At 40.0% G+C, this 72,089-nt stretch overlaps 4 pseudogenes; 3 read left to right on the forward strand and 1 right to left on the reverse strand.

The window, feature by feature from the left end:
- The first annotated feature begins 25,604 nt into the window (after positions 1 to 25,604).
- On the forward strand, positions 25,605 to 45,889 carry LOC147886798 (uncharacterized; annotated as a pseudogene).
- LOC147886799 (uncharacterized) lies at positions 36,779 to 38,326 on the reverse strand (annotated as a pseudogene).
- A 211-nt stretch (positions 45,890 to 46,100) lies between the features above and the next one.
- LOC147886800 (uncharacterized) lies at positions 46,101 to 48,392 on the forward strand (annotated as a pseudogene).
- Positions 48,393 to 52,690: 4,298 nt separating this feature from the next.
- Positions 52,691 to 55,696, forward strand: LOC147886801 (uncharacterized; annotated as a pseudogene).
- The last annotated feature ends 16,393 nt before the right edge of the window (positions 55,697 to 72,089 follow it).

Consider the following 72,089-nt stretch of genomic DNA (forward strand, 5'->3'; position numbering starts at 1 on the left):
GTCACATATGAATGTCCTTGCTCAACGCATACTTTTCCTTCACGTGCGTACCATGCACATGGAAATTTGGGCATTTGACCTTACCGACAAAACATACGGTGTCGGATGCACTTCATACTTGACCATATTATGGAAACCACTTGCCTTAAGATGCCCGTCAAGTTTGGCATCCATCGGGCAAGTTCACATATCAATGTTGTAGGCCGATCCGTATTTTTCCTTCACGTACATACTATGCACATGGAATTTGGGGCATTTGACATTCCCGACTAGACATGTACGATGTCGGATGAACTTCATACTTGGCAAGATCATGGAAACCACTTGCCTTAAGACCCCAGTCATGTTTGGTACCCATTCGACAAGTTCACATACCAATGTCCTTGGCCGATCCACATTTTTCCTTCACGTACATACGATGCACATGGAAATTTGGGCATTTGACCTTCTCAACCGGACATACGGCATTGGATGCACTTCATACTTGTCAAGATCATGGAAACCACTTAACTTAAGACCCTTGTCAAGTTTGGTACAAATTAGACAAGTTCACATATCAATACCCTAGGCCGATCCATATTTTTCCTTCAGGTATGTACCATGCACATGGAATTTGGGGCATTTGACCTTCCCGACTAGACATACGGAGTTCACATACCAATGTCTTAGGCCGATCCGTATTTTTCCTTCACGTACGTACCATGCACATGGAAATTTGGGCATTTGACCTTCCCGACCAGACATACGATTTTGGATGAACTTCATACTTGTCAAGATCATGGACACCACTTGCCTTAAGACCCTTGTCAAGTTTGGTACCAATCGGACAAGTTCACATATCAATGTTGTAGGCCAATTCGTATTTCTCCTTCATGTGCATACCATGCACATGGAATTTGGGGAATTTGACCTTCTCGACCAGACATACGATGTCGGATGCACTTCATACTTGGTAAGATCATGGAACCCACTTGCCTTAAGACCCCTGTCAATTTTGCTAACCATCGGATAAGGTCACATATCAATGTCCTTGCTTTGATTGGATTCAATTTGATTAAATTGAGTGGATGTAGAGATTTGAATAGAATGAGTGGCTCCTCTTATTTGAAGGCATTCTATTTTAGACTAATTTTTGTAGTTCCCTTGAATTTACATCAAATTATATACTATGGAATCCAATGTTAATATGATTTGGTTCAATAATGTTTGCATCACCTAATGTGGTTACATATTCTTATGTATAATTTCACTTTTGTTTTGCCATAACAATATACCATATATCGTATCCTAATGCTATTATTTCATTTTAATTATGGTGGCAACTCGTGGCTAATGTGACACTAAGCATGCTAATGATGTGGCATCAATGGGGATGATGATGTCTCATGCTCTAGCCTCATGTGACAGCATGAGGTGGCAGTGATAAGTGAGGTGGCAAGGTGATGTGGCAGCATGAGGTGGTGGTGATGAGTTGGCAATGATGAGGTGGTGGTATGAGGTGGCACTTGAGTGATGATGTGGCACCTAGGGTGTCTCTGATGTGGCTTCATGAGGTGGCAGACGTGGTTGATGTGGCACCATGAGTGGGGGTGAGTGGGAGGTGGCACAGGGTGAGGTGGCAAGTCAAACATGGTCAAGATGGCTCACATGGCATGGTGATGAGGCAAAATTAATGACTTGTTCAATCCACATGAGCAAGATGCCCACGCCCTAATGGCTACCACCACTAGGCTTGGTGATGCCACAAACCTACCCTTCCAAGCCTAATACCAAGCCTATCTAGCCTTGGTATTTGGCTAGGGTGCCACTTTTTTTCCAAAACATGGGTATTTCACCTAGGGAGGCCATAATTGATGCTTTCCTCACTCAAATTTGACCAAAATTTTGTCCTCTTATTCATCACGTGGAGGACTACAAAATATGTGATTTTTGGCATGTTTACTTATGTGCACAAATTACCAAGATTAATTCTTATTTTCTTTACTACTCCTCTAACAAGTAAAAGTAAAAGTAAACCTGACAGCTCACAAAATCTAACCGTTGGATTTGGGATTTGATGCTTGCGCCACATATCCTTATGTGTGTACTAACCCTCTACCAAATTGGATTTGACCAATTTTTTGACAATACTCAAAAAATACAGTGTGCACCAAAATGTGCCTTTTTTAGGTCTTTAAATTTTATAAATAATTAATAATAATTATATAATGCATTCAAATAATTACCAATAAATCAATTTAAGTTTACACTATGTGAGGAGAATACATATTAAGTTTCACTATCATCTGATGCATAATGAGTGAGATATTAAGAAATTAATATGATGGTGTTTGTTTGTGACAAAGTGTGACGGCCCCTATGAATTACCTGCACTGCGCCACAATAAAATTATCATTGTGAATCTCCAATTTTCAATCAGACCATACCATTGTGTGCAAAAAACCATGTGTGATGTATTGACTAAATCCCTAGGTTAGATTTCCAAATTTGTGTGCAAAAAGGCCTGTTCCCCCCCCCCCCCCAAGTTTGAACACTGAACCAAAAGTGGACACCCTTGGCTTGCAACCACCCTATTAAACACATTGCTTTACAAAAATGATAGTTTTGACAAATGAAGCAACCATTTTAAAATATTATAGGATGTTCCATTAGCATTGAGGTAATTTCCATGATGCCAATAGCATGTTAAAAACCTCCAAGAATAAACCCCAAATTCCTAGATAGAGAGCTCTTGAACGCTTTTTGAAATTTCTTACATTGAATCCAAAATTTTTAGATTGAGAACAAAGACCATATAGATAATGTGATTCACAATATATTACAAGATTGATATAAAGCAAAAACATGAATTTAGTAGATATGAGTGGAACATTGGCTAATATACATGCGATTTCCAAGATTAAAAATTTTGGACTACATAGCAAAAGGATGTATTTGCTAAAGTCATAAAATTACTATATAGAAAAAAAATAATCTCCTAGATGCAAAAGATTGCAAAAGGACTACTATATAGCAAAAAGAAATTTTCTTAGACCCTCTTCCAAAAGAAAAATTACTATATAGCAAAAAACATAATTTTCTAGGTGCAAAAGATTGAAACTTGACCACTATATAGCAAAAAGAAGAATTTCCTAGATCTAAAAACTTGGAAGGGGATTGTTATATAGGAAAACTTAGAATTTCCTAGATTTGCAACAATTACTATGTAGAAAAACCATGGATTTTGCTAGTTAGACAAACAAGTTTCTATATAGAAGCCTTATGGTACGTAGGAAAATGAATTAGCTAGTTAGAGAGCCAAATTTTGCTATTTCTAAGTAGCAAATCATGCAAACTTTACTAGTTATAGTGTGCTTTCCTATATAGTAATAGGTTTAGAGTTCCTTGTGCTAGGAGAACTAGGCATATATGTGACCTGAGCCCCCCCATATGATAACCCATCGGCTACAAAATAAATAATACTATGAAAACGATTCAAAGAAGATGAAGACATAATCTGAAATATCAATCTAATTTCTAAAACAAGAGCTTAACTAGTACTCCAATGTGCAGATTGAAATGCACATTGAAGATGGAGAGTGAGAGGAAGAGAAGAACAAGTAGATGATGCAATGTATAATGTACACTTTGGAGAGCACATTGGAATGCACTAAACATTCTAATGTGCACTCCAAGATGCACATTGGAGTGCACATTGAGAGGGCCTAGCTAGCATTTCAATGTGCACTTTGGAATGCACATTGAAGAGAGAAAAAAGAGGGGTTAAAGGAAAAAGCCTATTGGAATGCACTAAGTATTCCAATGTGCACTCCAAAGTGCACATTGAGAGGGATCAATGTGCACTTTGGAGTGCACATTGAAAAGAGGAAGAGAGAGGGGGGAGGAAAGAAGCACATTAGAATGCACTAAGCATTCCAAAGTGCACATTGGAGTGTACATTGAGAGGGATGAATGTGCACTTTGGAGTGCACATATAAGAGAGAAAGATAGAGGGGGGAAAGGAAAGAAGCACATTGAAATGCACTAAGCATTTCAATGAGCACTCCAAAGTGCACATTGGAAGGGATCATTGTGCATTTCAATGTGTACTTTGGAGTGCACATTGAAGAGAGGAAGAGAGAGGGAAAGAGGGAAGCACATTGGAGGAGCCTATTTCAATATGAAGAGTTTATTTTATTTTTTTAAATTTGAAAAGTCTATCTTAACTTTTCATTAGTGAACCTATTTTTTAAATATGGAGCCTAGTGTATATGTGTGTAAACCTTCGGTGTGTGAAATTCTATGTGAGGAGGGAATCCTATGTCAAAGAGAAATCCTATGTGAGAGAATCCTAAGAGGAGGAGAATCCTATGTCTAAAGGGGATCTTATGCACGGGTGTCTCTCTTCTATAAAAGAGAGGCATAATTTTACTTAAGCTCTCTATATCTCTCACCTAAGCTCTCTAATCTCTCACTAATTACTAATCTCTCTATTCTTCTCATCAAAGCTTTCTAATCTCCCACTAATTCTCAATTGGCATCATTGTTGCAATCATCTATTGGAGCCTAAGTGAAGTCTTTTAGAGGCGTCTTCAACTCCTTTCTACTTGGTCTCACATATGGAGGTAAGTGCTCTCACACTTCTTAGTATGAGAGAAAGAGAAAGAGAAAGAGAAAGAGGGGTCAATAGCTCAATGTGCACATTGAGTGTGTATGTACACGTTAATGTGCACATATACACTCAGTGTGTCCATTGGAGTGCACATTGAGAGAGGGTTGAGAGGAGTAGAGGAAGGGGGAGAGGATTAATGTGCCCAATATGCACATTAATTGACAGAGAGAGACTGTTAAACACACTCAATGGGTACATTTGGTGTGTATGTGCACATACACACTCAATGCACACATTGGAGTGCACACTAAGAGAGGAAGGAAAGAAGAGAGAGTGGAAAAGGGGTCAAAGGCACAATGTGCACACCGGCCAATGGGCACATTGAATGTGTATGTGCACATACACACTCAATGTGCACATTGGAGTGCACATTGAGGGGTGGAGAGGAAAGGGGACAAGGATCAATGTGCCCAATGAGCACATTGATTGGGAGGGAAAGAGTGTTAAACACACTCAATGGGCACATTGGGTGTGTATGTGCACTCCAATGTGCACATGCACACCCAATATGCACATTGGAGTGCACATTGAGGTAGAGAAAGAGAGGAAGTGAGAAATTATTGTAATGCATATTGCACATTGGAATGCTTCAAGCATTTCAATGTGTATGCATTCCAATGTGATGCATTCCAATGTGTATGCATTCCAATGTGCACATTAAGTGCACATTGGAATGCGTCATGCATTTCAATGTGTAATCTGCATCTTGGAGTGCACATTGGAATGCATTAAGCATTCCAATGTGCACTGTAAGATGCACATTAATGAGTGTGTATGTGTGTGTGCAATGCATATGTGTGCATGCAAGATGCACATTAGGTGTATGCATGTGCACATTGGAATGCTTCAATGCTTGAAGCATTCCAACGTGCACTATTAAGTGCACATTGGAATGCATGATGCATTTGAATGTGCAATCCATGTGTGCATATGTGTGTGTGTGTGTGCAATGCATGTGTGTGTGCATGCAATATGCACATCAAGTGTGTGTATGTGTGTGTGCATGCAAAATGCACATTAGGTGTGTGTATGTGTGTATATGATGCATGTGTGTGTGCATGTGTGTTTGTGTGTGCATGCATGTGTGTATGTGTATGTGTGTGTGTGTGTGTGCATAAAAGGCAGATCGAGCACTTACATTGCTTCTTGGAGCTTGGAGATGATGCTTTATGATGAGAGTGTGAAGGGAGGAGAAAGCGAGAGAGAGAGAAAGAGAGAGAGACAAGGAGAGAGAGAGAGAGACAGAGAGAGAGAGAGAGAGAGAGAGAAAGGAGAGGGGAGTGTGGCTATGGAGGATGATGAATCTCCTTCTTCGTAGGCTGCTGCTATGCCAAAACTTAAAAGAAGAGGGACAAAAGGTGGTCATCCACCTTTGCCCCTCTTCTTATATAAAAGAACTTAAAATTCATTTTATCGTGGGTATTATCGTGAGTATTACCGCACAAATTATCATGGATATTATTACACATATACCCATTCTGTGCACGTGCCCATATTTTGCTCTTGACAAATCTACTTTTGGTATGGCATACATGATTCTTGCTTACAAAGTGTACATAAGACAGAATTCTAATATTCTATGTACACTAGGAGATTCTTTGAAGATCTCTATATATTTTTAGAAATCAAATATTAATTATAAACTTAATATTGAGATGACCATTTTCTTTGTAAAATCAAGGTATCAATGTTTTTTTCATCACATTTATTTCAAAAATTATTTTGACCCTTGTTCATGCATGCAAAATGAATGGGACGATGAGGCACCGTGGGCGGGCCTAGAATGCAACGTCCAAAACGCAACTGATGGTTGGGCAATCGCTTGCCTTGCCCCTGCACGAGGTGCAAAAGAGGCATCGCACATTTTTGACGCGTGTATGTGGCACATGTTGAAGACCAAGGCTTATGGGAGGATCCACGAGACACTAGTATAGTAGAAGGCCTCATTTACCACGAATATAGATGCCCAGGTACACAGGAATTCGGGACTGGGCATGAGGCGCTTATGTAATAATAGGTGCGGTACTCGATTGAGAAGAATATGCACGGTAATAACTAGTCATGGACATAACGCGCCTGTATTATCACATATATACCCGCATCTATTACTACGATTATAGCCGCTACTATTACCATCTACATGGCTTTTTTTTAAAGAAATGGATGATCATCTGGATTGGGTCCTAGAAGGATCCATCCAGATGGTCATCCCTTTTTTAATTTATTGTTTCAATTTCATTATTCATGTCGAAGAGGTTTACAAAAGAATCCCAAAAATAAAGGTGGGCTTATATGCATAGGGAGAGTTACAAATAAGCACATGATGCTAATCATTATCCTCCTCATCATCGCTACCAACCGTCACCACCTTCACCTCTTTGGCTCTGCAAAAACAAATAGCATATTAGTAATTATTTGATCATTAAATAAAATTTATTAAACTTCTAATCAAATTTGTCATTTAATAGTTGAAGAGTTCTAATTGTCCAGTCGAACTCCTCTTGAGTTTATATGTTATGATTTTCGAGGAGCCACATTCATATTTTGTACTCCGTGTGGGACTCCCGATACTTCATTATCTCTCAGGTCAGCCACCAACCGGTAATGTGTGCCTAAATCAATAAATAAATATTTAGGATAGGATACTTAGAGTTTAGCATGTGATGAATATTCAAACAACTTATGAATTTGTCTTTCCAAGCAACCTTTTCTCTAGACCCATAGTACATCGGTGCCTATCAAGACCTGGTGTCCCTTTGTTGCTCATGTGTTGCATGACCACTAGCTACACTCTTCGCCTTCTTCGCTATGGTGTGATCTTACTCTACATCATTGACATTTCCCGGGTAGTAGTTTCTATCTGAGTCTCCGACCTGCTTGCCTGTCGTCGCCACTCACACTTGAGTTCTTATCTTTTAGGAAGAGCTTTACATGCTCTTCAAGACATTGCCATGAAAACTGATGATCTGATGGATTTGGATTTGGATACTGGATGTGCAAGCAAGTTTCGATGTAATTCATGAGGCTTATATCTTGATTGCAAAATTTTATAAAACAATTTTGATATGTCAAATGTATCAGATTGTTTAAGTGTGTGCGAAATCTCTTGCTTGTAGCAATAGTACCGAGATCCACCTCCCCACCTCAGAGTGTATAATAATATCGACCCTGCCCGTCCGACGGCGTTGGTCCTATCTATGTCCTCATCCTTTGCAACAGGAGTGGAAAGTGGTGAAACATGAGGAGAGTCAACATCCCCTCCACCAAAGTAGCAATATCAACTCGAGCTGCATGACCATATTCTACCACTGCCTGAAGATCGATGAAAGACGACCCTCTAAAGAGTCTCCACATGCATGAGAAGGTCGATGCGAGGAAAGTGGAGAGGGAGCCTGTGAGGGCAATAGAGAGGGCCGATGCATAGGAAACGGGGAGGGACCGGTGATAACAACGAAGAGAGTCATTATGAGGGGACTGTAAAAGGCGGTGCCATAGGTGACACACTCTGAACCAGTGGCGTATATGGAGATGTGAAATAAATTCCATAGACACTGGGCTATTCGGGCCTATATCGCTCAAACAGCGAGGCCGCCGTAAGCTGTTCAAACTTTGCCCGTGAATGTAGAGCAGCAACCTAGATATCAAATGGTCTAGCCATGCCTAAGTAGCTTGAGTCTCCGCATATGATAGCCCATCGGCTATAAAATCCCTAATACTACGAAAATGATTCGAAGAAGATGAAGGCATAATATAACATTTTTAAAAAAAGAATATTTTAATAATCTTCTTATGTTCTCTCTGTCTCTGTCTCTGTCTCTGTCTCTCTCTTTCTCTTTCAAGCTAATTTCTAAAACAAGAGCCTAACTACTACTCCAATATGCACATTGAAATGCACATTGAAGAGGGAGAGTGAGAAGAAGAGAAAGAACAAGCAGATGATGCAATGTACAATTTGCATTTTGGAGTGCACATTGGAATGCACTAAGCATTCCAATGTGCACTCCAAGATGCACATTGGAGTGCACATTGAGAGAGCCTAACTAGCATTTCAATGTGCACTTTGGAGTGCACATTGAAGAGGGGAAGATAGAGGGATAACAAAAAAAGCACATTGGAATTCACTAGGCATTCCAATGCGCATTCCAAAGTGTACAATGGAGTGCACATTGAGAGGAATCAATGTGCATGTGAATGTGCACTTTGGAGTGTCCATTGAAGAGAGGAAGAGAAGGGGGGAAGAAATAAGCATATTGGAATGTACTAAGCATTCCAATGTGCACTCCAAAGTGCACATTGGGGTGCACATTGAGAGGATCAATGTGCATTTCAATGTCCACTTTGGAGTGCAAATTGAAAAGATAAAGAGAGAGGAGGGGAGAAAAGAAGGACATTAGAATGCACTAAGCATTCCAATGTACACATTGAAAAGAGAAAGAGAGAGGGAGAGAGGAAAGAAGCACATTGGAATGCACTAAGCATTCCAATGTGCACTCCAAAGTGCACATTGAGAGGGATCAATGTGCACTTTGGACTGCACATTGAAGAGATGAGAGGGACAAATGAAAGAAGCACATCGGAATGCACTAAGCATTCCAATGTGCACTCCAAACTGCACATTGGAGTGCACATTGAGAGGGATCAGTGTGCATTTCAGTGTGCACTTTGGAGTACACATTAAAGAGGGAAAGAGAGAGTAGGGAGAAAATAAGTACATTGGAATACACTAAGCATTGCAATGTGCACTCCAAAGTGCACATCGAAGTGCACATTGGAAGGGATCATTGTTCATTTTTCAATGTGCAATTTGGAGTGCACATTAAAGAGAGGAAGAGAGAGGAGAGGAGGAAATAAGAACATTGGAATACACTAAGCATTCCAATGTGAACTCCAAAGTGCACATTGAGAGGGATCAATGTGCACTTTGCAGTGCACATTGAAGAGGGAAAGAGAGAGGGGAGAAAAAAGAAGCACAATGTGCACATTGAAGAGAGGAAGAGAGAGAGGGGGAGGAAAAAAGCACATTGGAATGCACTAAGCATTCTAATGTGCACGTTGAAAGGGTGTGCACTTTGGACTGCACATTGAAGAGATGAGAGGGACGAATGAAAGAAGCACATTGGAATGTACTAAGCATTCTAATGTGCACTCCAAATTGCACTTTGGAGTGCACATTGAGAGGGATCAATGTGCATTTTAGTGTGCACTTTGGAGTACACATTGAAGAGGAAAAGAGAGAGGGGAGAAGAAATAAGTACATTGGAATGCACTAAGCATTGCAATGTGCACTCCAAAGTGCACATTAAAGTGTATATTGGAAGGGATCATTGTTCATTTCAATGTGCACATTGAAGAGAGGAAGAGAGAGGAGAAGAGAAAATAAGAACATTGGAATGCACTAAGCATTCCAATGTGCACTCCAAAGTGCACATTGGAGTGCACATTGAGAGGGATCGATATGCATTTCAATGTGCACTTTGGAGTGCACATTGAAGAGGGGAAGAGAGAGGGGGAGAAAAGAAGCACATTGGAATACACTAAGCATTCCAATGTACACTTTCATGCATTCCAATGTACACTCCAAAGTGCACATTGAGAGGGATCAATGTGCATTTCAATGTGCACTTTGAAGTGCACATTGAAGAGGGGAAGTGAAAAGGAGGGAGGGAAGAAACACATTGGAGTGCACTAAGCAGTGCACATTGAGAGGGATCAATGTGCACTTTGGAGTGCACATTGAAGAGGGAAAGAGAGAGGGGGAGACGAAAGAAGCACATTGGAGCATTCCAATATACAATGTGCACTCTAAGATGCATATTGGAGAGGGATCAATCTACCTTTCAATGTGCACTTTGGAGTGCACATTGAAGAGAGAAAGAGAGAGGGGGAGAGAGAAGCACATTGGAGGAGCTTATTTTAATATGAAGAGTTTTTTTTTGTAAATATAAGAAGCCTATTTTATTTTTGTATTAGTGAACCTATTTTATAAATATGAAACCTAGTGTATATGTGTGTGAACCCTAGGTGTGCGAAATCCTATGTGAGGGGGGAATCCTATGTGAAAGAGGAATCCTAAGTGAGAGAATCCTAAGAGGGGAGAATCTTATGTCTAAAAGAGATCCTATGTGAGTGTCTCTCTTCTATAAAAGAGAGGCATAATTTCACTTAAGCTCTCTCTATCTCTCATCTAAGCTCTTTAACCTCACTAATCTCTCTACTTCTCTCATCAAAGCTCTCTAATATCTCACTAATTCTCAACCGGCATTGTTGCAATCATCTATTGGAGCCTAAGTGAAGTCTATTGGGGGTGTCTTAAACTTGTTTTTACTTAGTTTCACATATCGAAGTAAGTACTCTCACATTTCTTAGTATGAAAGAAAGAGGAAGAGAGAGAAAAAGAGGACTCAATGGCTCAATGTGCACATTGAGTGTGTATGTACATACACACAATGTGCACACCCAATGGACACAATTAGTGTGTATGTGCACATACACACTCAATGTGCACATTGGAGGGCACATCAAGAGGGGGAGAGGAAGGGAGAGAGGAATCAATGTGCCCAATGAATAATTGATTGAGAGAGAAAGAGTGTTAAACACACTCAATGGGCACATTGGGTGTGTATGTGCACTCGAATGTGCACATGCACACCCAATATGCACATTGGAGTGCACATTGAGGTAGAGAAAGAGAGGGGGACAGGGATTATTGAAATGCATATTGCACATTGGAATGCATGAAGCATTCCAATGTATACATTAAGTTCACATTGGAATGCTTCATGCATTCCAATGTGTAATGTGTTTCTTAGAGTGCACATTGGAATGCATTGAGAATTCCAATGTACACTCTAAAATGCACATTGATGAGTGTGTATGTGTGTGTGCAATGCATATGTCTGCATGCAAGATGCACATTGAGGTAAAGAAAAAGAGAGGGAGAGGGATTATTCAAGTGCACATTGAACATTGGAATGCATGAAGCATTCCAATGTGTACATTAAGTGCATATTGGAATGTTTCTTGCATTCCAATGTGTAATGTGCATTTTGGAGTGCACATTGGAATACATTAAGTATTCCAATGTGCACTCTAGAATGCACATTAATGAGTGTGTATGTGTGTGTGCATGCAAGATGCACATTAGGTGTATGCATGCAAAATGCAGATTAGGTGTGTGCATATGCACATTAGAATGTATCAAGCATTCCAATGTGCACTTAATAGTGCACATTGGAATGCTTGTTGAAGCATTCCAATATGCACTATGAAGTGCACATTGGAATGTTGGATGTATTCCAATGTGCAATGCATGTGTGCATGTGTGTGTGCATGCAAGATGCACATCAAATGTGTGTATGTGTGTGTGGATGCAAAATGCACATTAGGTGTGTGTATGTGTGTTTATGATGCATGTGTGTTTTTGTGTGCATGCATATGTGTGTGCACATGCATATGTCTGTGTATGTGCATGTGTGTGTGTGTGTGCATAGAAGGGGGAGAGGGCACTTACATTGCTTCTCGGAGCTTGGGGATGGTTCTTGATGATGAGCATGTGGAGGGAAGAGAGAGAGAAAAAGAAAGAGAGAGAGAGAGAGAGAGAGAGAGAGAGAGAGAGAGAGGGAGAGAGAGAGAGCGGGAGGGGAGTGTAGCTATGGAGGAGGATAAATCTTCTTTTTCATGGGCTACTATCTACTGCACCAAAACTTGGAAGAAGAGGGGCAAAAGGCGGTCGCCCGCGTCTCTGCCCCTCTTCTTTTATATATAAAAAATTTTAAAATTCATTTTACTGTGGGTATTACTGCACTCTTTATCGTGAAGATTACTGCATATATTACTGCGTATATACTCACTTTGTGTGCGTACCCGGATTTTGCTCTTGACATATCCACTTTTGGTTTGGCATGCATCACTACTACACACGCATCCTATTGCGATGTTTACGTACCGACGATTAGCGCCCGCTTAGCGTTAATCGTCGGTATAAAAATCGGGTGTCGTAAATCATCGCTATATAGCGACTTTTAATAAACGTCGCTATATAGCGACGTTAGTAAAAGTCGCTATATAGCGACGTTAGTAAAAGTCGCTATATACTTTTAAAGGTCGCTATATAGCGACACTGAGACACTAAATTATAGCGACGTTTTACAGAGAGGTTTTTTTTTTTTTTTAGCCTTAAAATTTATTTTCTTCCAATGACAAAATTTTTTAAATTTTCATACATGTTTGAGCTCATAGAGAATTAAAAAATGAGAGTATGTACATCAAGCCTTTGAAGCTCATATATTCATGTCCAAGTTTGAGATGAGAAAAATCAAATTAAATAAGAGCATTTACATCAACTGTTTCATCTTGAGCCAAGTCTAAGGCGCCAAGCAAGTCTATCTCCAACTCTATACCGAGTTGATCTCCTATATCATCATCGTACTCTAGCATCGTACGTTCACCTAAAAGTATTTGATCATCTTCTTCAATTAAGCTTAAGTGTGGTGATTGATCTTGACGATTGTTGTCTTCCTCGTCAATATCGTGATCTCCATCCTCCTCCCGTGCGATGTCATTATGCGCATCTTCCTCTTGCCTCATATGGTGATCTACATCTTCTTCGCTAGATTCATCAATTGGATCCGGATTTGGTAGTGGCATCTCCATATCCACATCTCGATCTTCAAAAATCTGCTTACTTCGTGGTGCAACTTGGATCACGTACCACCGTCTTGGATCAGAACGATCCGGATGAAAAACCACCTATATTGAAGATGAAAAATCACGTGCCAAATGTCGTCAATTATATATATATCAATGGACTTAAAAAATGAAAGCTTCGACTAATTAAATCATTAGTATGCACCTGCTCACAGTGCTCGGGAAGAACAAAAGTATCACTTTCATCGGTCCAATGTTTGGTGGAGTCTATTGCAAAGAGACCGCTACCATCTTTTCTCACAGTTGCATGGGGACCGTTGTAAGTAGTTCTAAACCATTTTACATCAAGAATGAAAATAGTAAATCGTCTGAAATCAATTTCATAGATGTCGCGTATGGTTCCACAATAATCCAACTGTGAGGAGAGAATATTGGTATCCGAAGCACTTGCTCGGCTACCTTGTGTGAAGTTAGCCATGACTCCACAATCATACGTGACTCTCTTTGAATCGATGCGTTCTATGCGAAAATGTCGTCCATATGACCATAATGCACTGTACTTTTTGTACTGTAAAAGAGCATCATTAAAACAATGAAGATGCACCTATTTTATAGCATATATTGCCACAAATAATTACTTAATTACATCAAGAGATAAGAAACTTACATGCACCATACATCCAGATGATAACTCCCGCTCGCGCTCGTTTATTGTCTCTCCATCACGTTCGGCTTTACGTATAGCTAGTTGTAGCCAATCAAGTGACATGTGAGTAGGGAGAAGAGCCAGATCTCGTGGATATGGTTGTGATCGCCTGTACATTACTCTGAATCTCGTCCTTGCATTTATTCTTTCTGCTTTGGCCACTTCATATCTCTCAATCCACTTCTGCATCTCAGGGCTATTGAGGATACAAAACTTATTGAATTTCTCCATTTGCTCTTCGCTCATCTTTCTTTCAATCCCTTTTCCTTGGGGGACCTCGCCAATGATGCGATCATCATCCTTGTTGTGCCAAGCTTGCGGCATATCAGGATCCGTGGATGCAAGAAACTCTGTGATATATACTAATGACTCTTGCACAAGCCATCCCTCTGCCATGCTTGCTTCTGGTCTTGCTCTTTGTCTTACAAACCCCTTTAAAGTTTTCATAAACCGCTCGAGAAAAAACATCCATCGATTATGAACGGTACCTGCTATAGCCACCTCATCAACTATGTGCACAAGCAAGTGGACTTGAGTTGTCATAATGCTTGAGGGAAAGTGCTTCTCAAGCAAGCATACGGCTTCGATGGATTCCACCCTAGCCTTCTCGATGCTCGATATAGAGATCTCTTTTTGAGATATCCACCTATTTCACATGTCCATGCATATGTAAGATATTTGAGATATCCACCTATTTCACATGTCCATGAAGAAAATACATAATGCGAATTGATAGTAAGCATACCTCATAATACCACAGATCTTGAATATAGCATTTCTAACATCTTCTTGTAAGCACCCTTTTATTGTAATTGGAAGGATGAACTATCAAAGCAACAATGAAATCATGTCAACAATATAACATAATAATAATTATGCTAATGCATCACTATTATCGGTACACTAATTCTACTTAGAATACCTGTAAGACCTTGTGCCAATCATGGGACTTGAGGCCACTAAGCTTATTGTCCTTTGAAAATGCTCCTTTCAAGCAACGCATGTACCCTGTCGGTGTTTGAAAAGAGGCAATGTCTGCCTTGATCGCTGCCTCCTCCCTCGTAGAGAGGATCCACGTTGCTTTCGGGAGGACAACTTTTCCTGAAGCATGCACTTGGGGCCACAAACGAGACATCCTATTCATAGCACGCAAGTCTTCTCGCACTCCTCTCGAGTCCTTGGAACCAACCAAGTGTGCCCAAATGGTAGCCCCCACATTCTTAAAGATATGCATGGGATCCAAGAGATGATTGATTTGTAACTGACCCCAATAAGGAAGCTCGTGAAAGATCGATAGCCTCTTCATACCAGGAGGAGGTTCCTCTCCATTCTCCCTCCAAGCTTGAATCCAATCACTTGCTTTCAAATATGATGGTGGTGGATCAAGCTGACCTCCACGTGCGAGATGGTCGAGCGGAAGGTATCGAGCATGACCTTCATAAACATTTTTCCTCATGTGTTTGGAGTAGCGTGCAAGTGATTTCAGAGCGGGTCCACAAACAGGACAAGCATGGTACCCACTTGTAACAAGCCCTGCACGCGTGCATGAATATGTTAGTACAAGACATGCATGCAAAAGAGAGTAAAAAAAGCATAATCCCTCATTGTACATGTAAAGACATAACCACGTACCTGCGCACTCTCCATATCCTGGGTAGTCATGCATGGTCCACATCAAGATACCCCTGACGGAAATATCATTGGTATGCCTAGGAGCTCTGGAAATATCAAAGACTTGCACTCCTCTCCATAATATCTGTAACTCCTCTATCAAAGGTGCCATGTACACGTCCATGTTTCTTGCCTTGTACTTTCCTGGCACAAGTAGTGCAAGCATGAGGTGTCCCTTTTTTATTGTTAGCCATGGTGGGATATTGTAGTTCACCATGACTATGGGCCATGTCGACCAAGATGTCGAGCGTAACCCGAAAGGATTCACGCCATCCATGGCTAGCCCAAGATGTAAGTTGCGTGGCTCTCTCGCAAAGTCCGGCCACTGATTATCTATGTGCTTCCAAGCCGCACAATCTGCGGGAATCCTCAATGTGTGATCAGTGGACCGATGAGATGCATGCCATGTCATCAACTCCGCTATGGATTTGCATCGAAACATGTGTTGTATTCTTGCAATGATGGGAAAGTGTCTTAAGACCTTTACCGGTATCCTCTCACCCTGCAAGTCATCTCTATATCGTTGTTCCCCACACTTTGGACAACTAGCCAAATCTCCATGCTCACGACGAAAGAGAATACAATCATTACGGCAAGCATGGATGGTATCATAATCCATACCCACCATTGTTAGCATCTTTTTCGCTTCATCTCTTGATGCGGGCATGGTATTTGGTGCAGGCAACATCTTTTGGAGCAACCTATGACAAAGACACTATCCAAATGATGATTCTCAAAACAAACAATATCCAAATAATGAGTCAATCAAATTAATGCAAGGGCTAACCTCATTAAGGCCGAGACACTTGTATCTGACCACCCATACTGTACTTGTAGATTCAAGATTGAGAGACAAGCACGTAGTTTAGACATCCTGGCACCCTCGTACAATTGTGTTGATTGCAACTCTCGCATTTTCACCTCAGACTCTGACATCACGTGTACGTGGGATGTAGTGCCCCTAAAAATGGAATCCATCATGTCGACCATACCCTCGTCGTCATCTGGGAGACTATAGTCTTGTTGAAAGTGAGAAGGTATATGTGTACCCTCGTCACCCTCGTCATCCTGTCATAAGCTCATTCGTGTAAATAGAAGATCTTCTAATTCCAGGTATACAATAAGATTGCGAACTTAAATAGCTTTGACTTACCGATGATCCATCAACATGTGCAACACCAACGGGGGGTACTGGTTCCGGCTCCTCCCCATACATCCGCAAGTGGCGCATGATAATACGACGTTGATGTCGTACTTCTCGCTTGCAATGAGTGCAATGACAATATAACCTCTCCGTAAGCCACTTCGTGCTCCCGGGCGTTGGCGCATCATCGGATGAGCTTCCACTCGTCCCTTCCATCTACACTTATAAAACCAAAACATAAGCATGAAGAGGAGATGTACACAATTATGAGCATAGCATGTTTAATTTGAGCTTCTCTTGAGGCTATATAAAAAGAATGACATCGCTATATAGTAAGGATTGAAACAAAAAATCTTATATAGTAAGGCTATGTAGTAAGAGGAGATATTGAAAATTATAGGCATAGCATGTTTAAGTCACAAGAGGCCTCATTAAAAAATAAACAGTAAGCGTCGCTATATAGCGACGCTCAGTTCCGTCGTTATATAGCGACGATTTTAATTGAAAGCATCGCTATATAGCGACGCTTTCAATTAAAAACGTCGCTATATAGCGACGAATAAGCGTCGCTATATAGCGACGCTGTGGGTTAAAACCCGAAACGCCGAAACCCGCGGTGTTTTGCTCAAAGCTTTCCTAATCTCTCAAGTAAGCTCTCCAAAATCTCCTCCCACCTATTTTCACTGACCTCCCATCTATTCCAAGCAACCTCCTACCCTATTTCCCACTCCTCACCCTCCTCCTACCTCTTGTGCACCCTCTCTCTCCTTTTTCCCTCTTTGGTTTCCAGAAAGAAAGTTCTTCAAAAGGTGAGTTTCTTTCAACAATGTAGGTTGTTTGTTTGTTAGCTTTGGTTTTGTGAGTGTGTCTACTTGTATTGCTAAAGTTTTAAACTAGTTTTCATGCTTGATTAGAAAGGATTCAAACAAAAAACGAAATTTCAAGAAAGAAAGAAAGAAACTCACCTCTTCTTCCTGTATTTCTCTTCCTTCTCTTCTCCTCAATCTCCTCCTTTCCTTGTCTCCTCAATCTTCTCTTTCCTTGTCTCCTTTCAAGAAGTTGCTTTTGTGATCTCCTCTTTCCACTAACATCTTATTTGAAAAAATGGGTTGTTTTCTCTCTTTTGTAGGGCCAGTCCACTACACCGAGCGGGACATAGTCTCTCTTTTGTGGGCCCAGTCCACTACACCGAGCGGGACATACTTTTACAGGTAAGTGCTTCCTCTTCTTTCCATTTAAGCTTTTTGTTATTTGCATTGGCCTGCAGCTAGCGCCTTAAGCGCTAGCTGCAGTGATGGGCGTAGGAACCCTCTCTTCCCCCTTCTCTTTTTCTCATTTTCCCCCTTCTCTTTTTTCCCTCTTCTCTTATTCTCTCTTTCCCCCTTCTCTCTTTCCCCCTCTCTCTTTTCCCTTCTCTCTTTCCTTTCCCCCTTATTCTCTATTTCCGCATCCCTCTTATTCTCTTATGCTTATGCTTCTCTCATTCCCCCTTCTCTATTTCCCCCTTCTCTCATTCGCATAAGCTTCTCTCATTCTCTTTTTCCGCATGACCATAAGCATGAGCTTATGCTTATGCTTATGCATAAGCATAAGCATAAGCATAAGCATAAGCTCATGCTTATGCTCATTCATGAGCATGAGCTTATGCGTAAGTTTCCGCATAAGCTCCTTCTCTCATTCCGCATAAGCTCCTTCTCTATTTTCACATGAGCATGAGCTTATGCGTAAGTTTCCGCATAAGCTCCTTCTCTCATTCCGCATAAGCTCCTTCTCTATTTCCGCATGAGCATAAGCATGAGCTTATGCTTATAAGCATAAGCATAAGCTCATGCTTATGCTCATTCATGAGCATGAGCTTATGCGTAAGTTTCCGCAAGAGCTTATGCGGAAATAGAGAATGAGAGAAGCATAAGCATAAGCATAAGCATAAGCTCATGCTTATGCTCATTCATGAGCATGAGCTTATGCGTAAGTTTCCGCATAAGCTCCTTCTCTCATTCCGCATAAGCTCCTTCTCTATTTCCGAATGAGCATAAGCATGAGCTTATGCTTATGCATAAGCATAAGCATAAGCTCATGCTTATGCTCATTCATGAGCATGAGCTTATGCGTAATTTTCCGCAAGAGCTTATGCGGAAATAGAGAATGAGAGAAGCATATGCTTCTCTCATTCTCTTTTTCCGCATAAGCTCCTTCTCTCATTCCGCATAAGCTCCTTCTCTATTTCCGCATGAGCATAAGCTCATGCTTATGCTCATTCATGAGCATGAGCTTATGCGTAAGTTTTCGCAAGAGCTTATGCGGAAATAGAGAATGAGAGAAGCATATGCTTCTCTCATTCTCTTTTTCCGCATAAGCTCCTTCTCTCATTCCGCATAAGCTCCTTCTCTATTTCCGCATGAGCATAAGCATGAGCATAAGCTCATGCTTATGCTCATTCATGAGCATGAGCTTATGCGTAAGTTTCCGCATAAGCTTATGCGGAAATAGAGAATGAGAGAAGCTTATGCTTCTCTCATTCTCTTTTTCCGCATAAGCTCCTTCTCTCATTCCGCATAAGCTCCTTCTCTATTTCCGCATGAGCATATGCTTATGCTTATGCTCATTCATGAGCATGAGCTTATGCGTAAGTTTCCGCATAAGCTTATGCGGAAATAGAGAATGAGAGAAGCTTATGCTTCTCTCATTCTCTTTTTCCGCATAAGCTCCTTCTCTCATTCCGCATAAGCTCCTTCTCTATTTCCGCATGAGCATAAGCATGAGCATATGCTTATGCTTATGCTTAAGCATGAGCATCCGCATAAGCTCATGCTTATGCTCATTCATGAGCATGAGCTTATGCGTAAGTTTCTGCAGAAGCTTATGCGGAAATAGAGAATGAGAGAAGCATATGCTTCTCTCATTCTCTTTTTCCGCATAAGCTCCTTCTCTCATTCCGCATAAGCTCCTTCTCTATTTCCGCATGAGCATAAGCATGAGCTTATGCTTATGCTTATGCTTATGCTGCATAAGCATAAGCATAAGCATAAGCATAAGCATAAGCTCATGCTTATGCTCATGCGGAAATAGAGAAGGAGCTTATGCGGAATGAGAGAAGGAGCTTATGCGGAAAAAGAGAATGAGAGAAGCATATGCTTCTCTCATTCTCTATTTCCGCATAAGCTCTTGCGGAAACTTCCACATAAGCTCATGCGCAAGTTTCCGCAAGAGCTTATGCGCAAGTTTCCGCAAGTTTCCGCAAGCATAAGCATAAGCATAAGCATAAGCTCATGCTTATGCTCATGCAAGTTTCCGCAAGTTTCCGCATGAGCTCCTTCTCTTATTCCGCATAAGCTCCTTCTCTTTTTCCGCATAAGCTCCTTCTCTATTTTCGCATGAGCATAAGCATAAGCATAAGCTCATGCTTATGCTCATGCATGAGCATGAGCTTATGCGCAAGTTTCCACAAGAGCTTATGCGCAAGTTTGCGCAAGTTTGCGCAAGTTTCCGCAAGCATAAGCATAAGCATAAGCATAAGCATAAGCTCATGCTTATGCTCATGCATGAGCATGAGCTTATGCGCAAGTTTCCGCAAGAGCTTATGCGCAAGTTTCCGCAAGTTTCCGCAAGTTTCCGCATAAGCATAAGCATAAGCTCATGCTTATGCTCATGCATGAGCATGAGCTTATGCGCAAGTTTCCGCAAGAGCTTATCCGCAAGTTTCCGCAAGTGATCCTTCTCTTTTTCTGCATAAGCTCCTTCTCTTTTTCCGCATGAGCATAAGCATGAGCTTATGCTTATGCTTATGCATAAGCATAAGCATAAGCTCATGCTTATGCTCATTCATGAGCATGAGCTTATGCGTAAGTTTCCGCAAGAGCTTATGCGGAAATAGAGAATGAGAGAAGCATATGCTTCTCTCATTCTCTTTTTTCGCATAAGCTCCTTCTCTCATTCCGCATAAGCTCCTTCTCTATTTCCGCATGAGCATAAGCATGAGCTTATGCTTATGCTTATGCTTAAGCAAGCATAAGCATAAGCATAAGCTCATGCTTATGCTCATGCGGAAATAGAGAAGGAGCTTATGCGGAATGAGAGAAGGAGCTTGTCATGAGCTTATGCGCAAGTTTCCGCAAGAGCTTATGCGCAAGTTTCCGCAAGAGCTTATGCGCAAGTTTCCGCAAGTTTCCGCAAGCATAAGCATAAGCTCATGCTTATGCTCATGCAAGTTTCCGCAAGTTTCCGCATGAGCTCCTTCTCTTATTCCGCATAAGCTCCTTCTCTTTTTCCGCATAAGCTCCTTCTCTATTTTCGCATGAGCATAAGCATAAGCATAAGCTCATGCTTATGCTCATTCATGAGCATGAGCTTATGCACAAGTTTCCACAAGAGCTTATGCGGAAATAGAGAATGAGAGAAGCATATGCTTCTCTCATTCTCTTTTTCCGCATAAGCTCCTTCTCTCATTCCGCATGAGCATAAGCATGAGCTTATGCTCATGCTTATGCTCATGCATGAGCATGAGCTTATGCGCAAGTTTCCGCAAGAGCTTATGCGCAAGTTTCCGCAAGTTTCCGCAAGAGCATGAGCTTATGCTTCTCTCCTTCTCTATTTCCGCATATGCGGAAACATGAGCATAAGCTCATGCTCACCCATGAGCATCCGCATAAGCTCATGCGGAAAAAGAGAAGGAGCTTATGCAGAAATAGAGAATGAGTTTCCGCATAAGCTCTATCTCTTTTTCCGCATAAGCTCTTTCTCTTTCTCTTTTGCGTGAGCATATGCGGAAATAGAGAATGAGAGAAGCTTATGCTTCTCTCCTCCTCTATTTTCGCATATGCGGAAACATGAGCATAAGCTCATGCTCACCCATGAGCATAAGCATAAGCTCATGCGGAAAAAGAGAAGGAGCTTATGCGGAAATAGAGAATGAGAGATGCTTCTCTCCTTCTCTTTTTCTGCATAAGCTCCTTCTCTTTTTCCGCATGAGCATAAGCATGCGGAAACTCATCCTTCTCATGCTTATGCTCATGCATGTGCATGAGCTTATGCTTAAGTTTCCGCATAAGCTCATGCTTATGCGTGAGCTTATGCGGAAATAGAGAATGAGAGAAGCATAAGCTCATTCTCTATTTCTGCATAAGCTCATTCTCTATTTCCCACTCTATTTCCCCCTTCTCTCATTTCCCCCTTCTCTCATTCTCTATTTTCCCTCATCTCTTTCCCTTTCTCTCATTCTCTATTTCCTCATTCTCATTCTTTTCTTTCCTTTACATCTTCTTTCCCTCTTATCTTTCCCTCTTCTTTCCCTCTTTCCTATCCCTCTTCTTTCCTTTCCCTCTTCTTTCTTCTTGCCTATGCCTATGCCTATGAGAATGCTCATGTTTGTTTATTTGTTTTCTGTTTTCGTGTTTGTGTCTATGTTAGACATGGGATCACGTCGCTCATCGGACGAGTACGGACAGCCTCGCAGGAGGAGAGCTCACGATCTATATGCTCCAGAGGACTTTGATTCCTCTCAGGCGACTACCCCGAGGACTACCCCTGGTCCGACTCCTCTCGGTCCTAGCACTGTGACTACCCCTAGTCCGACCCCTCTTCCACGTAGCACTGCGACTACCCCTCAGGGGACTCCTTTGCTAGCCGCGCATGGCTTTGTTGGGACTCCCGACGAGTTTGTAGCGCAGATGAGCGATGAGGAGGCAGCGAGATTCTTCTCTCTGCTCTCTCAGAGGACCTCCACAATTCCTTCCCCTACACCGACGGGTGGACGTACAGCCCAGCCATCCCCTCGCGCCCCTTCGACCGCGGGATCATCACCTGCGCATGCCTCCCGCAAGGGAAGGAACTCGGGGGGGTCACTATGTATAAACCCTCTATACCACGTGCGTTCAAGGCCTATTTCTAAAATCCCTTATCTGTAAATTTTTCATTAATAAAATGTACCCCTTTTCTATACAAATATATAAAAGTTTCCCAAAACTATTTTAAATAGTCCCTTATGTATATTTATTTCTGTAAATTTTAGAAATAAAAAATATCCTTCTGTTGAACTCACGTGATAGAGTTACATATGATGAGTGACCCCCCTGAGGGAAGGAAGAGTAGGATGGGCGGCTCATGTTGTGCTGACTCAGGAGATGTAGACGAGTCAGCACACTCACGCTCCTTTAGGTCTCCACTTGGTCCGGAGACACAGTATCAGTCAGGTCCCTTTCCCTCTCCTACTCCCACAGCTACTCCTCGATCCGGAAGCGGTCGCGTAGCTTCCACTCCTTCAGACTCTGCTACCGTCAGTCCCCCTTACTCATCAGGGGATCTCTCCTATCAAATCACATCTTCCGGAGAGATAATAGAAGACCCAAAAGGCAAAGCAGTGATGGCCGCCATGAGGCGGTTGATGAGTCATCACTTCAAGAGCGGCATAAATATCGATTGGCGGTATCAAGATGGCCAAAAGAAGCAGGCGGTGATCGATGAGTTAAAACAAAGATATCCTAATCCGCCAAATGTGGAGTTTAATAACAGTTATATGCTCGAGCGCATGGGTTTGGTCCTAAAGCATCGCAGATCAACCATGCGTACTTCCATTACAAAGGGGTTGGCTAAACCCAGCTGGGCAGACAAAGCTGATTGGAAGTACTTCAAGAAGCAACATAGGGACCATCCTGAAATGTTCGAGGGTCAGAGGAGGGCTGCGAAGAGATGGCTGGATGTCGTAGGTACTTCGCACTTTGGTGCAGGCGGACCGTATGCATTCGAGGCAACCGTGGTAAGTTTACTTCTTTCCATTTAATGTATTGTTCTATTTGTTTTACTTACATATTACATGCACTTTAGCTAACTCTAACTCTCGTAAATTGGATCCACAGCAAGCTGCGATGGGTCGTCTTCCTACGGATGCAGAGACGCGGCGCGCATTTCGGATAGGAACCAAGCCGTGGTTCATTGAGCAAGAGGCAATGGGAGCGACAGTCGATTGGGCTGAGGTGGCTGCTCGCACGGTATAAGTTTACTCCTACTTGTAATCTCACTTTTTAATTTAAGTTCCAATCTAATTTTCGATTTATATGGTTCACTCTCAGGGTAAAAGCTCAAGCGTCCCATCATCAGAGACGAGCGATCAACAGGGGCAAGGATCGGACGCAGGTGCCGATGACGAGGGAGAAGACGCAGGTGTCGGGGACGAGGGAGAAGATGCAGGTGCCGAGGACCAGGGAACAGACCAACAAGACGATTCGAATTTGGATTCGGATTAGTAGTGGTAGTAGCATTTTTCATATCCGCTCGTTAGAGCCATTTTGTATCGCCCTTTCACAGGGTAATTTTGTTTCAAACACAGTTGTATATGTATATGCATTTCTTCCTCATCGTTCACAAGAACAATTTTGTATCACCCTGCAAGCAAGGGAAATTTTGTTATAAAAAACTTTCTTTTGTAATTACAAAAAAAAAAAAAGGGTTAGTGGGGCTAAACAGGGCCAAAAGGAAGCCCTGTTTAGCCCCACTAACCATTTTTTTAAACTTCTGTTAATCGTCGCTATATAGCGACGTTTACCAGTGTCGCTATATAGCGACGATTGACAGAGTCGCTATATAGCGACGTTTTTATCGTCGCTATATAGCGACGTTTACATCGTCGCTATATAGCGACGATTAACAGCGTCGCTATATAGCGACGGTTTATAGCGACGCTCCTTTTCCGACAATTTTAACGACTTTTATAGCGACCTTTGCGCCCGTGAAAAAAAAAAATTTTAATGTAAAAAGCGTCGGTATTTCCGTCGGAAAATGGCCTATGCCTTGTAGTGCATGATTCTTACTTACAAAGTGTATATAGAGCATAAAATTGTAATATTGTATGTACACTAAGAGATTCTTTGAAGATTTTCACATATTTTTAGAAATCAAATATTATTTTTAAACTAAATATTGAGATGATCATTTTTTTTGTAAAATCAAGATATTGATGTTATTTTTTTTCACATTTATTTAAAAATTGTTTTGACCCTTGTTCATGTGTGCAGAATGAATGGGACAATGAGGGACCGCGGATGGGCCCAAAATGCAACCGATGGTTTATTGATCACTTGTCTTGCTCCTACATGAGGTGCAAAAGAGATATCGCATGTCTTCAACGCGTGTGTTTGGTACACGTTGAAGATTGGGACTTATGAGAGGATCCACGAAAGTATGCACGAGAAGAGATGATGGATCCACGGACGCTGGTGGACATCGACATTGCTCCACATTGGAGTGTCATTGGCGGCGAAGCACAGAGGAGAAGGAAGGAGTAGTTATGGCAAGAGGCCGTCATAGGCGTTTCAATCTCCCCCTCCCCCCCACCCCCTCGCGAGGTTGGCACATCAAGAGTGGTGTATGATGGAGGTGCATCCATCGATGTTCCATCCCATGTGAGAGTTGATGGCACCATTTTGCATGAAATAGTAGAGGATTTACTCATCAATGAAGCCAATAATGATTGAGAGGATGATTGCACGTGCGAGGCGGCTAGGCAATCTTCAAAGGAGTCCTTGCTTGAAGCAGCCCGCAAACCGATGTATGAGGAAAGCACTTACTCTATTCTGCGAGCCTCCCTCGAGATCTTGAATCTTTAGGCAATGTTTGGATGGAGTAGTGCAAGTGTCAATGCACTTCTTAGGTGAGTATGCAAATATGTTTTAATATCGTTAACATGCTTAGTTCCTAATATCACTTTTTTATGATTTTTTTGGTGTTTTAGATTGCTAAGAAAGTTGTTACCTGATAGCCGTCAGAGTGCTCAAGATATTGTGACAAGCTTGGGGATGGATTATGCACGCATACATGCCTGTGTCAATGATTATGTGCTCTTTCGTGGTGAGTATGCCTACACAGAGCCATGTCCTAGATGTGGTGAGAAGAGGTATAAAGATGGCATGCAAACCACCACAGTGCCTCGCAAGTTCTTGAGACATTTTTTACTTATCCCTCGTGTCCCCATCATATATTTTAGGAGCAAAGGGAGCAGCACGCTAATTGCATGGCATGCATCAAACCGTAGTACGGATTGAGTCATGAGAGTGACAGTGACGAATACACTAGCATGGGGTCACATTGAAGATACATGACCGAAATTTAGGATGGAGCCTTGACACTTGAGGCTTGGTTTGGCTACTGATGGAGTGAACCCCTTCAACAAACACTCTAGTACTTGGAGTACTTGGCTGGTTGTGCTTGTAAACTACAACATTCCACCATGGAAGACAGCTAAAAAAGGAAACATCTTTCTCTCTCTTCTCATCCCAAGCAAGCAAAAGGTTAAAAACATAGATGTTTATCTAGAGCCTCTTATCGAGGAGCTCCAGGAGTTGTGGAAAGGCATCGAGGTGATGGATGTTTCTAAGCCCTCTCGAGATCGAGGTGCTTTGGTAAAGGGCATCCTCTTGTGGACAATGCATGACTTTCCAAGATTTGGAGAGATCTCTGGTATGCTCATATCCTATCTTCAACTGTTATGTGGGTGAAAGCATGGTATGGTGTACCCATTTAGTAGTGTATTTGGCCAAAAATTGAGCGATACTATTCATACTTAGCTGATATGTTGGAGGTTGGAGACCACCTAGAGTCTCCTACAAACATAGACAATGAGGATTACTACATTGTGCTATGCAAAGAAGCCAAGAGAGTCCTCTCAAAGCAAGTGAAGAATGGTTGGGGTAATGTTTTCAACATTGGAGATGCAATGGTGCATGGTATCTATTATGCTAATTGCCACAATCTAAAAATAGTTATGCCTTGCTAAGGGATGCACCTACAGCCATGTTGCATGCTGATGCAATAGTTACAATAAAGTTCCCAATGTTACAAGCAAAGCTCAAGGTAAAAGGGTACAACACTACTTATCGTGTCCCTTTGGGGGTGCATGAAGAGCACATCCTAGGTAATGTGACACTCCTTAATTCCTAGGTAATACTAAAGTGGGTAAATTGAGGGATAAGATTGGCAAGCTTACTGCCTACATACTTGACCTGCTTAACCACATCAATAAGCTTAGAAATAGCAAGCGGTGGTTTTATTGCATGAGAGTGAATTAGGACTGATTCATTCCTTGTAACAGTTAACAAGTAATGGTCTTAAGATGAAGTGTTTCAACCAGGCTTTTTTCCTTCTCCACATTTTTAAGTTCTTTGTGTTTTTCTAGTATTGTGTTAATTAGTTTTCTAGTCATGATATTGGGTTCTATCTCTGGACATTATTGTGTTGGTCATAGTTTTGTTTGTTTTCTTTGAACAGTACCGTGTTAGTACTAAGGTATCTTTGAAAAGTACTAACTTAGTACTATGTTGAAACTGTGTTAAAGTTATGCTACTATTGTGTTAGTACTGTCTTAGTTGTACCTTAGTATGTGCCATAGTAGAGAAAGGCATATATTAGTACCATGTTAGTAGTGTTTAATCAATTAGAACTTTAAATAGCAAGGCTTCTTATTTTAGTAAACTATAACTTGAATTATAAAATAACATTTATAGAGATGTCCAAAAAGTTACAAAAAAATCCAAGACTGTCAGATGACTACTAAGGAGCTCATACAAAAGGTGGTTTGAGAGCAAAACCATGTATCATTATATAATAGTTGTCACATCAAAATCCTTTTACAATATAGCTGATTACAAAGGCCAATGCTAATCACATACTCTAATTAGTTCACCAGCTCTTATACGCATGAAATCGGGTCTTTTTTTAAATTTCTTCACATACATTGAATGGTAGCATTCGAATTCTTTCAGTAACTTCTGGCCAGTTTGTTGGTGTTGGATCAGCTCTTATGAATTCCACGGCACTTTTGATGTCTTCCACCTTGGCAAAATCAGCCTCTATTACATTTAGTAGCTCTTGGAGGGGATTTGTGTTGTGCAACTTCATGTACTACTCAAAAATAAATCTTTTGTATGGACAATTGTATGAGAAGTTTGGGACAGTGCCATTAAACTTATATAGCCTCTGCAAGTAAGGCAACAGTGTTTTGAGCAACTCAATATCATTTGAATCACTGTTATATGTCACGACACAACATGTTGTCCCTAGTGGGTTCAAATATCCCTTATCTAGACTATCATCAATGAGCAAGGTATGCATAGGGTCCATTTGAATGTCCCTCTGAAGAAGCACTATGAACGGCTTTAAGAATAAAAGTTTGTGAGTTTGCTCAAAATGGTGTACGCCTTTGTGTTGCACACACTCATCTTGCGAGAAGTGGAATTTGAATTTAAAGTTTGAATCCACAGGAGCCACCTCATTCTCTATCAAATTGATAATCGGCATCATATTTATGCGGTTCATGCTACTCCAATATCCTACATCATAATGAGACCCCACCTCAATAAGGAACTCAATCAGTCCCGGCCTGAGCGACACCATGTGTTTGCCGACTATGTGGAGCTGAAGATCAGAAGAAATATCGGATGGAGCTTTTTGGAACCATCTTTTGACCATGACTCCGTTAACATAAAAAATAAGTAACTTGACTAGAGGAACTGGTGTTGTGCATCCACCTAACATACAAAAGAGTGACAAGGTGAAATTGACAAGCCCCTAGAAAATGAACTCATACCAATCAAAAAAAGTAAACAACAAATGAACACTACTCAAGATAGAAAATAAAATGTATTTCAAAAGTGCAGCACACTCATAAAAGCCAAAAAAGCCAAAAAGTAGGGGCAATACACAGCTCATTTAGAGCCAGATTAAAAAAACTAGTTAGTAATAAAAGTAATTAATGAATAAGTTTATAATTAATAAAAAATTATTTAGTAATAGAAAAGGGTTAGTAATAAAGTATACAAGGTCACAACCATTATGGGTAGGACGGCTCCGAGCTTTCCTCATCTTAAACCCCGCAGGGATAAAGCTAGATAGTTTTAGATTGTCACCATCAATGTGAGGTGTAGCCTCCTCAAGCTCGTCGGTGGTGGCCACCTCAACAGTCGTCACATCATGCTCCTCGTCGGTCATGCTATTGCTGGATGTGGCCTTGGGCTCTTTCTTTGACGGATGTGGCCTTGTTGTGCTCTTCGTCCGCAGTGACCTTGACACATGTTGCAGCAGTCACCTCATGCTCTTGGATAGTAGCCTTGGTGAATGTGCTGGATGTACTAGCCTTCTAGGTAGTCAGCTCGATAGATGTAGCAATCACCTCATGCTCCTGCACCAGTGTTTGCAGGCAAGCTCTCATGATCACTAGATTTAGTCTTGACTTCAGTACTATCTAAACCTTGCATGCTCAACTCATTGGAATCTTCAGAGTCCAATGAGATTGGTGCCTCATCTTTTTTCCCATCTGTATCACACAAAAATAGCCCCATCACAATTGAATCAGAGCAAAGAATGTGACATAGCAAAATTCAACACTTAGAAAATACCAGGTAAAACACTAAACCAATTGTGCCATACCTTGCTTGCATTTCTTTTTGTTCTTGTATAACTTTTGCTGTGCATTTTGTTTTTTAGAAATGGCGTTCCCTTGAGGAACAGAATCTCCATCACTTGAATTCTCATTTGGGTAGCTTTTGTTAGTATGCTCAGAGCTTAGAAGCTCATTTTGGTGGAGGGCAATCCTTTTGCATTCATCTTTGTTTTATGAGTCTCCTGCATCCTCCTTGATTTCTAAGGGAAGGCTACTTTGACCTTCTTTCTTTCCCTCATTACCCTCTAAGTTTCCAGATGAGAGGTCAGGTCTCAGTATCTCAATTGGCTTCTCCTCCTTATGCTTAACAAAAGAGCCTTATGCAAACCCATGCACACCTATACAGGCAACTCCCTCATGCACCTGGGAGCAAATGCTTTCGGACGTTTTATAGTCAGTAAGTTCAAAAATGCATGGTGCTCCACCTGCAAGCAATAAAAACACAATATGCTTATCAGCACAAACAAAAAAACATAGTGCTCTAACACAGTTTGGATTACTAACACTAATGAAAATATAGTACTAATATATTATAAAACTAATATAATATAGTACTAAGTAGTACTATGAAAAGTACTAAATTTTACTAAAAGTGGCTAATTTGTGAGTACTAACATATACCAATGAGCATTGTGTACTAAACATTACTAACAAATGGCAAAATAGTCTTAAAGAGCAATTTGTATAGTACTAACCTCTCTACTAGCATACTAAAACTATTTAGTACTATATTACTATTGAAAAGCACTAACATTAAGCTATCTGTGAGTACTATTATTAACTAAATACTTCAAAAAATAGTAATAATATTGCTAGCACAATGGCAAGAATGTGTATAGAACTAAACTCGTTTACTATGAATAAAAACTATAAGGTTACTGAGTATTACCAACACAGTGCTTTCTTCGGAAGTACTATTGACTACTAACAACTAGAAACTACAAAAAAATGTAGTAAGTGATGCCTAGAACACAATGGCTTCATAGTACTAAAGAGTAGTACTAAATGGTATAGTACTAAAATCTGAGCAAATACTACTAGCTAACTGGGACTATTCAAGACAAGAGCACTTAATAGTACTAACATAGTGCTTTCTCTATGAGTAAATACTACTAGTTGAAGAGCAATGAATAGTACTAACATAGTGCTTTCTCTATGAGCAAATACTACTAATTGACTAGTGCTATTTAGGACAAGAGCAATGAATAGTTCTAACACCTAGATACTACAAAAATAGTACTAAAATATGTTGTTGTATCAGCATAGTACTAAAGAGATACAATTGGTATAGTACTAACATCTATTAATGTTAGCAAATACTGCATACTAGTACTAAAGTGTTCTAAGATAGTGGTAGTGTAGTATTAAAGAATGGACATATATAAAACTATTATAGTTCTATAGACTAATGGCATACTACTAAAAGCAACTAAAAGGTACTAAAAGGTCTAACCTACTACTAAATCAAGGTCTACCCTACTACTAAAAGGTACTAAATTAAATAGTATTATAATAGTACTAAATTAAACAGTATTATAACAGGACTATAATAGAACTATAACAAAACTAAGCTATGTAAAAATAATGTTAAATAGTACTAAAATACAAACGTAGAACCTGAGTTTTAAGAGAACACATACCTATAGCTTGGGTACTTGTAGGTCCAAAACCCATTGCAGCCATCCACTCATAGGACGTGATTTCACTACATGACTATGCCACGCACTTTGTGGAGTACGAGAAGTGATGCGTTGCACACAACATGTGGTATGTATGCAAGCAAGGGGGAATTACAACATCCAATGCCTGCAAGCCAAAGCCAAGCCAAGGCCACAAAACACACACCTGCATAGAGACAATGTACAAGAAGTTCAATATAAGCTTCTTACTAGTGCACAATCACAAACAATGTAAATACATAAACCTAATGCAAATTACCATTCAATGCTAACAAGTAGGCTGGTAGGGACTACAAGATGCTCAACCAGAGCAGGATGAACTACCCTCAATCCTTGAGCATACAAAGAGCCAGCCAGACACTTTGTGTTGTGCAAAAATTCATTGCTCCCTCTCATCTGCTCTGCAATCCTTTTATGATCATGCTTTGCTGACTGTAGCACATTTCTAGCAGCAATTAGATCTTGTTGCATCTTGTCTATCTCTTTTGGTAGCTCAATTTTGAGCACCTCGCTCTTCAAATTTTGGATTGTACTTAAAATCCAATCATAAGTGCCGGTAATGGAGCTGCACTTTTGCTCTGCTTCCTTCTCTAACATGTAGAGCTTGTAAAACTCCTCCTGTAAATCAATGTTAAGGCAACTAATGTGGAAGCATCTATGTGTGGTAGGATGCGAGCAGCGCCAAGTACTTGACAACCACTCATTCAACTCTGAGTGAGTTTTCGGCCTAGCTCATCAAAAAAATCCCACCCCAGTTTCGGTCCTTGAGAAAATTTGAACCAACCTGTATGTTCAACCTTCTTCTCCTTGCTCTTTGCGTTTCCCTCACTTCTCTTCTTTGGAGTAGCCTTCAACTTGCTTTTCGATGGAGATTTCTTTGCAGGTAATTTTGCCACAAGGCTTTGTTTTGCAGGGGAGTTCTTCACCGGCTTCTTCATCCTTGATAGCTCACACACACAGAGAGAGAGAGAGAGAGAGAGAGAGAGAGAGAGAATGCAATCGGGGACGGTTCTGAGCGCGCTAAGAGAGCATGCAAGAGGGGACGGTTCTAAGCGGGCTAAGAGAGCATGCAGCTATGTGAGAACAATTCAAATGCGAAAGAGAGAGAGAGAGAGAGAGAGACGTATCTCATACTACACATGCTCATTAATTATTAAGCTGCATAAAATTCGTAACAAGAATCCATAACAAATCTTTTTAACGGGTACATTTTTACTTATGAATAAGATTCTTACTTATGAAAAGGTCACTCTCTTAGTACTAAAGAGTTTTGCTAATAGTATATACATTGTAGCATGCTTTCACCCATGTATATATCAACATGTATTGAAAAGTGTGCTCACCCTTCTTGTTTGTGCATGTGCTTTAGGTTTGTCTACATCCTGACATAGTGCATGTTCAATTTGTCGTCCATCGTTAGTCATAGAGAGGCCTGTGCTCCTAAGCAAGGTGATATATACCAACAACCATCGATTCTTGCCTACATCGCATCCCAAGTATGTCCCTTCCACCAATGGGATGGAGCCATTTCAATGGAGCATGCAAGATTGGGCAAGGCATTGGGAGGAGCATCATAAGAATTCCCTCCTCCTAATGGACCACCAAGAGGTATGTCACGACATTTGATCTTGTTGAGCCTCCCCTATTGGTCAAAATTGAAGATCCAACATCTTTTGGATCCCATGCATGTGTTCAAAAATGTGGGACAAGCCATATGGGAACATGTAACGGGTAAGAGGGATTCACTTGGTGCTAGGGAGGAAGACATGCACACTAGCATCTCCCTCCCTCAGCCGCACTTTGCATGGGACCTCGTGGTGGGAAGATTATCCTTTCCAAGGCACCTTGGATTATGTCCAAAGTAGAGCAAGAGCAAATGAGGAAAGTCATTACCTCCATTCGCACCCCCACTGGCTACATGCTGTCCCTCAAGGGTACATTCACAAAAAGCAAGAAGGGAGGCTCTGCTTAACTCTATGGACTCAAGAGTCATGATTGGCAAAAGATGCTTCAGGTTAAACACTAATCCTTCTTTCTTTGTTTACATGTGCTCATGTCTTTAATGGAGGGATCCCAAACAATGAGCAATAGTGAACGAGTAAGACATGAAACAAGCAAAAGGGATTATTTTGAATTTATGGATATCTAGAAGATTTGCTATGTATGGTATGTTATATGGATTGCTTTACAATGATTGCTTGTTTATTTGTGAGGGAGTTTTTAGATGTTGCATATCTTAGCCAATTTATGGATATCTAGAATATTTGTTTTATAATGCTTGCTTGTCTATTTGTGAAGAAGTTTTTAGATGTTGTATACCTCTCAATTTAGCTTCATTACTTGATCCCAATTGATACTTTGGAGGGGATCCCGATTTGGTTGCCGTGCCCATTGAATATACTAATGCTGACAGGTAGATGTTGCATGTCCATGCGCTTGTCCACTTCACCCTCTTGGGCTCTAACGGTGTGCATGCATGTAGAACATGCCTCGCCATCTTAGTTGAAGAGTTTGCGTCAGGTACACAACTGAAGTCACTAGGGGTTTGGACCATTGTAGCCATTAATGGCATTCATGTACTTTGAGGCTGTGTTGCCCTTCCGTGTTTCCCACAGGGCTAGCTATTTCAACCACAAGAAGAAAACGATGTTTGTTGTTGTTGCGTGGTATTGTCTTACTCATTAGCTTATGAGATATAGAGCTAAGTATCAAACTAAACCCTAAATGAGGTCCCTTTCATAAGTCCTAACTCAAAGAGCCATGTGTAACTAACATAGATCTTCTCTTCTAAAACAAAGCTCGTATACTCCGAATGATGCATAACCTACTATGAGCATGCCCAAAGAGGTTACAGTTCTCCAATGACACCTCTTCCATACACAAACATAGCAGCTTCAACCTCAAGCATATTAACATCTAAGGTAAGTGTGCCACCACCATATGATAAGAATAAGATCCAAGAACCTTCACATTTAAACCCGAAATTCCCTCCATTCTTTCATCACTATATACTTGGGGAGTTCCAACCAAACTTAGGCTACTGAAGCAGCCACAACAAACTAGCAGACATATTAGCCATCCGAAACACTCACTAGTTCATACTCGACAGTTGAAAGATTATTATCCTATGTTGACACAATGAAACAAGCGAGCAAGAGTGTCCAAATGTATTTTTTCAATAACTATAATTCTTCACAATCTTCAAAATCAAGGAATAATTTCAAACAATTATTCCTCCATAATGCTCTCATGATCCACAAGGAAGCATCTTCTCCAACGACGCTCTTTGGTAGTCTTCTCAAACCTTGGATCCTCAACCATGCGCCTTACCATAGCTTCTGCATAATCTAGCAAAATACTTCACACCAAAAAAAACACTTAACATCGACCACCAACATGGCGAAATGCAACAAATATCAAATAGCATCAAGTCTTCATTACATGTTTAATGCAATACAATTGCTCATGAATGACAAATCGTATAAACATCAAATACAAGAAACCAAACTATGTTTTCAACCTTGTTCAATAATAGAGTTAAGAACATCCAATATTGAAAAAATAACACAAAAAAAAGTCATAAGCTCACTAGTCATATGGCGACACTCCCATGAAGACATCAACTATGTCATCACCCTGAAGTGAAGTACCAACCACCTCGACTCCCAATGGCTTCTTTTTGGATTGTAGAAATGGTTGGACATAAGTGGAAATGATTCTCTCATCCGAGTTCATAGAAGCACATAAAAAATTGAACTCTAGGCAAGCCCGCAAGAGTGGGGCAGTGCCACAACAACCCAACTCAAGTACTAAGCCACCACTGTGACAGAGCATCTCTAAATAGCAAGCCATAAATGTATGGCTTCTCTGCATGCTTTCTCTCCATTTGGTACCATCTGCCTCTTTCGCCATGTTCTCTAAAGGCAAGTGATGATAAACAATAGAGTCCATAGGTTCCATGCGCAAGGTCTGAAAGAAGGACCTACTTGCAGACAAGAATAAAGGAGAATCACTTGAATCAAAAAAAGCATAGAGGCATTGTACTACAAGTAAACAATGCAAACCATAAATTGAACAATTTTAGAGATTAGATAAAACAAAATAGCTTTACCAAAATATTAGATTTATCTCACACCATAGATCTTTGGCTTCCCAGATTCAGAAAACCATATGGCAAATGGTGCATGACTACCACTCAATGCGAAATCGTCATCTCAGAAACACGAGAATATCTCTCTATCCAGCTACAAGTAGGTCCTACAAAAAATAAAATGTCAAAAGATGCATATACAATAATATTTTTCTCTATTGAAAATTAAAATATGAATAAAGAAGCCAACCTCCATATTGGGATGCCAAGATAAGCAACCAACCACTATCACATAATGATGCTGCTGCTACAAAAATACCATAAGGCACATGCTCCTCAGTGAGTGTATCGTAAAGAGAACATGGCAAAGGTCCATCAAGAGTGCATCCAAAAGGAAGGTCCAAAAGCACCATATCTGATGCCCAAGACACAAGCTTACCATTGCGGTAGTACTTCCTATCTTTAGGATGATATTCCATGAAGTGCTCATGCACACTAATGTACATGAAGTTTTGGTTTCCATAAGCAAAAAACTTGCCAATAGCAATGTAATCACCAACTATGGCCAAGCACTATAGATTCACATTGGATGGCAATAACTCACCCACATGTTCATTTACATACACAAAGAAGCTAGTCCTTCTAGCAATGCATATGTTTTTGGAGCCACCTACAAGTAAATGACAACTGAATATCAAGGAGCAAAGAAAAACCACACCCATACAAAGGTACATGTGCACTTCTTCTATACAAGACAACATCTCACCATTTTTTGATTGATTTTCATTTTCTTTGAGTGGTTCTATTTTCTCATCCTCTTTGTCGTAGTCCTTATCATGCTCTTTGTTACCATGAGACAAATGCTTAGAGTGACCTTTCAAATGTGCAAGCAAACACTTCCCTACCATCCATATCAATCCACCAAGGACAATTCTCAATCTCCCATTTTGAAAGAGAATGCATGTTAGGAGGATACATAGTAGTGGTCTCATCAATTATTGACACCCAAGGTCCACAAACCAATGGGAGAGCCAACAATTGATGACTCTCCTTCAGATAGATAAGAAACCTACATCATTAAAGTAAAACCCAAGCAATAAAATACCATCAATATTTAGCAAACAAAAAAATGTACATTAAGGCCAAAGCACAACATACAAACACTCACCTATGCCAATTGGATCAAGTCAAATTTTTTGAGCGCCCTCAGTTTAGGACACTTCTCTCTATCTTCTGAGTGCACAATGGTACTGAAAAGGAATCTCCTTTTCTCCATATGTATTTCTTCATAGTGCTTGTGCAATGACATGTCCGAGGGAAATATAATATCCTATGGCTGCTCAATGATGTACTTAAAGACATCTTGTGCTCGTAAGATAATCCTCTCTAACACAGATTCTCTTTGCAGCAAACTACCAATAATAAAACAACAAAAAAATTTAAAAGATTAACAATAACCCATAATTACTAAAAAGCAAAAGCCAAGCTATATATTCTCACCCTTTGTAATCATGGTCTCCTCTTGGTAGACAATAAGCTGCCTTTGTGGCTTTGTTTGCTTCAAACAAGGACAACCAAATTTGCAACTTCATCTTTATAGGTACATGGGAGCACATAGAGAGCAAATTCACCTTCTCCAATGTTGCATAACTTTCACCTGACCACATTAATGACAATACATTCCTCCACCAGTGATCTCCAAGGGCGGGATCAATAATGTTGAGGATCTTACAAAAAACAATATATCCACTAAGATTCATAGTATTGTCAAACAGTAAACTACATAAAATTGCGAATCAAAAAAGAAAAAAATAAATACCTTTCCAATTCTATCGCTATACTTCCTTGTAAGCTCATCCACTTCTTTCATTTTCAACTTGTGAATTTCATCTTCAGAGAGAGTTGAGCGAAGAGGCTCAATCTTTTTGTGCAAAGCCTTGCTTAATTGAACATATCAAGTATCCAATAAAAAATAGAAACAAATACAAATTTAGAAAAAATAAATACATTACAACCTTTTTGTCAAGAAATGCATTCAAGTAGATGAAATGTGTACAAATCATTCCACCTACATTATAAACAAGCCTGCCCAAATATCTCCTGGTGAGAGGAAACCATGGTTCTGCTCCCTTTGTATGCTTCCTTCTTATTGTAGCAATTAATTTCACATCTTCATCTTAAATCTCCTTAAGATAATCATCGAGATTTGCAAAACAAATATAGTAAGTGTTCACAAGCTCATCTCGCAGCAAAGTAGCCACCAAAGCATATGTATTGAGGCTTCAAAAAAAGAACAAAGAATAATATTTTTGAAAAAAATTCAGAGCCAAATAAATTGAATGTAAAGGTAAGAGAGAAACAATACTCACAAGTTCATGCACTGAAGACACGAGAGGAGACTGACTTTTTGAGGATCAATGATAGTAGACAAAACTCGAACATGCTTGTCCTTGCAATTTGCAAATCTCTCTTTAATAATTTCTAGCCATGCCACTGTCCTATGGTTTCCTTCCCAAACATAAAACATATGATTTGACAACATATGTAAGGAAGGTCTCCTGGCAATCGCCTCCTCAAAATCTTTATTTATTTCTGGATCCTAGGTTGAAATGACAACATCATCCACAATCGACTCCTCACTTTCACAAGTGTATATCTTCATGCATTGAAGACACGAGAGGAGACTGACTTTTTGAGGATCAATGATAGTAGACAAAACTCGAACATGCTTGTCCTTGCAATTTGCAAATCTCTCTTTAATTCTAGCCATTCCACTGTCCTATGGTTTCCTTCCCAAACATAAAACATATGATTTGACAACAGATGTAAGGAAGGTCTCCTGGCAATCTCCTCCTCAAAATCTTTATTTAGTTCTGGATCCTAGGTTGAAATGACAACATCATCCACAATTGACTCCTCACTTTCACAAGTGTATATAGAAACAATAAAGACACCCTTTTCTGACACATAACCCTCTTTACAAAAAGCAATCTTCACACCTGAGAGGTCATCCCTTAGACCGCGAACTCTCGCATATGGGATGAGGCAAGACAAAGGAATTGGAGGACAATCAAAACAACTTACAGCCCGTGTTATCTTGAGAATATCTTTCCCTTATTGCATAACCATCCTACTTTCATCCTTCAATGCATCCCCCTCCTTCAATGCATCCCCCTTTTTGTAGGTCTCAGGACGCAGCACATAAGGTACAATTTGTAATGTTGACTCTTTCACACTTATATCTTCATGAACACTTTGACACTCCTCAAGCTCCATTGGCTCAACAGAATCCTCCCTTATTGTATTGAGAGCCATCATGGAACTTCTACCTCTTTGAAATTTTTTAGACCCTCCTCTTTTAGGTGAGTCAAAAGGACCAGTTCGAGCACTGCAACCAACAAAAACCACACATATATATAGACTTGAAAGATAGTGCAGATCTAGGCCTGGCTTTAGATATATACCTTTTGGACCCATAGACTTTCTACACTAGAGATATAAGACTCCAAACCTATGCACATACCAACAACTCACTATATAAGATGAAACATCCAAACCTGTGCAGATACCAACAACTCCATAGCAAGCACTATCTTTGCATTAACTACAAAAGCAAAAAATCTTCTAAAAGACCTTTCACATGCTTAGAAGGGAGTTTTAATGCTGATAACAATTGAAAGTGCATCTTTATTGAGCACATCTGAGCAGTTTGGATTTTAAGTGATTGATATCGTTATCTTGCCGATATCATCACATGAACCAACCTTTTCTTCGCACGTACTCTTACATTCATATTTTAACACACATGTACACAAGCCCTACATTCCAAGCACACCCCTAGGCAATACACCAGCCCAAGTACACTTATATCTATGGTGATATCCAGAAAGAAACCTCTGTCATCATTAATCTCCCACAAAATGACACACTCATAGAATGATAACATGAGGCGGGTGTGGAGATGAAACTATTATTGCAAGCATAAGCCTGAGAGCCATTGAGACACCAAAAGCCAAAGGAAACTAGGGAGACTCCCCCTAGGTGTGCAAGGTTACATAAGGAGCTGATAAGGCTATGTCATACTATAGGAGGAAAGAACAAGACAAGTGTTACATAGTGCCAAGGGATGTCCATCTACAAAGTGTAAAAAGGATAGCTATGCGAAGTGCTTTACAAGGCCTTGCACCATGAGATTGCTCGATCAAAAGAGCCCTAGATGCAATCGTACTATCCTCAAAGGGCATGAATCAGCTCCTACCAAGTAGCTGTGATTGTCTTTATGGGTGACTCCAATCTCCCCTTAAAAGCCTGAAGGCAGCAAATCGTCCAAGTGAACCAGATGGTGAGGCTGCTAAGCAAATCCTAGCAAAGATCACTCGTGTGTCCAAGAAATCAAGAAAAGAGAAAAGGTACAGCTTGCCTCCAAAAAATCTAATGGCTTGGTTGGCCTGCTCTGATTCATATCCCCAAGAGTAGGCCTTGAGAAAGTCGACCAAGCTACAATGCCCCAAGTGTACATGTCGTTAGAGCTAAAGGAACCACGATCCATACAACTCGCAAGCAGACTTGTGCCTGGTGTCAAGAATGCCAAAGGGAATGTTGCACTGTCTCCAAAGAATGGCCACATAACAGGAGAGAGTCGAGACCATTATAGATGAACAAGGCACCAACTACAAGACATGAGTGCACAATCAAGCACTGAAAGGTGGAAATATGACATGCATGTCTACTAGCCCACAACTTGAACCAAAAATCAACTAAGAACTGTGGAGAAAGTCCCTGTAAGCGCCAATGCTTTGAAGCTATTGGAGAGGCCATCCTCTGTGCAGTCATTCTATGCCTCCCACTACCCAGTCGAACAATATACTAGAAAAAGTTGATCCCTAGAGGCTCGGAGAGCTAGTACAAATCACTAGGGTCCTATTGATGCTATGTAAGGGGAGTACTAGAAAAAGTTCATCCCTAGGGCCTCGAAGATCTCGTACAAATTATGCCACTCATACTTGCTAGGGTCCCACTCATGCCAGGTAAGGGGCATGCACCATAGACCCATATGCCCCAGTCCAAGTCCACTACTGTGAGGTCAAGATCACTGTACCATTTCAAGAAGCAATTACAACCAGTCAAATCCACTGAAAGACCCAGCAACCAAAGGCGGCTCCTCTATCAACCTCTAAAGTCTGCTCTCGGATGTCGAGCTCACTCCTCATCACAGGATGGGGTTCTTTAACATAGGCCAAGTCTCATAAGCTTCCAAGCACAAGATCCTTGCTTTGCCCACCTCCCACATTAAAACTAACTACATTTCATACATTCAAGTCATATGCCCACCCATAATTGTTCATCCATGTAGACACTATCCATAATTCCAGGATAGTGTCTACATCTTTGCAAAAACATGATGCTCTCTTTTGATCATAATGCTCTTTTGAGCATTATAGTGATGTATAACAAGTTCTTAGAGAAGATTAGATTGTCTCTAAAGAAGCACAACCAAATGATAAATAACTCTTACAACCTTAGTTCCTCTCATCACTGGAGATTATAAAAACTACTTGTCTATCATCAGCTACCCGCAGTCAAACCCGCAGTCAACAAACCATAGGAGCATGTGAAGCCAGTACACACACACGCAAAAAAGAAAAAGACTTTCAGTTCAAAAAAATGCACAGGGAAACTATCTTTTGCAGAGATACGAGATTTTGAGGATGGCTTACCACAAGCTCCACAAATCGATGAGTACAACTTCCATGCGTAGTTTGAGCAGTTGATTCGTACTTGAGAGAGCCCGCGGATGTCCATATACCCTATTTTCCCTCACACGAAAGAGAACCCAAAGGAGCCCGCGCCGGTACGGCTTGTTTAACAGATGTCTTCACCCAGTATCCACATGAGGGGCACCCCTTCTTCACCCAATTCCAGACTCCACGCAGGGCACACCCTGTTTCATGATGTGAACTTAGGTCATACTTCAGCTAGCTCCAGAAACTAAAAACCTAGTCCTAGGTGATACACACACCATGAGAAATATCTTTGATCGACATCACCATGAGAAAATGCTTTTCAATAGCCCATCATGGCTAGCATATAAAAACTTATCGAACACCCTCTGCACCCCAATTGCACAAAATAAGAGACCTAGCTAGTGGACGTAGGGATCAAACGAGATGGATGCCAAACTTGTTCAAGGAAAATAGATTCCTCCAACAAGATAGCAATTGGTTAGCCTTTGCACCCCAGTTTTACAAGATACCTAGTTAGTCAACTTGGGGGCTCAGAGAGATAGAACCCCCATGTGACACGGAAGGGATTGTATGCACCATAGAGTGTTGATACTCTTGTTCCGATGAGTGCTAGAAGACAATAGTTTCGTTTATTTGAATTGGGGGCAACAGATAATAATACCACAGGGATAATAACACATGTTGGTAATACATGGACAACTCCTAACACATCACTACCACAACATCAATGCAATCTGTAAGTGGCAAGTCTTGTGTTGTATGTCTTTGTTTATAAGAGCAAAGAGGAAGCAAAATATAAAGATGGAGAAAGAGAAAAGGCAATGTGGGAGGTGGAGAATCTTATCTGCGACACTGCTCAGACGTGAGATATGTGTACCTGAGAGAGCCCGTGCCAGCACATGCTGTTTGATGTGAGTCTTCTTGGGAGCTGTTGAGGTCTTCACACACGAGGTCTTCATGCGAGCTATTGAGGCGTGGTTGTGGTGTTGACCCGAGCCACAAGAAGACCAAAATAGTGTTTACAAATTTTGTATTTTTTTTTTGCAAGTTTAGAAATATTATTATTTGATAGATGAGATATATAATTTTAACTATAAAGATTACAAAAGAATAAGCGATTGCATGTATATATATATATATATAGTTATGCATCTATATATTTATATTGCTTATATATAAACCTTGATATTTGTACAATCTTTATTAAGATTCTTTATAGGGTAGACTATCTAGAAGAAGAATCGACATTTAATGCATTGAAACATTAAAAGAAAAAACATTTATATTCTTCAATATAAAAACACATTCCAATATCATTCAAAAGATGATGGCTTCTAAAGACGGCTTCTTTGATTCACAAATATCTTCTTGTCTTTAATAGTCATCATAATTTGGTGCTCCTTTTAGATAGTGGCCATGTGACGTTACTTCTTCAAGCTACAACTATTTTCAAAGAAAACATTTTCTAAAGCCCATTTCTTAATTGCTGATCTTTTTCTTGCATTGTTGCTTTCTTCTCGTTGTCTTCTCTAAAGGATTGAAAATGACTCACTGTGTCACAATCTATGGACCTATTAGAGGATCAAAACTTGTTATTCGTTTGGAGCAGAGATATTGTCAAATATCTCTGAGTGAACTTTGTGAACATTTTCAGCTTGCAAAAACTCAATCAATGAGTATTGTACAGATGACACTTGGTGATGAGAAAATAAATATTAAAGTTCAGACTTTGGAGACATTAGAAGATGGATATATTCTTGATTCATATATGCCGTCATTCTATAAACTTGTTTTGCTAACAGGTCACTCTGGCTCTCCAATAAACATAGAAGATGATGCACCAAAAAAACCTGAACATAAACATGTTTCTTGTGAAAATGAAATGAATATCCAAAGTATTTTTGACATAATTGATTGTCTCCCTCTTAATAGTAGCTTGCATGCTACACTTTGCTGTACTCAAGAGAGGGCTGATGTACAAGAGTTGCCTACTTCCTATGATGGATATATTGCCTTTGATCTGGCTCCATGTAGGAGTGACTCTTCAATGGCAGGAATGGAGCATAAACATGATGGACATGTCTGGGCAGATTATGTAACATATAATTTGGATTGCTTTCCAGGTATTGTGTGATTTTATGCGATTAAGCAGGTGTGAAGGTCATTTATGCTGCTACAATTTGGAGTGTTCATTTTTGGCATGATGTTCTCTAGTAAATTAAAAACATTGGATTGGAGAGCTAAGGAAGGTTTCTTCGATTGGACAAATAATGGAACCTTGGTGTGCTCTTTTTGTCGTGTGGCTCCAGACTGCATTAAGCAATGCCTAGCAGTAATATATTACTGTATTCCCAGAGATCATATAGGGCGCACTAGATGTGCCATTCACTTGGGTTTTCATGAGTGACCACCCTATTGTAGATGGTTCTTCTAGACAACAAAAAAAGGCAATTGACAACATGGTTTTTTCTTATGCAAAAAAAAAAATATTTATGCTACACCAAAGCAGATTGAGATAGGTGTGGCCCAAGATGTAATATTGGATTTGTTGCTGAAAGAATTGCACGACGATAACAATGGAGAGTTTGGTGACAAGGAAATGACTGATTTGTTGAATGTTGTTACTCCGCTATCAGACAAGAAGAGGCTTCAAAGATGTTTGGAGAATGCACGAATGAATTCATCCTATGGACCGAAGGGGCTTGAGGCTATTCTAGATCTTGAGAGTAAGGTCAAATATCCATTTATTCATAGTGTGCTTTTTCTTGGCCAGCTTGAAACAGACATTCAGCCACATGTCTTCAAAATGTCAATGCTAGGAGCAAGAAGTGGCTTGGATTTGGTTAACAAGATGCAACTTGAGGGTAATCTGCAAGAAATGTGGGTACACTTTGATCATGTCCATAGATTTCAGGGTTGTTCTATCATGGGTGCCCATGTATATGACCCATATATCCGTGAATTATTGATAATTGCTACTTGTAATTTCAAAGATTGTTCTACTTCTTTCCTCTACATCGCCTCTTTGGCCTTGCAATCAAAACCAATGACAAAAAAACATTGCATGCAGCATGGCTAAACTTCATCATAACGAACAATTATCAACATGAGATCACTGTCAACATAAGCATGAATCAAAATAAAACTTATCTTAATCGTCTCGATGTCCACGATTAAGAAACATAGCCATAGAATAAAACCACAACTCTGATACCATGTTGACCCTAAGACGAGAAGAGAAGAAGAACGAGCACATATGAGAGAGACAAGGAGCAGGGAGAGAAAGATGAGACACTAGAAATGGAGCCCCTGAAGTGTGTAGAATAGAGACATCAGATGAGTATATATAGTGGGGACCTCTAGGGTTAGGTTGCTATATATAGCACAATCTATATATAGCTCCAACACATCTGTGTTTGTGTGTGCATGCATGTGTGTGTATGTGCATGTGTGTGTGTGTGTGTGCATAGAGGGGGGCAGAGGACACTTACATTGTTTCTTGGAGCTTGGGGATGGTGCTTGATGATGAGGGTGTGGACGGGGGGAGAGAGAGAGAGAGAGAAGAAGAAGAAGAAGAAGAATATATTATCGTCCTCTGAAGACCAAAACCGGCCTATGGGACCTGGGCAATACAATATCACAAGTACATGAAAGCTCCTCCCGAAGATGGGAGGGTGGAAAGAGAAACCACCTTGTTCATGCATGCAAAACGAATGGGACGATGAGGGATCACCGGTGGGTCTAGAACGCAACCGATGGTTCGTCGATCGCTTGTCTTGCCCCTACACGAGATGTAAAAGAGGCATCGCATGTCTTCAATGCGTGTGTCTGGTACACATTGACTGGCACACGTTGAAAATTGCAGCTTATGGGAGGATCCACGGAAGCGTACATGAAAAGAGACAATGGACCCATGGACGCTGGCGAAGATGGACATTGCTCCTCATTGGAGTGTCATTGGTAGCGGAGCATAGAGGATAAGTGAGGAGCGGCTACGACAAGAGGCCATCATAGGGGTTTCAACCCTCCTCCCCTCCCCCTCCCCCCCTAAAGTTGGCACATCAAGAGGGGTGCATGATGGAGGTGCATCCGTCATTGTTCCACCCCATGTGAGAGTTGAGGACACCATTTTATATGAAATGGTAGAGGATTTAATCCTCAATGAAGCAAATGATGATTGTGAGGATGATTACACATGCGAGAAGGCTAGGTAATCTTCAGAGGAGTCCTTGCTTGAAGCAGTCCGCAAACTAGTGTATGAGGGAAGCACTTACTCTATTTTATAAGACTCCCTCAAAATGTTTAATCTTCAGGCAATGTACGGATGGAGTAGTGCAAGTGTCAATGCACTTATTAGGTAAGTATGCATTTATGTTTTATTATCGTTAACACTACGTATAATACTTAGTTTCTAATATCACCTTTTTATGATTTTTTTGGTGTTTTAGATTGCTAGGGGAAAGTTGTTACCGGTGGGTAATCAACTACCTGATAGCCACATTAGAGTGCTCGAGGTATTGTGATGAAGCTTGGACATGGATAATCACATGTATGCTCTTGTTTTATAGTTTATCATTCCAATAGGCATAAGTGGATATGGAGATGCAAAGGTGAAAAGAGCAATCTTCAAGGTTGGAGAGGTGGTGAGGTAATGAACAATAACTCCTATTCCATTAGATTCTCTCTCTCTCCAATAACATGGTTGAATACTTGTATTACTTGTAGGCTTGTGAGCTCCAAAGATATAGAAATCTCATCCACCTATGCAACTCGTCTTCTTGCAGTGGAGGCCATTTTTGCTCTTGAGGATGCTTTTTCACGATCCATTCTTGTTAGTCAAGTGCACCTACTACTCCATTTAGTTCATGAGATTGCCATTTGTGGAGCGGCGCACTCTAGGTGGATGTTCTTTTTGGAGAGATTTCTTAAGACACTAAAAGATTTTGTCAGATTACGATCTCAACTAGAGGCAAGCATAGCAGAAGGGTGGATAGTGCAAGAGGCCACTTTTGTCTATGTCTCTCAATATCTCTCCACCGTTGATCCATCATTGCCTCATCTATGGACCGAAGAGGAGGACCCGAAGATGCACTCCAATATCCCTAGTGAAAGGGACCTTGCTCATCATGGATAGAGATTTTTGGGCTATGGTTGGTCAATAATTACTCTCTCTACTCAATGCTCTTGTGATGACAAAATGGGTGGATATGTTCGAGGCACGTGCAACAAAAGATCGAGAGAGAGATGCATGGAAGAAGGCACATGGGGAAAGGAGAGCACCTCCTTTTCCTAAAGAGCTTTTGAAATTACCCACTCTCATTAATGTGGAATGGATACATGTTACGATGACCAAAGCTGAGACACAAGGAGTGCAAATTAGCCTTAGGGAATGAGAGTATACAAGAGGGTGCATACCAAAGGTAATGAAAAGGTAGTCCATATGCGGATTTACTTGTGTATATGTCTTTGTGTATATTTGTTTGAGTATATGCATTTAAAATCTATTGATTTTACCAGGCCTTGCTTTCAACTCTATGTGATCTCAAGGGTGTCATTTTCATACCCGAAAGGTGGAGAGATCAGAACCACAAGTGATAGTGGAATCATGAGCAACTTTGAGACTACAACCAAAGAGGTGAGGTATTGTGGAACCATAGAAAGAATAATCAAGGTGGATTTCAGAACATTTCACTCGTTTCTCTTCAAGTGTCGATGGTTTGAAGGTGTGGTGATGAAACATGAGAATTATCTATATATGGTGGATTCCACCCAGTTTCATCATCGAAATACCGATATCTTGGTACACCCTACTAGTTGCGAGCAAGTAAAGATATGCAAGAAGTTATAATTAAATTTATAGAAATCAAGTGGTCATTGCCTAACCTACTTCTTTTGAATTTTTTAATTGATAGGTCTTCTATGTGCCATCCCTACATCAAAGAAGACTATGGTATGTCATTCTAGTCACACCACGGAGTAGATCTGTCTTTGCAGAGACAGATGCAAAGCATGTTATTGATCCTAGTATAGCACGCACTATAATAGAAGCCTATGTTTACCACAAAAATAGACGCGTAAGTACACAAGTCATTGGGACTAGGCATCATGCGCGTATCCAGCAATATGGTCGATAATAAGCACGGTACTGGTCTAGGAGAAATAAGTGTGATAATAAGCGCGCGTATAATGCGCTTCTATTATCGTGCGTGTACCCGCGTCTATTACCGCGCATATATCTGCTCGTATTACCACTAGATGGATTTTTCAAAAAAAAAAAGGAATGACCATTTGGATTAGGTTCTAAAAAGACCCATCTGGATGGGCATCCCTTTTTTAAAAAAAATAATTAAATTTTAGGTATGATTAAAACCAAGCATTTCATAGACAACAATTTCAAAATTTATTTTTTCATTATTCATGAAGAGTTTTACAAAAGAAGCCCAAAACAAAGATGGGCTTATATACATAGGAGAAGTTACAAAATTAAATTAAGGCTAATCATTGTCTTTCTCATCATCATTGTTAGCGGAACGCCATTCACCACCTTCACCTCTTTGGCTCTTAAAAAACACATAGAATATTAGTAATTATTTGATCATTAAATTAAAAATTATTAAACTTCTAATCAAATCTATTACTTACCTACTGAAGAGTCCCAATTGCCCTATCAAACTCATCTTGAGTTATGTTGCAATTTTCGAGGAGCTATAGCCATGTTTCATACTCTGTGTGGACCTCTCGATACTTCACTATCTCTCATGTCGATCGCCAACCAATAATGTGTGCCTAAATCAATAAAAAATGTTTAGGATATGATACTTAGAGTTTAGTGTTTAATGATTTTTATTTAAAATAATAAAAAGACTTACAAATTTGTCTTTCCAAGCAGCCTTCCCTCTAGAGCCATAATACGTAGGCACCTGTCGAGACCTGGTGTCCCTCTGTTGCTCGTATACTGCTAGACCACCAGGTGTGCTCTCCACTGGCTATGGCGTAATCTCACTTTGCATCATGGGCATTTTTCGGATAGTAATTTCTATCCGATTCTGTCACTTGCTTGCCTGCCATCCATCGGATACTAGACTTCTTGTTTTTTAGGAAGAGCTTTACATGCTCTTCAAGCCATTACTGTGAAAACTGGTGTTTCAGTGGATTTGGATACTGGATGTGCATGCAAGTTTCTATGTAGTTCAGGAGACTCACATCTTGATCCCGAAATCTTATAAAACAATTCTGATACGTTGAATGTATCAGATTATTTAAGTGAGTCCGTAATCTCCTACTAGCAGCAGTATCGGGATCCACATCTCCACCTCAATGGGTATGATAATATAGACCCTGCCCATCGAGCGTCGGTCTATTTGTGTCCTCATTCTTTGTAGGAGTCGAAAGTGGTGAAACATGAGGAGAGTCGACATCCCCTCCACCAAAGCAACATCATCCACTAGAGCGGCGTGAGCATCTATCGCTACCAGAAAATTGACGATGACCCTCTGAAGGGCCTCCACGTGTAGGAGAAGGTCGATGTGAGAGAAGTGGAGAGGGAGCTTGTGAAGGCAATGGAGAGGGCTGATGTGATGGAAATGGGGAGGGACCTCGTGACAGCAACGGAGAGGGTCAGTAAGAGGAAAGTGTAGAAGGCGGTGCCGTAGGCGGCACACTCTAGACTAGTGGTGTTTCTCGATATGGAGAGGTATATGGAAGCGTAGAGTAAATCCCATAAGCACTAAGCTCTTCGAACGTATATCACCCAAACAATGAGGCCGTAAGCTACTCTTACTCTGTCCATGCATGCAAAGTGGCCTAGATATCAACTGGACTAGCCGCGCCTAAGTAGCTAGATTCTGACCCTCTGAACTGGGCATCATCTGCGGTGTGAGCCTCTGCATATGATAGCCCATCATTTACAAAATCGCTTATACTACAAAAACGATTCGAAGAAGATAAAGCCATAATCTGAGATAAGAACAAAATAGATATTTTAATAATATGCTCTCTGTCTCTCTCTCTCTAATTAGAGCACATTAGACAAAGAGAGAGAGAGACAGAGACACAGAGAGAGAGAGAGAGAGAGAGGAATCAATTTGGAGTGTTTTTTATGGGCCACCCAAGGGGCACATTGAAGAGGGGAAGAAGGAGGGAGAGTTCATTAGAGTGTACATGGGGGTGCACTTCAAATGGGAGGAGAGGGAGATCAATGTGTCATCCAAGGCACATTGATGGGGAGGAGATAGGGAGAGTGCACATTATGAGGGGAGAGAGAGGGAATGTGCACATGGAGGTGCACATTGAGAAGAGAAGAGAGAGAGATCTCAATGTGCTATCCAAGGAGAGAGAGAGGGAATGTGCACATGAAGGTGCACATTGAGAAGAGAAGAGAGAGAGTGTGTGTATATGTGCACATTAATGTGCACATACACACTCAATGTGCACATCAGAGTGCACATTGAAGGGGGGGAGAGAGAGATCAATGTGCCATCCAAGGCACATTAATAGGGTCCTAGGAGAGAGAGAGAGAGAGTGCACATTAAGAGGGGAGAGAGAGGGAATGTGTACATGGAGGTGCACATTGAGAAGGAAAGAGAGAGAGTGTGTGTATATATACACATTAATATGCATGTGTATGTGCCCATTAATGCGCGCATACACACTCAATATAAATATATATCTTATTTTTATAAATATCAAAAAATTATTTTATTTTTATATTAACGATCTTATTTTATTATTATGAAACCTAGTGTATATATGTGTGAGTCCTAGGTGTGTGAAATCTTATGTGAGGGAGGAATCCTATGTGAAGTGGGAATCCTATGTGAAAGAATCCTATGTGAAGTAGGAATCCTATGTGAGTGGGAGAATCCTATGTCTAGAGGAGATCTTACGTGGGTGCCTCTCATCTATAAAAGAGAGGCATACCTTCACTTGAGCTCTCTACATCTCTCATCTAAAATCTCTAAATCTATCTATTAATCTCTCTACTTCTCTCATCTAAGCTATCTAATCTCTCTACTAATCTTCAACCGGTGTAGTTGCCATCATCTATTGGAGCCTAAGTGGAGTCTATGGGTGCTTCTTTTATTGGTCCCTCTTCTACTCGGTCTCACATATGGAGGTAAGTGCTCTCACCCTTTTTAGTATGAGAGAGAGAATGTGCACATAATGAGGGTGCACATTGAGGGAGGGAGAGGAAGAGAGAGGGATCAATGTGCCATCCAAGGCACATTGAGTGTGTATGTGCACATATACACACTCAATGTGCACATTGGAGTGTACATTGAGAGGGGGGAGAGAGGGAATGTGCACATGGGGATGCACATTCAGGAAGGGAGAGAGGAAATGTGCATATAGGAATGCACATTGAGAGGGGGGAGAGAGGGAATGTGCACATGGGGATGCACATTGAGGGAGGGAGAGAGGAAATGTGCATGTAGGAATGCACATTGAGGAAGGGAGAGGGAGGAAGAGGGAGAGGGACAGGGAGGGAATACACACTCAATGTGCACATTGAGAGGAGGGAATGTGCACATGGGGATGCACATTGAGGGAGGGAGAGAGAAAATGTGCATATGGGAATGTACATTGAGGGGAGAGGGAGAGGGAGAGGGAATACACACTCAATGTGCACATTATTTGCATATTGAGGAAGAAAGCACATTGGAATGCTTGATATTTTCCAATGTATAATATGTACATTAGAGTGCATATTATTACAATGCATTAAGCATTCCAATGTGTACTCTAAAATGCAAATTGAGAAATGGAGAGAGAAATAGCACATTGGAATGCAATAAACATTTCAATGTGCACATTTAATATGCACATTGAAATACTTATTGAATTCCAAGTTTCAATGTGCACATTGGAATGCTTGAAGCATTCCAATATGCACTCTAATGTGCACATTGAAAGAAAGAAAAGAAAAACACATTATAATGCAATAAGCATTTCAATGTGCACATCTAATGTGCACATTGAAATGCTTATTGCATTTCAATATGCAATGTGCATCTTGGAGTGCACATTGGAATGCTTGAAGCACTCCAATGTACACTCTAATGTGCACATTGAAAGAAGGAGAAAAAAAAGCATATTGGAATACAATAAGAATTCCAATGTGCACATCTTATGTGTACATTGAAATGCTTATTGCATTCCAATGTGCAATGTGCATCTTGGAGTGCACATTGGAAGACTTGAAGCACTCTAATGTGCACTCTAAAATGCACATTAATGTGTGTGTATGTGTGTTTGCAATGCATGTGTGTGTATATGCAAGATGCACATTAATGCATGCATGTGTGTGCGTGCAAAATGCACATTAGGTGTGTGCATGTGTGTGTATGATGCATGTGTGTGTATATGTGCATGTGTATGCATGTGTGTGCATGTGCATGTGCATGTGTGTGTATGTGTGTGTGTGTGTGTGTGCATAGAGAGAGAGAAAGAAGCACTTACATTGCTTCCTGAAGAGGGGGAGATGGTGTTCGATGTTGAGGATGTTGAGGGGAAGAGAGAGAGAGAGAGGGGGGGGGAGTGTGGCTAAGGTGAAGGAAGATCCTTCACGTTTGTGGCTGCTGCTGCGCCAAATCTTGCAAAAAGAAAGGCAAACAGTTGTCGCTTACCTCTGCCCCTCTTATTATATAAAAAATTTTAAATTTGATGTTACTGTGGATATTACCATGCCAGTTACTGTGCTTATTCCCTCTCTGTAAAGTATCCATGACGTGTCCGGATTTTGCCCTTGGCATGGCTTTTTTTGTCATGTGTGTACATGACATGCTAGATTCTTGCTTACAAAAATACCTAAGACATAGGATTGTAATATTCTATGCACATTTTGTAAGCATAGACTTAGGTAAGGAGAATCAAATAATTTTTATAAATTCAATATTAAAGTGATCATTTAGTCATCTTGGTAGTGTTATTTTTTGTCAAGTATTTCAAAAATTATTATAAATCCTTGTTCATGCGTGTAGAACGAATGGGACAATGAGGGGCCGCAGGCGGGCCCGGAATACACTCAATGGTTGGCCGATCGCTTGCCATGCCCTTGCACAAGGTGTAAAAGGGGCATTGCACATCTTCAACGCATATGCTTGGCACACGTTGAAGATTGGGGCTTATGAGAGGATCCACGGAAGCGTACATGAGAAAAGACAATGGATCCACAAATGTTGGCAGAGATCAACATTGCTCCACATTGGAGAATCATTGGTGGCGGAGCACAGGAAAAGGGAGGAGTGGATATGACAAGAGGCCGTCACAGGAGTTTCAACCCTCCCAAGGTCGGCACATCAAGAGGGGTTCATGATGATGAAGGCGCATGTGCATCCGACGATGTTCTACCCCATGTGAAGAAACTCCATGTGAGGATTGAGGACACCATTTTACATGAAATGGTGGAGGATTTACTACTCAATGAAGCCAATAATGATTGTGAGGATGATTGCACATGCGAGGAGGTCAGGCAATTTTCAAAAGAGTCCTTGCTTGAAGCTGCCCAAAAACCGGTGTATGAGGAAAGTACTTACTCTATTTTGCAAGCCTCCCTTGAGATCTTGAATCTTCAGGTGATGCTTGGATGGAGTAGTGCAAGTGTCGATGTGCTTCTTAGGTAAGTATCTTTATATATGGCAATATCGTTAACATCATGTATTATACTTATTTCTTAATATCATTTCTTTTCATGATTTTTTGGTATGTTTTAGATTGCTAGGGAAGTTGTTACGGGTAGGTAATCAATTTTCCAATAGCCGTCAGAGTGCTCAAGGTATTGTGACTAGCTTGGGGATGGACTATGTGCGCATAGATGCATGTGTCAATGATTGTATGCTATTTCGTGGGTGGTGAGTATGCCTATGCAGATACATGTCCCAAATGTGAAGAGAAGAGGTATAAGGATGGCATGCAAACCACCACAGTGCTTCACAAGGTGTTGAGACATTTTCCACTTATCCCTCGTGTCAACATATGTTTAGAAGCGAAGGGAGTAGCACACTAGTCACTTGGCATGCATCAAATTGTAGTACGGATGGAGTGATGAGAGTGCTAGCAAATATACCGGCATGGGGTCACATTGAAGATACATGGCCAGAGTTTAGGGTGGAGCCTTGACACTTGAGGCTTGGTTTGGCTACTGATGGAGTGAACCCCTTCGGCGAACGTTCCACTACTTGAAGTACTTGGCTGGTTGTAGTTATGAACTACAACATTCCACCATGAGAGACAACAAAAAAGGCAACATCTTTCTCTCTCTTCTCATCCCAGGAAAGCATAAGGTTAAAAACATGGATGTTTACCTAGATCCTCTTATCGAGGAGCTACAGGTGTTGTGGAGAGGCATCAAGGTGATGAATGTTTCTAGGCCCCCTTGAGATCGACATGTTTTGGTGAAGGGCATCCTCTTGTGGATGATGCATGACTTTACAAGCTTTGGAGAGATCTCTAGTATGCTCATATCTTATCTTTGAATACTATGTATATATCAAAGTGTATTAAAAAATGTGCACATCCTTCTTGTTTGTATGCATGTTCTAGGTTTATCCACATCTGGGCATAGAGCATGTCCAATTTGTGGTCCATCATTGGTGACAGAGAGGCTCGTGCTCCTAAACAAAGTGATATATCCCAACAACCATAGATTCTTGCCTACATCACATCCCAAGTATGTACCTTCCACCAATGGGATGAAGCCATTTCAATGGAACATGCAAGATTGGGCAAAGCATTGGGAGGAGCATCATGCCCAATCTCCCTCTCCTAATGGACCACCGAGAGGTATGTCATGACATTCGATCTTGCTTAGCCTTCTCTATTGGTCAAAATTGAAGATCTAACACCTTTTGGATCCCATGCACGTGTTCAAGAATGTGGGACAAGCCATATGGGATCATGTAACGGATAAGAGGGATTCACTTGGTGCTAGGGAAGACATGCAAGCCCTTCAGCGTCTCCCTCCCTCAGCTACACCTCAATGGGGCCTCGTGGGAAGATTATCCTTCCCAAAGCACCTTGGATTATGTCCAAAATGAGCAAGAGCAAATGAAGCAAGTCATTACCTTCATCCGCACCCCCACCGGCTACATGCGATCTCTCAAGGGTACATTCACAAAAAGCAAGAACGCAGGTTTGACTCAACTCTATGGACTCAAGAGTCAGGATTGGCATAAGATGCTTCAGGTTAAACACTAATCTTTCTTTCTTTTCTTACATGTACTTATGTTTTTAATGTAATAATCACATGTATGCTTTTGTTTTATAGTTTGTCATTCCAATAGGCATAAGTGGATATGGAGATGCAAAGGTGAAGAGAGCAATCTTGAAAGTTGGAGAGGTGGTGAGGTAATGTACAATAACTCCTATTCCAATCATGATTCTCTCTCTTTCTAAATCATGCGACTAAATACGTGTATTACTTGCAGGTTTGTGAGCTCCAAAGAGATACAAATCTCTTCCATTCTTGCAGCTCATCTTCTTGTAGTGGAGGCTATTTGTGCTCTTGAGGATGCTTTTCCACGATCTATTCTTGTTAGTCAAGTGCACTTACTACTCCATTTAGTTGATGAGATTGCCATTTGTGGTGCGGTGCAGTACTCTAGGTGGATGTTCTTATTGGAGAGATTCCTCAAGACACTAAAAGATTTTGTCAGATTACGAGCTCAACCGGAGGCACGTATGGAAGAAGGGTGGATAGTGCAAGAGGCTTTTGTCTATGTCTCTCAATATCTCTCTACCATTGATCCATCATTGCCTCATCTATGGACCAACGAAGAGGATCCGAAGATGCATTCCAACATCCCTAGTGGAAAAGGGACCTTGTTCCTCATCATGGATAGATGTTTTCGGGCTATGGTAAATAACTACTCTCTACTCAATGCTCCCGTGATGACAAAATGGGTGGATATATTTGTGGAAGCACGTGCAACAAGAGATAGAGAAAGAGATGCATGGAAGAGGGCACATGGAGGAAGGAGAGCACCTCCTTTTCCTAAAGAGCTTGCAAAATTTCTCACTCTCATTGATGTGGAATAGATACATACTACGATGACCAAAGCTAAGGCACAAGGAGAGCAAATTAGCCCTAGAGAATGGGAGTATGCAAGAGGGCGCATGCCAAAGGTAACGAAAAAATAGTTCATATGTGAATTTGCTTATGCATATGTCTTTGTATTCATTTGTTTGAGTATATGCATTTAAAATCTATTTATTTTGTAGGGTCTTACTTCTAACTCTATGTGGTCTCAAGGACATCATTTTCTTACCCAAAGGGTGGATGAGAGCAGAACCACAAGCGATAGCGCAGTGATGGGGGCAACTTTGATACTATAAGTGAGGAGGTAAGGTATTGTGAAACCATAGAAAGAATAATCAAGGTGGATGTCATAACATTTCACTCATTTCTCTTCGAGTATCAATGGTTTGCAGGTGCGGTGATAAAACATGAGAGTGGTCTACATATGGTGGATTCCACCAAGTTTCATCATGGAAAAACCGATATCTTGGTACACCATACTAGTTGCGAGCAAGTAAAGAGATGCAATAAATTATAATTAAATTTATAGAATTCAAGTGATCATTGCCTAACCTTCTTGTTTTGAATTTTTGTTATTGATAGGTCTTCTATGTGCCTTCCCTACATCAAAGAAGACTATGGTATGCGATTCCAGTCACACCATGGAGTAGGTCAATCTTTTCAGGGACAGATGTAGAGCATGTTATCGACCCTAATATAGCACATCATGAAGATGCAGAGGAGGATGCCATCGAGGTTGATGAAATACAACCTCTCTCCAATGTGCACCATAGTGGGGAAGATGACAATGACTCAATGGAAGATGCTTCGAATGAAGAAGAAATGAGTTTATTTATTGACCTAGCCACCATGGGCTTAGATATGGATACTAATGCTTGTAGAGACCTCTTGGCAGACGAAAATTGATATCCATCTTTCTGATATTGATCTTTTGTATTGTGTTTGCCATTGTCTTATATTTATGCTTCTATTTTTGTCACTTTTTTTAAATTTATCATCGTAATCCTTGCCATTAAATCCATAGGAATTTTCTTAATATTGAACAAATCTCTTTAGAATTTATTAGGTGGTATGTAAATTACATGTCCAATCTCCTTAAGATCTATACATATATACATATATACACACACTTATACTTACACACACCTATATATTATAAATGATTAAAAATTTAATGTTTATGAGAAACAGTAGAACAGAGATAGATGATAGGAGAGAGAGAGATATATATATATATAGAGAAAATAAAAACAAACATAATATATAAGTGAGTTAAAATCTATATCTTTATGAAATATATACATACATACTTGTCCAAAATACATACATATATACATATATTTACACACACACACACACACACACATATATATATATATAATAATTTATTTAAAAATGTATATGTTTATGAGAAAGTGTGAAAGAGAGACATATGATGAAAAAGAGAAAACAAAAAATAGACAAACATAATATATTATAAGTGACTTAAAATTCAAATATTTATGAAGAGAGGGAGAGGAAAATAGAATGGAAGAGAGATGATGGGGGAGAGAGAGAGAGAGAGAAAAAGTGGAAGAGGGGGAGAGATAATAGTAGAAGAGAGAGAGAGAGAGAGAGAGAGAGAGCCAGCACAATCGAAAAAGATAGGAGTTCAAAATTCGTTTTGAACTGTAATAATCGCGGTAATAGGCGCGGTAATAGGGCACTTGATATCCTCTCTCCACCTCCCCATCCTCTCTCTTCTCCTTCTCATTCTCTCTCCAAAGCCATGGTAATAACCCATTGTAAACACCCTATTCTCCCATAGTGACGCCATGAGGATGCGCATGCAGAGGAGGATGCCACTAAGGTTGATGAAATGCAACCTCTCTTCAATACGCACCATAGTGGGAAAGATGAAGATGGAAAAGATAACGACTTGATGGAAGATGCTTCGGATGATGAAGAAATGAGTTTATTTATTGATCTAGCCACGTCCATGGACTTAGATATGAATACTAATGCTTGTAGAGACCTCTTGGCAGATGAAAATTGATATCCATCTTGAGATTGATCTTTTGTATTGTGTTTGTGATTGTTTTATAATTATGCTTTTATTTTTGTCATTTTTTTATATTTGTCATCATGGTTATTGTTGTTGAGTCCATAGGAATTATCTCAATATTAAACATATCTCCTTATAATTTTATTGTGTGCAATGTAAATTAGATGTCCAATCTCCTTCAGATCTATATATATATATATACACACACACACACACACACACACACGCACATATATATACATATACACACACATTTATAAATATACACATATACACTATAATTGATTAAAAATTTAAATGTTTATGAGAAAGAGTGAAAGAGAGAGAGAGATAATGGGAGAGAGAGATGTATATAGAGAAAACAAAACCAAACATAATATTAAAGTGAGCTAAAATCCAAAAATTTTAAAAATACATACATATATATGTTTCAAAAATATATACATACATATATACACACATTACACATACACACGTATATATTATAATTGATTTAAAAATTTAAATGTTTATGAGAAAGAGTGGAAGAGAGAGAGATGCATGATGGGAGAGAGAGAGAAATTGAGAAAATGAGAACAAACCTAATATATAAGTGAGAAACTGGGAGGGAGAGATGATAGGGGGAGAGAGAGAGGCATAGAGATGATGGGAGAGAGAGAAATGATAAAGAAGAGAGAGAGAGAGAGAGAGAAATGCAAAAACAAACTAAACAGGTGAAATTTTAAAAATTAATCTTTAGTGATAATAAGCGCGATAATATTCACAGTAATATCCGTGGTAATACTCGCGATGATAATAGCGCACTAGATATTCTCTCTCTACATCTCTCCACCTCTCTTCATTCTCTCTCCACTCTCTCTCCAAGATCGCAATAATAATCTGCTGCAAATACCCCATTCTCTCATAGTGTTGATCTTAGCCACTATGGACTTAGACATGGATACTAATGTTTATAGAGACCTCTTGGAAGACAAAATTTGACATCCATCTTGAGATTAGTTTTTTTTGTTGTTTTTATGTCATTGTTTTATAGTTATGCTTCTATTTTTGTCATGTTTTTATATTTATTATCGTGGTTTTTACCATTGAATTCATAAGAATTCTTATTATATCAAGCATATCTCCTTAGAATTTTATTGTGTGTAACCTAAATTAGATGTCCAATCTCCTTGAGATCTTTCATTTTCTAGTATATTAGAGAGAACAATGCCAAAATATATACATATATATATATACATCCATACACACACACACACACACACACACATATATATATATTATAAGTGATTAAAAATTTAAATGTTTGTGAAAGAGAGTGAAAGAGAGAGAAATGATGGAAGAGAGAGAGAGAGAGAGAGAGAGAGAGAGAGAGAGAGAGAGACAAAGAGAAATCAAAAATAAATATAACATCAAGATTTCTTTAAAAAAAGTTAAAGAGATAATACACACACACACACACACACACACACATATATATATATATAAGTGAGTTAAAATCCAAATATTTATGAAAGAGAGTGGAAGGGAAACAGAATGGGAGAGAGATGATGGGGGAGAGAGAGAGAGAGTGGAAGGAAGAGAGATGATGGTGGGGAGAGATAAAGAGAGAGAGAGAGAGAGAAAACGAGAACAAACGAAACAAGGGGAATTTTGAAAAAAGATGAAAGCGATAATAAGCATGGAAATAAGCACGATAATGGCGCACGTGGTAATAACACTCTATATTTCCTCTCTCCACCTTCCCCCACTCTCTCTCTCTCTTTCTTTACTGATTGTCTCTCTGGGGGTGTGGTAATAATCCAAGCAAGCACCCCATTCTCTCATAGTATCACCAAGAGGTATGTCCTTTATATCGACCACAACATCTATGTCCCTCCCACCTCTTGATAATCCTCTCCATCCTCGATACATTTATCATACTTTGCCTACATTTTTGTCGTTTCTTGAAATAGCTTTTCCACCATAGTCTCTCTATTCTCATCCCTTTGTATCATCTTTTTCTCTTTCATAACCTTGTTTCTTTAAATTCTTGACCTTACCCTCTCTATCTAACATCCAAAATCTTACTCCCAAGAATTATCCTAGGTCTATTAATTTTATGTAACTTTTGTCAGAGAGTGCGGATGGATGGCAACAAGTAATTGCCATTCCGTTATTGGTGGATCCCTCTTGTAGATCATTAATGTGAGACTGTTTTTTTTAATGATTGCTTGCATCGGTAATATCAGCATTAATATTTTGCTCGCGCTGGTAATCTGGTATTAAAAATTCTGCTCGTGCCAATAATATCAGCGTTTAATATTTCTGCAAGTGTTGATGTTATCGGCACCCTGCTAGTTATGCTGGTATTATCGGCTATGTGCACGCCGATAATATCGACATTTCGTGATTATTTTTCTATTTCTAATACGTAGATAATATCGACGAAATAAACGCCGATATTATTGGGGTTAATAAAATGCCGTTATCATTGACGCTTTGCACTGGTATTATCGGAGTTACCACAAAAAATATGAACGATAATACTACCAGTGCTTAGTGTCGATATTACCAGCACTAAACAGTTATAGCACAAATACCAGCGCCCGTAACTTCTTTTTTTTTCAATGATTGTGTATTATTACCGACGCTTGAAACACCAGTATTCATTGAAATTATTATAGTGAATACCTTTTTTTGGAATGATTTCTTTGGCCACAAAATAAACACTTAAGTGACTTCTTAGATTGAGAAGTTTTGTTATCTTTTGATGATGATGAGTCCTTTATCTTTGGCTTTTCTTTATCTTTTTGCTTATTGCCTTTGGAATAAAAGTAGCATCTTGCTCCATCATCTTTTCCAATAAGAGTTTGTCATGAAAAAGACCTAGGATTTTTAGCTCGAAAGAATTCAATGGTATGCAAAGATATATATTGTCCTTGAATGACTCAAAAGAAGAAGGTAACTTCCCAAGAAGTTTGTGGAATGGATTTCCTACCAAAGTTCTAAGTTCCTCCAACCGATGTTTGATTCAAATAAACTCTCAAAGCTTGTCTATCATATCATCAAACTCTAAAATCATTAGTTTATCCAGATCTTCTTCTAATCAACTAGCATTTGTAGATTGTGCCAAAGGCTTTGGACTAAGATCCATTGAAATAAATATTATGGAACAAGAGAAGGAGACATACCATGAATGATCAGGGTGGGTTTTAGCACCTGCATCAATTTCATCTATAGTAACAAAATACTATTGTCTTCAGCATATACAAAAGACCATATACAAAAAATTACATGCCCAAATGATTACATATCAAATTACATGTCCAAAGTTTGCTAACAGATTACATGTCCAAATTTACAACCTAACATTGTCTAATCCTCATCACTATCCATGGGCTCATAGTCTTCATCCTCATCCTCATCTTCATATCATCAAATAGCTGCATGGGCTGAGAAGAAGACTCGCTTGGATACTTGCCTATCTGCGAGAGAAGAGGTGGACCCCCTGCAAGTAAACAAGAGATAATACAACATACATCATACACCATATACATGCACCATACATATGCACTAAAGCTCTCTATATGTTTTTTTACTCTCTACTCTACCTTACCATGTAGGTAATTGCATCAAAACTTTCATTGTAACTATAATCAGCTTGCATCAAATCAAAAATAGTGGAGAAGATGTACACAAAAATGGGATCATTCACCTACAATGTACCACAAAATAGTGTTCTAGAGAGCGACTAAATGATTACAAACTTTGTAAAAATACTAAAAGAATATTTATATACCAGTTGATGGATATCCACTGTGTGTAATTGGGTGCCTTCAGATGCAAGCTTTTCGAGAAAGGCACTTGTTCCTATCTCTCTTGCTCTTGCAATCTCCTCATATGTAGGGAAGCCACCGATAGCTTCTTTATGCATATATGCAACACAAAGAATATGACATAAGTGCACATACAATGTTAAGACTGCACACTTCCATGATGCAAGAAGTAGTACACTTACAAAATATGCCTTGAAGCACGATCTACCTCCACTTCCTAGCCTGTGAGTGCCTTGAGAGTCCATCTACACTCGCTGTGCCTCACGCTACTAGGACCACTTCGCCACTCCTTTCCCTCCTCCCACATCGCCTGCATACACTAAGAAGGTTTCTTCTAATTATTTTTTATTGCTTTCACAAGATTTGCACGCTTTGAACGCAAGATCTTACCCATGTGAGAGAACATAAGCTCTTCTCTCACAACCATGCCCTTTGGATTTGGAAACCTACGCCATACAAACCAAAAACCAACATGTATAAAGTGTAAGCAAAATAGAGATGAAAAACAAAACATGCAATTACACTTAACGTACCTCTCGTGTAATATAATCTGAATGATCGCTTTTTCTATGGTGGACACTCTTCTCTAATTTGTAAACATATGCTTCAGTATATACACATCTGTCAGACCTTTGAGATATGATAGAACCAAATTCCCTCTACTATCAGAAAGAATCCATCCATCTTCGTTGAGATCATAGTATGTCTTTTGAAAGCAACCAATGAAGGTGTGGATGTGTTCATGTGCCAAAAAACATTAATATTGAAGATAAATATAGTTAAAAAAACATATATCCTGGGCGTATCAAGCGGTGTGAAGTCGGGGGACGTTCCCCACAAAGGTGTCTTCGCTGGTGTCATCTACTATGAAGGTTGCTTTGAAGGAGGAAGTGAACTTCGAGGAGCCCTTCTTGACGGGTACTTTGGTGGCCTCCATGACGTACTCGGCTTTGAAGAACCACCGACACTACAACATCCTCCACACCCTCCTATGTCCTCAGGCGCTACTGCTAGAGGACTGTCCTCATCATGTCGACGGCTTTTAACGGTGGACTGGAGCCCACGACATCATATCTCTTCCATAAGCTCCTCATCTAAATATCGGGAGATACGAGACTCTGTGGAGCTTCTTGATATCCTAATGTCTCGTGAACTTAATCAAGAATGGGTGCTCATTGTAAGCACACGAACTAGCAAAGTGTACGTATATCAAAACCTGGTAACTATTCGTGGATATGCATGCACGAGAAGAAGACTCGGGGGGGTCACTATGTATAAACCCTCTATACCACGTGCGTTCAAGGCATATTTCAAAAATCCCTTATCTGTAAATTTTTCATTAATAAGATGTACCCCTTTTCTATACAAATCTGTAAATTTTTTCCAAAACTATTTTAAATAGTCCCTTATGTATATATATTTCTGTAAATTTTAGAAATTAAAAATATCCTTCTGTTGAACTCACGTGATAGGGTTACATATGCTGAGTGACCCCCCCAAGGAAGAAGAAAGCAAAAACAAGTTATGTTTTCTTACCCGGGAGCACGACGGATGAAATAGTTATTTCCGTGGAGCACGATTGTGTTGGTTGCTTTGGATCACCACTACACCACCACCACCTTTTTGCACGCTCTTCACAGAAGAATTTTTAAAATGAACCAAAGAGAAGCTCTCGAGTTTTGAAATCTCCCTGGTCACGCCGGTAATATAGGCGTTTTTAACATTCCTACTCGCACTAGTAGTATCGGCGCTAAAATTTCCTGCTCGCGCCGGTAGTACCAGCTGTGTAAAGGCTGATAATATTAGCATCAATTAATAACGACGATCGGCATTGATCGTCAGTACTATCGACGCTAGTAGAGCAGATATAAATATATATATATATATATATATATATATATATATATATATATATATACATACATATATATATATATATACATACATATATATATATATATACATGTATATATATATATATATATATACATACATATATATACATACATACATACATATATATATATAGATATATATATATATATGTATATATATATATATATATACACATCTATATACATATGTACATATACATCTATATGTGTGTGTGTGTATATATATACACATACACATCTATATATGTGTATAATATTCAGATAAAATCACTGCCGGATTGCACTTGGAGATCAAAAAGCAAGACAAACCGTCAACAAATCTCTTAAATTTAAGAGACAGAATATACATCAAGATCCCTTTTTTAGAGACAAATCAATGCTAGCATTACAATGGAGTAAATGTAACATCTACGTAACGATGATCATGATCTATTTCTAGAATAATCTCTAGGTTTAGTCCAGTTGTATTAGTCCAGTTGTATTCTGAGAGGAGACAGTATTGATGTCATCAACGAAATCCTTTGTATTTGTGAAAGTACTTTCAAAACCATAATCAGTTGTTGAAGATCTAGTTATTGATCTAGAACTATAATAGGTGATCTCCTCTTCTGTAGACGATCCTCCCTCAAAAGTCCATCAGCATCATCCAAGATTCTATTTATTTCATTAATGGAGGATAGATCTTGCATGTCTTGAAGTGCCTAATGTGTGCAAGGTGCGACATCAATAACATACATCCAATTTGTATGTCCATGCATGGGATAGTAAAATAACTTTAAATATTAAAATAGAAATACATGAAAATCACAAATTAAATATACTTGGAGACTAAGTTATGAGATACGTCTATGTACATGTACCTGATCACACTGGCCAAGAAAAACGAAAGTATTAGTACAATTGGTCCACAATCATTTGTTGTCCACCACGACAAAACCATTTTGGGCCACTTTTATGGAAGGTCGATTGCCCCCCTTCACAACTTCGTACCATGTCACTTCTAAAATATGTATTTCGAAAGATCGAAATGAGACTCCGATGATTTCTCTGATGTGTCCATAGTATGTGTTTTTTTTAAATTTTTCCACTCCATGCACTTGTTTCTTGATCGGATGTGGCAGACACATTACTATCATATGTGGTATGGTTCTGATCGATGTGCTGTACACAAAAATGGCATCCTCGAGACCATATTGCACCCAACTTATAAGCCTTTGATTTAAAAAAAAGATGTGAGCTTTAATTATATGTGGTTTTCTACAACTTAGCAAAAAAAGTTAATTTTTCACTCACATCCCAATCACAACCATAAGCATAGTCAAGCTCCTCGGTGCTAACCATCTCACCGTTGCTCTTTGTTGCTAGCATGGTCTCAAGGTTCCATGATTGCGTGAGCATAATAGGTAAACTACCATCACTGTTTCTTGCCTCCACATATCGGTCACACCATTTCTCCATGAACGACGGCATTTGCAATACAATATGGTTGTATCTTCTCCCTTGTCTCATCCGTCAAGCGAAAGCGTAAGCCCTTTCCTTGACACACTTCATTAGTCAATTTTCATCATCCTTAGTACTCCATAGCATTGGCATGGTTCTATCTACACGTCCAAGATATTCAGATATCCAGACACAAGATTCTTGCACCAACCAACCCTCTGCCATGCTTCTCTCAGGTTTGCCCTTTTGACGAACAAAAACTTTTAAGATCTTCATGAAACGTTCCAGATAAAACATCCATCGTGTGTTCATAACCCCTACCATAGCTACTTCATCAACCAAATGTACGAGTATGTGAACCAGTATTGTCAAAATGCTCGTTGGAAATGTGTTTTCTATCATGCACACAGTCTTGATTGCTAAGATTCTCATCCTGTAAAATGGATGTATGATCAATCTCTTGGCAAGATATCCACCTACACAAAAAGGGCAAAATAAAGAAAGATATCCATACACACTATCTAATTCTAAATATCTCATCAAATACCAATCTTACAAGTGAAGACAAGTTGTATATACATTTTCACACTCCAATTGTACAAACACCAGATATTGCTATTGGAAGAATGAACTACAAGGCAAACATATAACAAGTTAGTAAGCAGTTTGAAATGAGAAACATTAAACAATTATCAAGGTGTATATATACATGCAACATTTTGTGCCAATCATGAGTCTTGAAACCACTTAACTCTTTTTCTTTGGCACTGGTGAAGGCACCTTTCAATCTATGCATGGTCCCTGTGGGTGTACGTAGAGTTTCAATTACCCTTTTAAATAAACTTCTCTCTTCTTTACTAAGAATCCAAGGTGCATTTGAAAGTTGTCCATTCTCATGAGGCCAATACCTTCGCAACATGTTCGCTTCCTTCAGATATGCCCTACTATTGTAATTATCTTTCTGTCCACATATGTGCTGCCATACAACAATTGCAACATTCTTGAAACAATGCAGAGGATCTAAAAGGTAATTGATTAGAAGTTCTTTCCAATATGGTAATGCATAGAAAGCATTCAATCCTTTCATCCCTTGTCGAGAGAATTCTTTACCATCATCCCACACTTGTTTCCAGACACTCACTGTCATTCTACTTGGAACTAGCTTTTGATCTCGTTCTTGCATAGGATGGTCCATAGGAAGGAACCTGGTGTGCCCCTTATAAATCATCTTCTTAAGATGTCCACTATAACGAGCTTGCAATTTTGGACCACATATAAGGCATGCATGATATCCTTGGACACTATATTTGCTTACATCCCCATACCCTGGATAATCATGCATAGTCCACATCAAGATAGCTCTCAAATTGAACATTTTACGATGCCTTCTCTTTGAACTGTCAACCACTACAATTCCATTGCAAAGATCTTGTAGCTCATCGATCAATGGAGCTAAATAAACTGACATGTCCTTCACCTTTCTCTTCCCTGGTATAAGTAAACATAATATAAGATGCCCTTTCTTAATTAACATCCATGGAAGAATGTTGTAATTCACAAGAACTACTAGCCAAGTAGACCATTTTGGTGAACGGAGACCAAAGGGATTCACACCATCCGTTCCAAGTCCCAATCTCAAATGGCGTGGTTCCAAGCACAGGCCACTTCCTCTCTATATGTTTCCATGCAGGATTGTCTGATGGTGTTCGCATTATGCCATATGTAGATCTGTTTTCTGCATGCCATGACATAAGACTTGTAATTTTCTTGGTATCTGAGATGCGTGGAATGAGTGAAAAATGTCTCAAAATCATACTTGGCACTTTGTTTCCTTGAAAATCTTCTTGATAACGTGATGCACCACACCGAGGACATTGCAATTCATTTGCTAGATCTTTCTTGAACAATACATGATCATTGGGACAAGCATGTATAGCCTCATAGTCAAGACCAAGAGTGGCTAACGTCTTCTTTGCTTCATTATGTGACTCTGGCATACAATTTCCTTCAGGGAGAATTTTTTGCAATAGTTGAAACAAAGTTGTTACACTACAAACCAACCATATATAGTTTGAAGATTGAGAAGATCGAACAGCATGCGTAACTTTGATATTTTTGCCCCTTCATACAGTAGTTCATTGCATTGATCTTTTATTTCGGCCTCACGTTTCCTGTCTTTTCTTTGCTTCCTCTTGGGATAAAATACCACAAAAGAAATTGTATCTTGTATTCCTGTCTCAAGTCCCAAATCTTCTTCAATGTCCTCTATTCCAATCTCTGCCTCAGTCAAGGGGTCTGAAGATGTACTCGCAACACCTGCCATAGCTTGTCGTCTAGCATCCCTATGATGCACTAATGTAGCAGGTGGATTTGGTCTCATATCCAAGTGTGATTGACTTGTACTTATTCCTTGTACCTGTGACTCAAACCATGATGTATATTGTCTGATATCTTTAGCCCCATATCTTCTCACATGATCTTCTGCAATTTGATGCCGTCGATGTGTTTGAAACTTGCAACGAACACATCCACACAAGACGATGTCGTTCAGATCCTCTTCCATTCCTATGTTGACACACTGATTCTTCTATGCTTTGGCTGTCCTCTTCTTAAATTAGATGATAATAATCTATTGTCATTATCGTATATTGAAATTATCATGGATGAACAAATAAATGATTTGTTAATTGAAAGAAATATAAAATGCCGATACTACCAGCATTATGTAAAAAACGCCGATAGTACCAACGTTTTTTTGAAAAAATTCATGTCGGTAGTATCAGCATTCATTTTTAAACTTAAAACGCCGATGGTACCAGCGTTTAGCTCAAAAAGTTGATGTCGGTACTATTGGCATTTATTTTTCAACTTAAAATGCCGATATTATCTATGTTTATCTCAAAAAACTAATGCTGGTAGTATCAGCGTCTATTTTTTTCCCTTAAGGTGCTGATATTATCGGCAGTTTTTTAATCTGCGCTGATAATACCGACGTTTTTAAAATTTGCGTCGATATTTCTAGCATTTTGTAGTTTTTTGAATTTTTTAAGATCCTTGCTCGTTTGCTGCGTGTTCGCGCCTATTTTTTTGCCAGTATCTTACGTTTATGTAGTAGTAATTTTACAAAGAAACGAGCATCGAAGTTAGCAAAATCCAAATCTACCTCTACTTCACACTCGAATTCTTTTAATGACATAAGGACAAGAAGTATGAATCCAAAGCAAATGTGAATCATGTTGCTATATATCATGTAGTTCATCTTCTTCTATTGATTGTTCTCATATTCTTATCTCTTTTCCTATCTCAAAAGATCTTGAGAAACATTCCAAAGAAGAGTGGGTTGAGGATAGTGGAGCATCAGTCCATCTGACACATTAATCCTCTCAAATGGAGAGCTATAGAGGTTCATCCTCGCAAGTACCTATTGGTGATGATTCTTCTTTATCCATTCGAGGAGTGGGTGATCTTACTTTTAGAGATGCTTCTCTAGACGATGCTCAACATGTTCCACACCTATCTACCAATATGTTTTCTATCTCTAGAGTAACTTCAAAAGGTTTTGGTGTGTATTTTGAAGATGATGTTATGGAGGTAATTGATCATAAGTCATTTTCTCTTACAGATCATGGGTATCAAAGTGGAGGACTTTGATCAAAGCGACCACCTCTCCCTTTGTGGACACACAATGATAATGGCTTTGTATAGTCATCAATAACCTTTGATGGCTTGTATAGACTCATAGTAATGAAAAACATATATGCACCTTGCCTCGCGTCTTTTTTTTTTTTTTTTTTTTTGCAATGCCCTCCCCAATAGAGGGCAGAATTCGTACATACTTCCAAGGGTGCTTATTGGGGGTTGAACCCCACCACCTTGGCCCTCTTTCAACTAAGCTAGCCCCCTTGGGTTACCTCGCGTGTCTTTTTAGTTTTGGATGTATGGTCTTGTCCATGATAGAGCTTATGGTTCCATTGTGCATCCAGTAATTAATTTACATTTTTCTAAAAATAAGGGCTCTTCTAATAATAGTAACTTCTTTTTCTATTGTATGATATTTTGTTATAGAAGTCACTAGAGAACTTCAAGAGATAGGGGAGAGCCTCTAAAGATGAGAAGTGCCTAGTAGCCACTAAAGACTGGCCTTTCAAAGCCCCAATCTCCAAAAAGAAGACTCACCCGATCCAAAAGGTAGGGCTAGCAGAAATCCCTCAGCATAATGCCAACATTGAGTGGTCGACAATTCCTCCACTTTCTCTCAAGAAATGCAAAGCCCTAGCAAGAGAAAAGCCCAACCCCCCCATAGGCGCTCCCAAAGGATCCCTGTGCCACCAAAATTTCTTCGAAGCACTAGCAGGGTCATCGAGCGGGGGAGACCCAAGCGTGCCTGAGGAAGAGCACATGACAGAGGCCCCAAACATCCCTTGCACTGTCATCCCCAATGAAAGCCTTCTTCCTCGGTCTCTCAATTCTCCCCAGGAAAATATAGAGATCATGTCGGAAGCAAAGATAGAAGAGTTCATCCCCCTCTCTAGCTCATGAAATAGATTGAATTAAGGTCCTGGAATGTCAAAGGTATCAAGTCAAAGGTTTAAAAAACCCTTTTCTGGTCTGAAGTTAAAATAGATCAAGTGAAGTTCTGGGCAATTCAAGAACATCACCTGGATGCAAGAAGCCCCAAGAAATAGTTCTTTGCAAGAAACTAGTTTTCTACAGAGAAGGAGCTGAAGGAAGCTGTGGGGTTCTCTCTATTGTTGATAGAGAATTGGAACCCCAAGTAGTTTTCAATCACAGGTCAGGACGAGCTCTCGGAATCCGCATTAGATGGTATGACCAGTCCTTTACTTTTATGAATGTTTATGCTCCCAATGAGGCAAAAGCTAGAGGGAAACTATGGTCGGACCTCGCCGATCTCCAAATTGATGGAGAGTGGTGCATCACAGGCGACTTCAACATGGTTGAGTCCAGGTGTGACAGAACAGGATCAGCCTCCATTCTCTCAAGCTCAGAGCTTAACAAATGGAGTTAGTTGGCTTCCAAATGGGCCCTCTCGGACCTATGTAGGGCAGGCCCCTGGAGAGATGACCCCGGATTCACCTATGCAAGCCTACAACATGCATCAACACTTGCAAGACTGGATAGATGGTACTGCTCTCATCAGGCAGATTGGATCCCTCACTCACTGGAAATGAAAGTCGACTCCTCCAACTTCTTTCCGACCACTATCTAGTAGTCCTCAACCTAAGCCGTAATGATGCCAACCTCATCCCTAAAGGGAAGAAAAAGCTATTGTTAACCAAGTCCCACCTGTTCAAGGACCCGGCATTCCGGGCACTTACAAAATCTGCGATTGAAGAACTCCAAAAAAAGATAAAAAGAGGGTCCTCGAACTCTTGGAAGTGCTTTGTCAAGAAAATTCAAGTGATCATTAAAATAGAAGGACCAAAACTGGCAAGAAAACATTCAGAGTTAAGCATGAAAGGTAATGAGTCAATCCTCCGGATCAACAATCTCAAGCTATAAGGTAAGGCCTTCGAACAAGACCACGCCCAATGGCTGGACGCAAGAAAAGTCCTCGCCAAACTGCATGCTGCAGAACTTGAAAAAATTCGAATCCTCTCCAAAGATCAGATGCTAAGGAAAGAAGAAGCCGATCTCAGCTACTTCCTAAGAGCGCTTAAAATCAGAAAGAAGCAAAACCTAGTCTCCAAGCTCCAAGATGAGCAAGGAGTCACCAGCTCGGACCCTGATGTAATGGCAAAAACTATGCTCAACCACTTGGCCCAAATTATGGGGCAACCGGAAACTAACTCACAAGTAGTAAGAAAGGTGCGGGCAACAATACTTAGCACAATTAAAAAGCCAGCCTCCCAGGAACAAAGCTGTTGACTCGACTAGTGCATTTCTGCTGAGGAGTGCAAAGAAGCCCTGTTCTCGATGGGAGTTGACTGGATGGGATGGATTAACGGTAGAATTCTTCAAAGAGTTCTGGGAAGAGCTCCAAGATCCAATCACCCTCATAGCAAACAGAGCCTTCAAACAAGGTCAACTAGAACCAGCCATCTCACGAGGTCTAGTCAAACCCATCCCTAAACAAATCTCCTACTCCTCCCTTAAGGACTGGCGACTGATTACAATGATGACAGTGATGTACAAAATAATCAGGAAAGTGCTAGAAAGAAGACTTGGCCCTGTGCTCAACATCACGAGTATGCCTCACCAACATGGCTTCATCAAAGGTAGGTCCATAATGGATAATATTTTGATGGCCATGATAGGAATTGAATATGCCAAACTTGCTGATCAAAAGTGCATATTACTGTAATTGGATTTGGACAAAGCGTACGACAGGATCCTTTGGTCCTATGTTCAGGAAGTAATGGAGGCACTAGGTTTTGGGTAAAGCAGTAAAGAGCTTGGGATGTGGAGGGATCTCAGAACTGCTCTTCAATGATAGGCTAGTGGGCTCGTTTCTGGGACAATGGTCCATCAAACAAGAATGCCCAGTGGCCCCTCTGTTCTTTGCAGTCTGTACCCATCCGCTCATTTCTGCACTCGAGTCCGAAGCAGCCAAAGGAAAAATTTGTGGTCTAGAACTCCCCAATAATGAACAGCTGCTGGCCAAATTATTTGCTGATGATGCCCTCATGTTTCTGAAAGCGGAGGAACAGTTCTTGAGAAAAGCTTTAGAGATTATCCAGGATTTCTCAATAGCTTTAGGTTCAAAATGCAACATTGAGAAATCCAGGCTTATATCACTGACAAAAGAGAACAAATTGACCCTTCTTGCTGGGTGGGAAAGACAACAAAAAAAGGCGAGATATTTCGTCACTTGGGCACCCCATTGGGAGTGCTAGTCTCTCACAATCAACAAGCTAGGTGGGTTTTAGAGAAAATCCACAAGAAATTGAAAAGGTGGGAGTTCATTCTTCTACCCATGCATGCTAGGGCCAGAGTCATCAACGCTTTCCTGATCCCCCTAATCTCGTTCAATTCCCCCTGCTAAAAATGGCTAAAATCCATTGGAAAGAGTTCCTGAAACCCATCAAACTTCCTTTGGAGAAACAGTACGAAAGCAAATAGACCATGGCAGTGGTGTAGCTAGGAAAGGGTATCTTCGCCAAAAGAATATGGAGGGTTGGGGATAATCAACCCAAGGTTTCATGCACTGGCCATGTCAGCAAAACTCTTTGTGTCTCTCACAGACAACAAGCAGGCTTGGGCAGTTATGGCAAACTTTTGTATTGACCAGGGAGCTCTCAAGTCATAAGGGGATTCTTGGAAAGGACTCCGAGTAGCCGACAAACTGCTCTCAGTGGTCTTCCTTGTAGATTAAAGGTCTCACAGGAATCTCTGAGAGATCGACTTTAGCCACGTGCCGACACTCAGGTGTATTATTGTCCGGAGAGAGAGAGAGAGAGACAGATTGTCGTGTTTAATCGCCCTCATGGAAGGACAGAGATTGATTGACGTATTTACGTCGAGAGAGAGAAATAGACGATTAACGAAGATGTCTATTATCGTCCTGAGAGAAAGAGAGAGATTGATTAATGTATTTCCGTATTTATCGTCCTGAGGGAGCGAAAGAGACGAAGATGTCTATTATCGTCCTGAGTCAGGACGATAATGAGAGAGATTGATTGATGTATTTACATATTTATCGTCCCGCGGGAGCGAAAGAGACGAAGATTGATTGATGTATTTACATATTTACCGTCCATATCTTCAAGGCTATAGCTTAAGCAGAAAAGCTTCCATGTCATCATTCTTAGGTTGTGTTGTGGGTTCGAAAGCATCGACTACATTGCGTAACGTGTTAATTTTTACGCTTTGTTGGAAAGGTAAGTCTAATTTTTTATTTTTATTTTTTTTAAAGATATCTATTATCGTCCTAAGAGAAAGAGAGTGATTGATTGATATTTTGACGTCGAGAGAGAGACATAGAGAGTGAAAGAAAGAGAGAGAGAAACAAAGGGGGGGAAGGATGCACCGTTTCTGTATCTCTCTTTCCCTCTTTCTTTCTCTCTCATACAGACTGCGATGGTGAGGGGTGTCAATAAAGGTAAAGCTAATGATTGCGTGCCCTTCACACCAATCAGAAGCTTATT

Source organism: Dipteris shenzhenensis, chromosome 24 (genome assembly GCF_047967505.1).
Source record: "Dipteris shenzhenensis isolate YYH24624 ecotype China chromosome 24, Dip_SZ_1.0, whole genome shotgun sequence".
NCBI lineage: Eukaryota > Viridiplantae > Streptophyta > Polypodiopsida > Gleicheniales > Dipteridaceae > Dipteris > Dipteris shenzhenensis.